Source organism: Eptesicus fuscus, chromosome 20 (assembly GCF_027574615.1).
Source record: "Eptesicus fuscus isolate TK198812 chromosome 20, DD_ASM_mEF_20220401, whole genome shotgun sequence".
In the NCBI taxonomy this organism is placed as follows: domain Eukaryota; kingdom Metazoa; phylum Chordata; class Mammalia; order Chiroptera; family Vespertilionidae; genus Eptesicus; species Eptesicus fuscus.
The window spans coordinates 49,232,087-49,300,730 of NC_072492.1; the positions used below are offsets into that span (position 1 = coordinate 49,232,087).

General features: G+C 62.4%; 1 protein-coding gene across 2 annotated transcripts; it reads left to right on the top strand.

Annotated features, from left to right (window-relative positions):
• Positions 1 to 285: 285 nt before the first annotated feature.
• On the top strand, positions 286 to 35,782 carry MGAT5B (alpha-1,6-mannosylglycoprotein 6-beta-N-acetylglucosaminyltransferase B). Of its 2 annotated transcripts, XM_008155013.3 has the most exons (18): positions 286 to 353; positions 3,433 to 3,545; positions 6,948 to 7,107; positions 15,074 to 15,189; positions 15,784 to 15,857; positions 16,828 to 16,998; positions 17,690 to 17,854; positions 18,892 to 19,061; positions 24,942 to 25,073; positions 26,512 to 26,645; positions 31,016 to 31,146; positions 31,551 to 31,556; positions 31,858 to 32,013; positions 32,806 to 32,952; positions 33,295 to 33,411; positions 34,365 to 34,439; positions 34,906 to 35,162; positions 35,584 to 35,782. In XM_008155013.3, the coding sequence occupies exons 1-18, from the start codon at positions 286 to 288 to the stop codon at positions 35,780 to 35,782; spliced, it is 2,391 nt and encodes a 796-aa protein (XP_008153235.2). The 2 variants fall into 2 exon arrangements, with proteins under 2 accessions (XP_008153235.2, XP_008153236.2); XM_008155014.3 differs by lacking the exon at positions 31,551 to 31,556.
• Positions 35,783 to 68,644: the final 32,862 nt, after the last annotated feature.

A 68,644-nucleotide genomic window follows, 5' to 3' on the forward strand; every position in this document is an offset into this window, starting at 1 on the left:
AGCGGGCACACGCGCGGCCGGCGGCCTGGGGGCGCGCCGCCTCCCGGCGCCCAAAATGTGAAGCGGGGACAGCGGAGACGCAGAGACGGCCCGGCCGGGCGCCCTCGCCGCCCCCGGCAGCCGCGCTCCCTCCCCCGCCCGCCGACCCCGCGGCCCCGACCCCGCCTCGCTCGGACTCGGCTTCGCCCGCAGCGGGTTCGCGGCCCGGACGCGGCGGGACAGGCCCGGGACGGGGCGCGCGGCCTCGCCCGGGCTCCTCGCTCCCCGCCCGCACGAGTTTGAACGATGATCACAGTCAACCCCGATGGGAAGATCATGGTCAGAAGATGCCTGGTCACCCTGAGACCGTTCCGGTAAAGTTCCCCGGGGCGCGCGGGGTCAGCCCCCGCCGGGGTGCGTGCCGGTGGCCGAGGGGCGGCCTGTGCGACCAGCCCTGGCGGCGGCCGGTGGCGCCGGGGTTCGGTTCCCGCGGGGAGGGCTGTGCAGTGCTGAGACGTGTCCGAGTGGGTCTGGTTTGGAGAGGCTCCGGGTGCGAAGGCGGGGATGGCGCAGGGGGCCCCGGATTGTGGTCCTGGGCTCCTCCCCTCCCCTCCGGGCCCTGCCCCTCCTGGCGGACGCCCCGACCTGGCGTCGAAGTTCTTGGCCCCGCATCTCTCGGCCCTGGAGCCCTGGTCAGCGCTCCCCTTCTCCCGGGCCCCCCTTCAGCGAGCACTCCCCTCTCCAAGTGGGGTGTGGGCTGTCTCCAACAGGAGCCCCTGAGATTGGATTCAACCCCCAATGCGGGCAGAGGAGAGGGGGGTCAGGGGGAGCGCACTCCGGCCTGGGCTGCTGGTGAGGGTCCAGGAGCCTGCGGCTTGGGCTCTGGGAGGGGCTGAATTTGAGGGGGCCCACCCCCTGAGGTCTCCTGATGAGCAGACCTTGCTTCTTGGGGCTCCCGCCTCTCCTGCAGTTCATCCCTCCATCCCAGGCCTGTGTGCCGCTGAGGGGACCGCCCCCTGGAAGGCAGGAGCCACGGGTACCCCCACTGTCTGGGGGGTGCGGGAGGACCCTGAGGCTGGGGAAGGGGAGCGTTCAGGAGCCCTGACCTGGGTTCCCGAGGGAGCGGCACTCGGAAGGGGTCTTGCTCCGCAGGAAACCCTCTGACCTCCAGCTGACCCGGGCTGTTGGGGGGGTCCTCACCCTGTCTCATCCCGCCCCCCCCCCCCGCACCCCATCTGCCCTGCCATCCAGCCGCTGACCCGAGCTTGACGAGCTGGCAGAGCTGAAAGGGGATCCCTCCCCCCAGGCCAGGCTGAGGAACCCCGTCTCCCCGCTGCATCCCTGGGGCCCTGCCCTGGTTCTTTGAAGATCGGGGGGTGCACAGGCTTCCCTCCCCTTCCCCTCAGGGTCTCCCTGGGCCAGAGACCCGCAGCCTCCGTGGCTCTGTGTGTCCCTTCAGATGGGGCAGCCTCCAGCCATGTCGCTCCCACATGCAGTCCCCAAGGGCAGGCGCGCTGGCCTCAGGCTGGGGTCTGGCAGAGACGCAGGGAGGTGTGGGGGGAATTCTGGCTCAAGGCTAGACTCCTGCTCCTGGCAGGTCTGTGGGCCCTGGCAGCTCAGGATCCCAGCTCCCAGGGCGGCCCATGGCCGGGGAAGGGGGCGGGGAGTGAGGGAGAGGAACCCGAGGGTCCAGCCTTGCCCTCAGGCTGGGAGGACCTTCCTGGGTGTGCGACCACCTCCTCTCACACGGCCCCTCCGGCTGCGGGGGGATCCCAGGGCCTGGCCCCAGCGGGGCCTGGAGGGTGGACAGCGCGAAGCCGGGTCCCTGTGCCGTCTCGCTGTCCTCCCTGTTGTCTGCGGGGGGGAGGGGGGGGGGGAGCTCCAGGCCCCTCTGGGCGTCTGGGTGCTGCCCCTTCTCTGACTTAGTCTCGAGCAGCTTCCTTTCAGCCTGGGTGGGAATTCTGTGGCGCTTTTATTTTCTTCGGCAATGATGTGTTTTCTTTAATGGACCAGATTTTAATTAAACACTGCTCTGCCACTTTCCAACAATGGAGATTAAGATGCATAACGCCAGTCCTGCACGGAGAGACGAACACACGTGGGATTGTGGATGGGGTGGCGGTGAGAGGGCTGAGGCCTCTGGGGTGATTGGGGGGCTCCCCATGGTGAGCGTGGCTCCATGTGAGATGGGGTTCCTTAGCCTGGCCTGGGGGGGGGGGGCGGGCGGAGGGATCCCCTTTCAGCTCTGTTAGTTCATCCAGTTCTTGGATCGATTTAAAGTCCCAGAGCAGCCGGTCAGCATGGCCCAGTTCAAGAGGTCACGGGTCGATTCCCGGTTCGATACCCAGGTTGTGGGCTCGATCCCCACCGGGGGGCGTGCAGGAGGCCGCTGATCAATGATTCTCTCTCATCATTGATGTCTCTCTCTCTTTCTCTCTCTTTCTCTCTCTCTTCTCCCTTCCTCTCTGAAACCAATAAAAAAATATATTTTTAAAAAAGATAAAATCCCAGAACAGCTGCCGCCTCTGGCCACCCCAGGACTATGCGGGGAGCGCAGTTCTCCTGTTTGGGCCCAGGACCTGGAACGGAAGCTGCAGGGGCCGGGGCTGGGGACCTGAGGGTGGCTCCCTGCTGTCCCGGCCCGACGTTGGTGCCGATGTTGGTGCTGGCACCGGGTAAATAGCCGGTCACTGGGTGTTGAGCTTGAACAGCCCGCTCTCCGGACCTCTGCGACAGCACACGCCCGCGTGACACCCACAAACAGGGGTTGGCTCACACTGACCAGGCCCCGGCACGGACTGATCAGCGACCCTGTGCCTGCTGGTGACGATGGGGGGCAGGGAGCGTCTGGGCCCAGAGGGCGCCACTCGGCCCTGCCCTGCTAGATCTTGCCGCCCGGTAGTGAGGGGGGCACACCCCGCCCCCTTGAACGGGATAAGGCGGTGGTCGCACACCCAGGACGGACTGCCGCGGCCAGGCCTGTGCCCAGGGCCGAGCGGGCCAGGCTGGATGGCCTCCGGGTGGGTTTCGCCTTGCCCTCTGGCTGGCCCCGGTCCGGCCGAACCCGTCTACACGGATGGTTCTCAGACTCCAGCGGGTCTCAGCGTGGCCGAGAGCTCAGAAAGCACAGTGCCCCCCCCCCCGCCCCGCCCTGAGTGTCTGACCAGTAGCCCCAGGGGCAGCTCAGGGACTTAGCCTCCCGCGTCTCCACGCCGATGCCGTGGTCTGGGGACCACGCTCAGGGCCTTGGCTGAGGAGCCTGACCTCCGGCCTCGGTGTGCGTCCTTGGCCCTCACGGCGTGCGGCAGCTCCGCGGTTCCTCGTGGTGGAGCTGTCTCTCCTGTGACGATGGGAGACCTGGCCGAGCTCGGCCCTGACCTGCCCCTCCCCCGGCCACCCCCCGCTTTGTGCAGCCAGTGGGGCGGCCTCACTGACGCCCTGTTCTCCCCGCAGGCTCTTCGTCCTGGGCATCGGCTTCTTCTCGCTCTGCTTCCTGATGGCGTCCCTGGGGGGCCAGTTCTCCGCCCGGCGCCCGGGGGACTCCCCGTTCACCATCCGCACAGAAGGTAGCTCCTGGGGAAGGGGCATCGGGAGTCGGTGCGCGTGTTTGTGGGGGAGGACGGAGGCCTGCGAGCCCCCCAGAGTGAAGGGCCCTCCGGGGCCCTGTTCCAGGCATCCTGCCGCCTCGCCAGTGGACGTGTGGGGGAGAGGGGCCTCGGCTGGGGCTGTGGGACCTCTGCTGCATGGACCTGGTCCCGGCTGCGGTCGCCCCTCTCCTCTCGCCCGGGCTCTCAGCCAGGGGAGGTCTCTGAGCCGCGTCGCCCAGTCGCCCAGGCGTCGGAAGAGCTGCCTGTGTTGCTTCGTTAGTGGGAGGGGGAGGGGGAGAGGAGGGATGTGCCTCCGGCGTCTGAGGTCCACGCTCTCTGTGCCTGTGGCCCAGGCTGTGGCCACGGCAGGGGGCAGGGGGCAGGCCCGTCGGGGCTCGTGTGCCCTCTCTGAGCTCCCGGGCACAGTCGGGGTCCCACGGCTCTTTGCCCGCGTGCTGCTTGCCAGGCAGTGGACGGAGGTTCAGAGCGTGGGCCTTGGGGATGGCGGACCCGGCTCGTACCCCGCTCCCCGTCGGCCTGCTGTGTGCCGCTGGCCGTTCAGAGAGGAGAGCAATGGCCGTGTTCGGGTGGGGTGAGGGGGGCTCACGCAGCACGTGGTGCGATGGGTGGTGCCCGGCAGCCTCCTCCCCAGGCGGGCTGCTCCTTCCTCCTGTCCAGGGCGCCACCGCGGCCTCGGTCAGCCGCGGGAAAGGGGAACAGGGCCAGTGGGGAAACTGAGGCAAGTGGGCTTTCCCTGCCCCTCTGGGACGGCTCTCTTTTAAGAACATCCTCTCCCCTCCCCTCTGGCTCAGCTGACTGGCTCCCCTGTCCTGTCATCGAGGGGGTCCTCAGGGGGCACTCACTGTGCCTCTGTGCCCCGTTACACTCATCCCCTCGCTTTCATCCACCCCTTCATCCACCGCGGCCGGCGGGAGTGTCAGGTGTATTAGCCATCCTCGCCCGCGGGTAGTGAGTTGATCCCGCCTCTGGCTCGCAGAGACTGCTCCCCCCCCCAACCCCCGCCTTTCTTCCCTCCCCCGATGGGGGGTGACACATCTGCTTCCGGGACTGAGCGAGGAGCGTTCAGAGTCATGCTGATGGGCCCAGCCGGCCGCTGCACCAGCCCCGGCACCAGCCCCGGGCACATGCGGGCGGAGCTGAGTGTGAGGTGGGACGTTCAGACGAGGGGCCGAGGAGGTGCCGGGGTTCCTGTGCCGGAGACGCCAGGATCGCGGCGGGAAGGGCGGCCGGGCCAGCTGTGAGGGTGCTCTGGGGGAGAGCGTGGGGGACACTGGAGGTCACCTGACCCGCCCCCGGAAGGGCCCTCCTGCCTCCTCCCGCTCACCCCCTCCCCCAGAACGTCAGGACCCCGACTCTAATACGCAGAGTCCCTCCCGCTGTTGACACGTTCTCTAGTCCGGGGAGGATGTGACAGACACCTCATCCCACGTTCCGCACACTCACCAAGGCGTCGGGCGCAGGGAGGAGGCTGCGGGAGCCGAGCTCGGGGGAGTCTAACCCGATTCCCCACCGCAGCCGGCCTGGCGGGGCCCAGGGCCGTGTCCTCCCTCCCAGCCCAGCCCCACCTGCCTCCTGCCTCCGGCCCTTCGGCCCCTTAAGGACTTCACCTCCTCCTGACGACAGGGGATGCGATGTTGTGTCTGAGGCCCTTGTCTTACCTGCTGAGGGGCTCCTTCAGTTTCCGGGGGCACTGGGGAAGGGTGGGGGGACGAGGGAGGACGGAGAGGCGGAGGAACAGAGCTCGTGTCTGGAGAGGAGGGGCCGGTGGACAGTCACCCCGTGTGTGAGTGCGAGGGGCCCCGTGGACCTGGCGTCCCAGCTGCTCGTTACACGGAAATGGGTGACGTGTGAGCTCTGCGCTGTGGCACTGGGGCCGCGCAGTGAACGCATTTCAATGTCACTGACGCCAAGCGCGGCGAGGCGACTCCGGGCAGCGCGGCAGGCCTCGCTCTGCGGACAGTCCCCGGTGGTGGCGTCCAGGGAGCCAGTCACATGGGCGGGGAGGGCGGCCGGAGCGGCGGCATGAAGCCGGCTCCCCCTGCCTTGTCCGGAGCAGATCACGTGGGGCTGCCTTCTGAGGCCTCAGGAGCTCCGGGGTCCCGCGCCATCGGTGGGCAGCGAGAGCAGCCCCTGGGCCCCAGCAGCTGGGGAGGGGGCTCGGGTCTGGGTCCCGGCGATGGGGGTGGCCTGGCGGACCCAGCGGCAGGAGAGGGGCCCTGTCTCTTGATGCTCACTCCCCTCCTCCCTCCCGATGCCCATGCCCATGAGCCGCAGGGCCTTTCCTGCCCCCCATGGAAGGACCGGAACGTGGCTGTCCTGGAGCACCCCTGGAGCGGGGACTGGTGGAGAGGGGGTGCACGTGGCCGGCCCAGCTGCCTCACCCGCCAGGGGGACCCTGAGTCGGGTCCACACCTGCTGGTTCACCCTTTGTTTTGGGGTCTGCTTCTGAGGACCCCAGCCTGAGGTGCCCCCACCCTTCCCGGAAACCCCAGAAGCTTCGGGGAGTCCACTGACGGCTCACTTGTCTCGAGAGACTCAGAGCGGGGTCCTCGGGGCCGCAGGGGGCTGAGCTGGGAGCAGCGCCCGGAATGGGCGCCTGTGGGCCGCGTGGAGGGCGGTGTCAGACCTTCGCAAGACTCGTTGGGAAGGAGGCGAGGCCTGCGCTCCCACCGGGCACGTGTGGCGCTGACGGGAGGGGGGGGGGTGATTAGGAAGGAAACTGCGGAGACCCCCGGCTGGTGGATGCGATCTCGGCTGACGCACCTCGTTTTCATTCATTTTATTCTTCGCAAGGTCTCCCCTGCCCCTCGGCCCTGGACTTGGTCTTTGGGAACCCGGAGACCCGCCTGAGAGCCAGGACACGTGCTGGATGGTCCTGCAGGGGGTCTGGGCGCCAGCGGGAGGGATGCGGGCGGCGAGGGGACGCGGTCCTGGGCCCCACGTCCTAGAGGTTCGAGTGGCGGATGGAGACCAGGGCCCGGGAACGTGGAGGTTCAGGTGCGGGGTGCATGGAAGCCGGATCCACAAGTTCGTGCGGAGCTTGGCGTCGGGGGCCTTTGAGGTACCTGCCCCACTCCTGGGCCTTCTCTGCCATCCCCCAGGCCGAGGTTACGGCTAAGCTCGATTCTGCTGAGGCCAAGCTGAGGCCCAGAGAGGCTGAAAGGTTTCCCAGTGCCACACAGCAGGGCTGGCTCCCGCCTGCAGGTGACGGGCGGGGCAGGCTCCCTCCCCTGACCCGTCCTCTTCCTGGGGAGACAGGAGTGGGGCTGGGGTCTGAGCCACCTCGGCCTGGAGACCAGGCGGCCTCAGGCGGCCCCAGGCTGCTGGGGCGTCCTCTGACTGACCCCCCTCTGCCCGCAGTGACGGGGGCGCTGGAGTCCCGGGGTGTCCTCCGCAAGATGAGCGACCTGCTGGAGCTGATGGTGAAGCGCGTGGACGCGCTGGCCAGGCTGGAGAACAGCAGCGAGCTGCACCGCGCGCCCGGGCACGGGCATGGGCACGGGCACTTGGCCCTGGACAGGTGAGGGGCACGGAGCGGGGGAGGGGGGGGCCCCGGTGTGCAGCCTCAAAACGCACTCCTAGAGCTCAGCGGGGGGGAGGGGGGCGGGGGAGCAGCCGGACACCCCCTTTTTTTTATTCTGGAGAAACTGTAATGCCGAAGCCGGTTTGGCTCAGTGGATAGAGCGTCGGCCTGTGGACTCAAGGGTCCCGGGTTTGATTCCGGTCAAGGGCATGTACCTTGGTTGTGGGCACATCCCCAGTGGGGGGTGTGCAGGAGGCAGCTGATCGATGTTTCTCTCTCATCGATGCTTCTAACTCTCTATCCCTCTCTCTTCCTCTCTGTAAAAAAATCAATAAAATATATTAAAAAAAAAAAAAAGAATAAGATCCCCGCGGTCATGCAACCCAGGGCGCCTTTCTGCGTCCCCAGATTCGACAGCGTTCACGTCGTGTCACGTCGGTGCCCGTCTTTCCTCCTTTTTAAGAAAACATCCCGGGTGGGAGCGGAAGGGCCCTTGAGCTGCTTCCCCGGAGACGAGTGCTTTCCTGGACTCGGAGCCAGGCTTCCAGAGCCTTCTAAGTGCTCTGCCCCTGCGCCTCGCACACCCGCGCTCCGGCACAGGGCGCGGGGTCTCGGTCCCCGCCCCCCCTCCCGGCAGTTTGGAGCTCTGTCCATTTTTTTTTCTTTTTTTAAGTATTGTTTTATTGATTTCAGAGGGGAAGGAGGGGGGGGGAACATCACCCCTGGGAGTCCTGCCCGCCCTCCCCTGGTGCGGCTGTGGGGGCGGCGCCGGGCCCGCCAGCCCCGGGAGATGAGCGGCGCCCGACCGTCCGCTCCTGGGAGGCGGGTTTGCCGTGTGCTCTCGCTGCTGGGGAATCACCGACACCGCGACGCCCTTTGGGAAAAGCTATCCCTCGGCCGGTGTCATTTGCTGAAAGTGTTTCCTGCTGAAAACTGTGTTTGAAATCCACACTTAGAGCAATTTGCAGGAAAGCTCCGTCTCGGCCAGTGTGGTGATGTAAAAGCCAGAGTCCCGGGCATCTCCGAGGAGAGAGGCGGGAAGGGAGAGGGAGAGAGACGGAAACATCCATGATGAGAGAGAATCATCCACCGGCTGCCTCCTGCTCGCCCCCTACAGGGATCGAGTCCGCAGCGTGGGCCTGTGCCCTGACCGGGAACCGAACCGTGACCTCCTGTTCATAGGTCGACGCTCAACCCCTGAGCCACGCTGACCGGCCCGCCAGAGTCTTAGAAGTTTACATAGAGGCACCTTCAGTGTGTGTCCGGGTGTCTTCCCGGCCGGCCTGCCCCTCCCTCCCTGCCTGCCCTCCATCTCCTGGGGGGGGGTGTGTGTGTGTGTGTGTGTGTGTGTGTGTGTGTGTGTGTGGGAGCACACACCATTTCCCAGCTCCAGTCAGGGAAATAGCGACCATCCATCATGGCCCGCAGAGCCCGCCGAGCCCGCCGAGCCCGCCGCAGAGCCGTCCGTCTCGGGCAGTTGCTCTGGCTCCGGAGAGAGAGCGGGCGGCTCCCGGGCTTGCTCCCTCCTCCCCGCATGGTGGCTGGGCTGACTCTGGGACCCTGGGCGCCTCCACCCGGACGCCCGCTGCCGTGGGCGCAGAATCGGGAGCACGGTCGCACCCTCGACCTGGCAGTTCATCCCGGGACTCCGTCTTAGGAAGACTTCGCTCCGGGGCCAGTTGGTGACACGGAGCTCATTGTGGCCTGTGTAACGGCGCCAGGAAGTTTGAGCCCGACTTCGGGGAGGAGGAGGTTAGACACGGACGGCACCTCCCTCGGCGGGCGTAGGCAGCCTCGCCAGACAAGTGTGTTGATGGGGAAAGGCAGGGTGTTTTTTTTCCTTTTTTAATCCTCACCAGAGGATATGTTTTTGTTGACTTTAGAGAGAGAGGAAGAGAGAGAGAGAGGAGCGAGAGAGAAACATTGATGTGAGAGAAACATGGATCAGTTGCCGCTGTGAGGGCCCTGGCCGGGGATCAAACCCGCCACCTGCGTATGTGCCCGCACTGGGAACTGAGCCCTCAGCCTTTCGGTGTAGGGGGACGGCGCTCCAACCGAGCCACCCGGCCAGGGCAGACGTGCGGGGATTTTAATGGTAAGGGAACATGTGAAAAAAGCAGTTATGTAATTATAGGGGTGGGTTATATAGTGTGTGAAACTGAATAGAAAGAAAACACTGCAGAGAAGACGGCAGAAAGGAGATACGTCAAAATTCCTGTCTGTGGGGAATGAGATAAGGGTTTTTGTTTTTTTTTTATGTATTTGTATTGATTTCAGAGAGGAAGGGAAAGGGAGAGATAGAAACATCAATGATGAGAGAGAACCGTTGATTGGCTGCCTCCTTCATGCCCCCCACTGGGGATTGAGCCCACAACCTGGGCATATGCCCTTGACTGGAATTGAACCCGGGACCCTTCAATCTGCAGGCCGACACTCTATCCACTGAGCCAAACTGGCTAAGGTAAGATAAGGGTTTTTGTGTTTTTTTTTTAAATTTTTGTTTTGAAAATAAGCTTTATTTAAAAACTCAAAAATTGCCAAAACCAGTTTGGCTCAGTGGATAGAGCATCGGCCTGCGGACTGAAAGGTCCCAGGTTCGATTCCTGTCAAGGGCATGTACCTCGGTTGTGGGCACATCCCCAGTGGGAGGTGTGCAGGAAGTAGCTGATCGATGTTTCTATCCCTCTCCCTTCCTCTCTGTAAAAAATCAATAAAATATATTTAAAAAAACAACAACTCAAAAATGCTTCTACACATCCCCAGCCCAACTCCAGCTCTGTTCCAACCAAAAGTGGGAAGATATCTATCATCTATCTATTATCTATTATCTATTATCTATCTATCTGTCTATCTATCTATCTATTATTTATCTATCTATCTATCTATCTATCTATCATTTATCATCTATCTATCATCTATCATCTATCATCTATCTACCATCTATCTATCAACTACCTATTGCCTGTCTATCATCTATCTATCTATCTGGCACATGTATGCATATTTCCTGGTGCGGACAGAGGAGTCATCTCAGTTCTTGCTGGGGGAGGGGCTGGCAGGCCGTGGTCATCTGTCCGGAGCCCCTACAGCACCAGGGGCTCTGGATGGGGGTGAAGAAGGGCCGAGAAGGGAGCAGTGAAAACGCAGGGGAGGGGGGTTCCCCGTGTCTGCGGGCACCTGGGTGCGGGAGTCTCCGTGTTTTTAAAGGAAAGCGCTCAGTTTCATAATAAAATAACAACTCCCAGCAGGCACGTTGGCCAGCTGTGCAGAAATCGATACCCCGTTAATTGAATGTAACCCTCGTAAATCATGGGAGGAGCTGGAATTTACCCCTCCTTCCCCGGGCGTCCTGGGCGCTAGCTCCTCCAGGGTCGGAAGGCCGGCTGGGTGGGTGATCGCCTCGAGGGCTGGCCAGAGCCCGGCGTGGCTTTCTTTTCCTTGTGATCCGGGGGGGGCGGGTTGTGGTGCTTAGTAGGCGTGCAGAAAGCTCTCACGCCAGGTCGCGCCGAGAACACAGACTATTGTGCGGCTGCAGTGGGCGGAGCCGGCGGGCCCAGTTCCCTCCGTACCGAAGGGGCGGGCCTGCAGGTCCTGAGGTCCCATCGAGCTCAGAGCTCCTGGGATTTGGGCGAGCTCCCTCCCGAACCCGGGCAGGTTCTCCAGGCTCCAGTGCCCCACGGAGGGCCATGGGAAGGGTTCGGGCACAGCGAGGGGTGGGGCACCTGTTAGCCCTCTCCCCGTGGGGCAGGGCAGGGTGGCCTCCGCAGCGGGTGCCCGCAGATCCCCAGCCGTGGCGTTCCCCCTCGAACCCCAGCCCGGGGCTGTTTGTAGGCCGCCGTGTCTCAGTCTGATTTGGGCCACGGGGGGGGGGGGGGCACCTTTATGGGAGAGAGGGGCCTCCCCAGGTCCGCGGTTCCCAGAGGAAGGACTGGGCTCCGGCAGGGGAAGGCCTGGCCCAGGACACGGAGCCGGAGGGGACCGAGCCCGGCCTGGTTGTCTGCACAGCCCGGTGGTGCTGAGAGCCGGGCGACCTCGTGACTGCCACGTGGGGGGCGGGGGAGGGTTGGGATAGCCGTGTGCCCCTGAGCCAGCCACTCAGCCTTGCTGCGCCTTGCTTTCCTCGTCTGTACAATGGGGCCATTGCAAGGAATCATGGTGTGAGGAGAACGGGCGGCCAGGGAGCGCCCCCCACCCCCACCCCGGCTCTGTTACCGTCATCATCACTCGGGGAGTGCTTTCCTCACGTCCTCCCCACAGTCTGGGGGAGCCCTGCCTCCCTGGGCTGCGTCCGGGCGTCAGGGCCCCTCCCCTAGAAACACTTAAAAAGTGGATTTACCTTCCTGCGGCCGCTAAGCCTGAGACCAGGTGTGGGCAGGGCCGCGCTCCCTTTGCGGCTCTCGGAGCGTCTGTCCCAGGCCCCTGCCCTGGCCGCTGGGAGTTTCTGGGCTCAGGAGAGCACAGCTCCAGGCTGGCCCTGGCCTTCTCCCCGTGTGCGCGTCTCGGTCCAGACTCGCCCTTGTTAGAAGGACACGGTCATCCGGGAACCGGGCTCACCCCGCCCCAGGATGACCTCACGTGAACTCCCCTAATTTCATCGGAAGTGGCCCGGTTCTCACACAAGGTCACAGTTTAAGGCACTGGGGGTTAGGGCTGCAACATGTAAATGGGAGGGGGCTCCATTTAACCCCCAGCGAAAAGGTATTTTGTGGCTGTGTTGTTAGAAAGACAAACATATTAACATTACTTTTTTGTAGGTAATTCTTTAAAAAATATATTTTTATTGATTTCAGAGAGGAAGGGAGAAGGAGAGGGAGATAGAAACATCCATGATGAGAGAGAACCATTGATTGGCTGCCTCCTGCACGCCCCCTACTAGGATCAAGCCCGCAACTCAGGCCTGTGCCCTGACCGGGAATCGAACCCTGACCTCCTGGTTCATAGGCTGACGCTCAACCCCTGAGCCACACGGTCTGGGCTAACATTACATTTAAAAGGTTTCTTTGACCTACAGTTTCCTGATTGATAAGGAAATGGAGACATTTGCATGGACCCCTGAAAGCATTGTGGTGGGCCTTGGCACTGCCCCTCCCGGGCCTGATGGAGGAGGCAGCCCCCCGCCACCCTGACCCCACAGTGACCCCACCATGGCTCCAGGTTCCCCTGGGCCCCGTCGGCTGGAGGCAGCTGCAGGCCGCCCCCCACCCATCTCCCCTTTTTCTTTCCCACTGAGCCTCTCCCAGCCGTGGATGTGCTGTGGCTTGAGGTCTCACGGCATCGACTTTTATTCTCCCTCTCTCTCTCTCTCTCTTTTTTTTTTTAAAAAAAGCTTCTCAGCGACAGAGCCTAATCATACTGGATGTGAAAATAGAAAGCTGCCCGCGTGCTCCGTCCAGTGTAATAATAGTCACGCCGAGAGTTCGTGTCGGACGAGCGGAACGTGTTCCATCAGACAGCTGCCATCTGCACTATTTAAAGCCCGAGCCACTGGGGTGCTTTGTGCAGAGGCCCTGTCGTGGGAAAACTGCTGAGTCCCCCCAAAAAGAAAGGGCTCGGCTCCGCGGCTGGACTTATGCCCCAGTCTCTCGGGGGTGGGGGGTGGCGGCTGTAGGTGGGGCGTGGCAGCCTCTGTTGAGTGCCTGCTACCTGCTGAGCATCTCACATTCCGCCCGAGGTCTCAGCCTTACGACCGCTCCTCGAGGTCGTTGAGGGCGTTCGGGGTTTCTAGGAGCCGGCCCCTGAGTTCAGAGAGGTTAGGTAACTTGCCCAAGGTCACACAGCTGTCCGGCGGAGTCAGGATTTGAATCCAGGACCTCTGACTCTGAGGCCCTCATTCTTTCCAGTACACCCCCGAATAACGTGCGAGTCACTGATCCAGGGCTTGGGCAGCCAAGGGCACCCCCAGTTATTATTTCCCTCCAACGAGAGGGGCACAGGTCAGAGGGCAGTTCCTGAGGGAGTGGGAGGGGGGGACCTGAACTCACTTTTTGTGACGGATTAAAAACCATTTTACTTCTTCTCTCTTTCTTTGTTCTGTCTATATATTTTTTATTGATTTCAGAGAGGAAGGAAGAGGGAGAGGGAGAGAGAAACATCAATGATGAGGGAGAATCATTGATTCGCTGCCTCCTGCACGCCCCCCACTGGGGGTGGAGCCCGCAACCCAGGCGTGTGCCCTGGGCAAGAGAAGCATTTGTCTTTTAACTCTCTTCTCGCTCTTGTTTGTAACTCACGGAGACTTGTGGGTTGAATTCTGTCTTCCGGAAAGTCACGTTGACGTCCGAACCCCCGATCCCTAGGGGTGGGATCTGATTTGGAAATAGACACTTTGGCCCGGCCGGCGTGGCTCAGTGGTTGAGTGTTGACCTATGAACCAGGAGGTCACGGTTCGATTCCCAGTCAGGTCACATGCCCGGGTTGTGGGTTCCATCCCCAGAGGGGGGTGTGCAGGAGGCAGCCAATCAATGATTCTCTCTCATCATTGATGTCTCTCTCTCTCTCCCTCCCCCTTCTCTCTGAAATCAATATAAATACAGGGGGGAGAAGATAAAGGAAATAGGGTCTTTGCAGACGTCACTGAGTTAAGAGGACGTCCTGGCTCTGGCTGGGCTGTGACCCAGTGACGGGTGTCCCTATCAGAGGAGGACGTTTGGACACAGGAGGCCAAGTGAAGGCGGAGAGGGGGTGATGTAGCCACAGCCCAGGGTCTCCAAGCGTTGCCGCCCCTGCCTCCACCCCCTCCCTCCCCCCCCACCCCACCCCTGCTCCATCAGGAGCCCGGAGAGAAGCCTTCCCCAGTGGGCAGGTCTCCAGCCCAGAGCAGGAGGGGAGAGGGTTTTCCGGAGCTGGGAGGAGCCCAGGTGGACAAATCCTCCTCCATGGACGTAGGTCATCCCATTCTGTGGGGCAATACAGACCCAGTTCTTGTAAAGGGATAAGTAAGAGCTTAAATGCGGGGCCTGCCACGCCGGAGGACAAGGTGAGAATCAAAGGGAGCGGCGCTAATGGGCTCAGAGCGGCAGGCAGCTCCCGGGAGAGGCCCCGGGTCTTCGCCGCGCCGAGGCGGCCGGCAGAGCGAGGGCTGTCTCCGCGGGAGGCTGGCGCTGAGATCAACGCTGTGCGCTGTCCGGGGCCCTTCTCAGCGCTCCGTCGTTGTCAACACGAGGAAATGAATTCTCCCCAGATAAAGGCACGGAGTCTTGGTGGTGGGGGGAGGCCGTGACGTTTGTGGCGGTAAATACGTTTAAGGCCCTGGGGAGTGTTCATTCCCGGGACCGGACAGGCCTCCTGGAGGGTTCATAGCTGGCAAGTCCCCGGCGACTCTGGGGGGTTTATCGTGGCGAGAGGGTCCTGAGGGGGAGCTGCAGAAAGACTCCGGGCAGCGGGCGCCTGGGAAGGGGCTGTCCCCAGGAGGCCTGGATGCTGCTGTCCTGTTTGTTTTTAAATTATTTTTTATTGATTTCCGAGAGGAAGGGAGAGGGAGAGAGAGAGAGAGAGACACATCCATGATGAGAGAGTCATGGATCGGCTGCCTCCTGCGCGCCCCACACTGGGGACCGAGCCCGCACCCAGGCCTGTGCCCTGACCGGGAACGGAGCCCTGACCTCCTGGTTCATAGGTTGACGCTCAACCCCTGAGCCACGCCGTCCAGGCTGTCCTGGTTTTTGAAGGAATTTCTCAGGCTGCTTGGGCCTCGGGCACTGCCCTCTGACACACGGGCAGACACGCCTGGCACAGGCGGGCTCGGCGTGTGATGCAGTGTCTGTGCACTGGGTGGTTAGGGCCCCTCCAGCGGGGCTGGGCGGGCAGACGGCTCCGTGTCCGGGCCGGCCTCACCCGTCACTGCGTTCCCGTGCGTGGCAGGGTGGCGGCCTGTGAGCCCTGCGGTCCTGCCCTTTGCTCGCTGACAGCGTCCTGGGCAGGTCACCCGGCGGGCTCCCCGCTCAGCCCGGGTGTCTCCCCGCAGGTGGCCCCCGGGCGCCGGCCTCATGGAGCGGATCCAGGCCATCGCGCAGAACGTCTCGGACATCGCCGTGAAGGTGGACCAGATCCTGCGCCACAGCCTCGTCCTGCACAGCAAGGGTGAGCCAGGGCCCCCTCCCCCCCCTCCCCTCCTCTCCCCCTCCCCTCGGGGCCACGTACAGCCTCGTCCTGCACAGCAAGGGTGGGCCAGGGCACCCCTTCCCTGGGGCCAGTGTACGGTGGCCGGGATGGCCCCGGGGTCCCTGACTTCTCCCACAGGGCTCCCTAGGCTCTCCGCAGGGTGACATGGGGTTCACCCCTCCCCCCCCCGCCAACCTGCCATGAGGGTGCTGAGGACAGGTCCCTGGAGACTCAGGTGGCCCCTCCATTCCCCTTGATGTGGGAGCAGCAATCTGGGGTGCAGGCCCCACCTCTGGCCCTGAGAAAGTGGGGGTACATTTGGGTGCATGAGGTCTGCCCGTCCAGGCCGCTGACCCGTAGCCAGCCCCTCACTGGGTCTGAACCCCCTGAGGAGGGTGGGAGCAGTGGCAGAGGGGGCACACCTCCTGGCGGGTGGCCCTCAGGTGAGAAAACTCAGACGAGGCTGTGCCAGCCCCCGACGCCCCTCCCCGCCCAGACCCTCCGCTCCGCACGCCCCTCCCCTCCGGCCCGGCCCGGACCCAGGTCCTCAGCACGATGGCCTTCTCTCCCTAGTGTCCGAAGGCCGGCGGGACCAGTGTGAGGCGCCCAGTGACCCCAAGTTCCCTGACTGCTCAGGGAAGGTGGAGGTGAGGCCCGGGGCTGCGGCTGCGGGTGGGGGCGACCAGGAAGGGGGCTCCTCCGTGGGGGCCACGCCCCAGACTAGCTCTGGGGTTCCGCTGTTGGCAGGGCTATCCGCTAGCTAGGGCCTCTCTGCCCAGGCCCCTGCCCTGACCCCGGCACTGGCTGGCAGGGGCCAACCTCAGGGTCACTGCTGCTCTGCGTGGCCACCGGCCTGGCCCACGCCACAGCCCCAGGCCGAGCCACGTCCCCGCACCGCTTAGAGCTCACGAGCTGTAAACACACGGGCGCTCCTCCAGCAGCCCGACTCCCAGCGAATTCTGACGAGGAGCGGACGTGGTCTCTCCTCACCCCTCGGGTTTAACCAGCGGCACGGACTCCCTCGGGCCCACCTCCGGGACCTACGGCTGCAGGAAGTCTGTCCATCGGGGCCCGCGCGTGGCTGTAAAAACAGCTCCTCGCTGGTCTGGGCTCCCTGAGAGGGTGGGCGGGACCGCAGACCCTTCCCCGCGGGAGCACGGTGGGTGTCCTGCCCAGCCCCAGCCCTGGGGGCTGCTCCTGACCTTGGCCTCAGTGGACTGCGGCCAGGCCCTGACCTTGCTCCTGACCTTGGCCTCAGTGGACTGCAGCCAGGCCCTGACCTTGCTCCTGACCTTGGCCCCAGCGGACTGCAGCCAGGCCCGAGCTGCCGCGCTGCCCGCCGTGTCCTGGCCTGGCGTTATTCCCCGGGGTCTCTTTCTGGACCTGGACGATGGCGGTCCAGCCTGGCCCTCCCTGAGCTTCTCGGGCCGGGCCAGGGGCCTGGGGCCTGGTTCAGTCTCTCTTCCCTGCTCTGTCCTTCGCTGCATCTATAGGGGGGCCCCAGAGGCCCCGTCCCCGTCCCGGTGGACCTCGGGGTCCCCAGGGCCATGCGTCAGGGGGAGCGCCGAGGGCGCGGGCGGCGGCCCGGCTCCCTGGCCCAGGCTGGCCTCTTTGCAGTGGATGCGCGCCCGCTGGACGTCGGACCCCTGCTACGCCTTCTTCGGGGTGGACGGCACCGAGTGCTCCTTCCTCATCTACCTCAGCGAGGTCGAGTGGTTCTGCCCCCCGCTGCCCTGGAGGAACCGGACGGCCCCCCACACGGCCCCCAAGCCCCTCCCCAAGGCCCAGGTAGGCTGGGAGTGGGTGGGCCCTGAGGGCGTGGTGGGCGGGTCATCTGGCCTCTCCAGGCTGGATACCCTGTGCCTCTGGCGAAACGAGGTGGCCAGCCCGGCCCGGTGGGCGGGCAGGTCCCAGCTCACCCTGCTGGGTGGGAAGCCGGCCTGACAGTGCCCGCCCCACCTTCTGGGGGTGCTGCAAACCTGGACCCACTTGGGGGGTGGCTGGGGCCCTGAGGCTCCCCCTTAATGGACCTCCTTGAGGGCCTCCTGTGTGCCAGGTACTTTGCACCTGAACCCCCCGGGGCCCTTATGCAATCGACTTTAGCAGATGACGGACTGGAGGTCCAGAGAGTTGAGCTAGTTCAGGGCACGGTCATCTGGCTCCACTGGAAGGCGGCCCGGCCTCCCTGGCCTTCCGGCCCTGCCCTGGCCACTACCCTCCTGCCTCCTGGCAGCACCTGGGTCCCTGGGGACTGTGACAGCCGAGCAGCTCCTGAGGGCTCTGGACAGGCCTACGTGGCTGGTGTGGGGGGGAGAAGGGACCCCCACTGTGGGGCCAGTGGGCCGCTTAGAAAGGTGGGAGAAGCTAGAGCCGGCCCAGCCTCGCAGGAGGTGCCAGCCCCGTCCCCAGGGCAGCAGGGGGTGGCGATGGCGCGGCTGCGGGTCTGAGAGTGAGAGCTGAGGACGGGACTCCCCTCCAGGCAGTTTTCCGGAGCAACCTGTCTCACCTCCTGGACCTGATGGGCAGCGGGAAGGAGTCTCTAATCTTCATGAAGAAACGGACCCGGCGGCTCGCGGCCCAGTGGGCACTGGCCGCCCAGCGCCTGGCGCGGAAGCTGGGGGGCACCCAGAGGGACCAGAAGCAGGTACCTGACCTCTGTCCTGTTCAGGGAGCGGAGCTCAGACACGTAGGAAGTGAGCGCAGGGCTCCAGGGCCCCACGGGGACCCCGGGCGTGCCCTCGGAAGAGTTTTGTAGAATTTATTTGAATTTGGGCCGGAAGGGGGAGGGGAGGCAAAGTCAGGTTAGAGGCACCTGGTGGCCTGGGGCCTTTTCAGGTTTGGGAAAGCCAAGCTCCTACCCCTTAAAGGCCCTGCATCTGTAGACATCTGGTTCTTGTTGGGCGGAATGTCATTGCCTTTGTCTGGAAGGATGTAGCCTGTTTGGGGAGGGTTCATTGGTCCATCCATCCATCCATCCATCCATCCATCATTCGTCTGTCCATCCATCCATCATCCATTCATCCATCCATCCATCTATCCATCATCTGTCCATCCATCCATCACCCATCCATCCATCCATCCATCCATGCATCCATGCATCCATCCATCCATCATCCATCATCCATTATCCATCATCCATCCAACCATCACCCATCCATCCATCCAGCCATGCATCATCCATCCAACCATCCCCCATCCATCCATCCATGCATCCATCCATCCATCACCCATCCATCCATTCATCCATGCATCCATCCATCCACCTTCCATCATTCATCATCCACCCATCAGCCCATCATCTATCCATCCATAATCCATCCATCCATCCATCCATTCATCCATCCATGCATCCATCCATCCATCCATCTATCCACCCATCCACCCATCATCCATCCAGTAAATACTTACCTGACTCTCCCATCATCCTGTCTGTTTCTTTCAGAGTCCCTCTCATTTCATGTCTGTGTTCACTGTTGTCTCCTCTTCCATCTGGAACGTAAGCGCCGTGAGGGCGGGCTGTGACTGTCTTGTTCACCTGTAGCCCCGTGCCCAGCACGGTCACTCTGCCTCTTGGCTCCCCCCCGTGCCCAGGCCCAGCTTGGAGACAGTGTCTGCTGCTGGCCGGTCTCCCCGGGTGGCAGGGCTGTCTCTCCTCCGTGCTGACCCTCTGTGTCCCCCCAGATCCTCGTCCACATCGGCTTCCTGACGGAGGAGTCGGGGGACGTGTTCAGCCCGAGGGTGCTGAAGGGCGGGCCCCTGGGGGAGATGGTGCAGTGGGCGGACATCCTGGCCGCTCTCTACGTCCTGGGCCACGGCCTGCGGGTCACGGTGTCCCTGAAGGAGCTGCAGAGGTGAGTGCCGGGAGGGGAGCCCGTCCCCCGGAACCCTGCTCCGGGCTCAGTCTGCCACCCCCTCCTCCCCCCGGGGCACCCGGTCACGTGTGGGATGCGCCAAGGAAGCGTATTCACACGGTGCTGCTCACACGGTTGAATTCTCCGTGAGTCCTCCATCTCCGGGCCGCCCGGTGCCCGGTGTTGGTGCCCAGGGGCTGACAAACACTGGCCTGTGGGATGGAGCCGTGTGGTGGAAGCGGGGTCCCCTCTGCCTGCTGGTCTTGGGGAGACTCGCAGTGTCTCTTCCGGAACCGGGCTCCTTCCTGGGCCTGTCTGGGGGCTGGAGGCCAGGAAGCCCTGGAGGGTGTGAGCTGGGCTGGCGACGCCCACCCCTTCCCCAGTCCTGCCTTTCCAGGTCCCTGGGATGCTGAGGGAGGCGGGAGGGGTGGTTAGAGGGGTGGGGCGGGTGTGCCCTGAGGCACTGTAAGTGAGGGTGGTGACGGGGACTGACAGCCGCACGGTTGGGGAGCACCATCCAGGTTCTGGGGCACAGAGTGCCGCCTGGAAACAGCACCTCCGCCCCCTCTGGCCGAGCTGGAAGGAGCTGGCAGGGAGCTGTCCCCGGGGCTGGTGCTGACCCTCAGACCGGCCACCCCGCGCTGGGAGAGGGAGCCAGCACGCCGCTCCCTCTGGCTCCTGCCTGCCCGGTGGCATTTTGTTGCCAAACCAAGCCGTTCACACCGTGCAGGCCACTTCAGAGCCGGGCGTGCCCACTCGCCGCCCACCAGCGCGCCGCCAGCACTGGAGCGGAGCTGCAGGGCAGCGAATGCCTGCCAAGCTCCCTCGGGAAAGGCCTGCGAGGAGGCATCTCCGTGCCCTCGGCGCTCCTGCAGGGAGTCAGATGGGGCGAGTGTGAGGGGAGGAGGGAGAAGAGGGACCGGTGTGTGGGCAGCCCAAGAAGTCGTGGGCAACTTGTGGATGGCACAGCCAGCGGCTCTGGGTAGCCACGGGCCAGAGCATGAAGATGGGGGAGCCCCTGAAAGCGAGGCCCTGCTGAGAAGCCCCACGATCTGAAATACCCCCCTGCTGCCATTTCTTTCTCTATACACGTGTACCCATATGCCCACACATGTGCACATGCATGCACACCACTGCACACACCTACGTGCACACCCATGCATGTGCTCACATGTGTGTATGTATATGCTGTGCATACCCTTACTTGTACACATAGGCACATCCATGCACACTTCTACATGCATCTACACACCTCCACACACGTGCAACCCCCGGTGCATGACATGCACCACACTGCGCCTGTGTGCACCCCCACAGGCACCCCATCAGGCACCCCCCACAGAAGATCCCTATCTTCCCACCGTCCCATCACTTCCTGCCCGGCTTTTGTGGGTCGGAAATTCCCAGAAGCAGGGGCTGCAGGGAGAGGCCCTCCCACCTCCGATGCGCAGTCTGTGAGGCGGGCAGGGGCAGCGCAGGGCCCGGCGGCTCTGGCCTCGCTCGTGGGTGTAGGTGCAAACGCACGCCCTTGCTCAGACAGGGCCGGGTGCGTAAACAGCTCAGCGCCCTCGGGAAAGGGCTTCAGGACGGTGTTTTTGGAGTCTGTTATCAGATATCATTTTAAAGCAACTAAAATAATAAAAAGAAAGAAAGCCACGGTCCCCGGAGGACGTTAGACAGTTATGTCCACAGAACTCACAGCAGGGGCCGTGGGGGAGCAGGCCGTGGGGAGTCTAAGCCGCAGCTGCAGCAGAGCCGCGTGGGAAAACACGACGTTTGGGTCCCCCTCCTGGTGCCTCTGATTTCATGGGTCCTGGGGTGGGACCCACGTATCAAGTTTCAAAGCTCCCAGGTGACCTCATGAGCGGTAAGGGTTGAGATGTGGGGAAGCCCAGGCTGTGGCTTCTCTAAGCACCCCCCCCCCCCTACACGGTCCGTGGGGGGATAGCTGTGGGGTTGGGACACTGTAACAGGTGGGAACTAGTCCCACGGCTTATTCAAAGAGCTGTCCTCTGTCCCCAGTGCAGGGCCTGAGGGACAGGACCGGGGCCTGGCGCGGGGGCTCAGGGTCCTAGAAGATGTGTAGAAAGAGTGCCGATCCCTCCCCAGCGCACATTTGCACACCCAAAAGCATCCCGATCCCCGGGGTTGCAGGGGTGGAGCCCAGCGGAGGGGGCAGGCCCAGGAGGCACCCTCGGAGGGGGCCGGATAGCGGGGGCATCAGGTGGGCGCATGTGCTTTGGGCCACGCCCTTTCTGGGTTGTTGGTTTTTCCTGTGACGGGTGTAGGCCGGGCTGTGGGCTCCTCCAGCTCATTCCTAGCCGGGGCCACCCTCGCAATACAGGGCAGCCCTTTCCCCGTGGGGACTCCGGAACAGTCTCGGGGGGCTGGCTGGAGCTGCTGCAGCCGAGGACTCCAGACAGCAGCATTTACTGTCTCCGTCTGGAGGGAAGTCCGAGACGAGGGTGTCGGCGCCAAGGAGCCGGCAGGGAGGGTTCCTTCCCGGGCTGTGCGGGGTCTGTCCAGGCCCCTCCCCCTGCTTCGGCGGTCCTTGGCGTTCATTGGTTTGTAGAAGCGTCACCGAGATCCCTGCCTTCATCCTCACATGGCCTTCTCCCTGTGCCTGTGTCTGTCTCCAAATTTCCTCTTTAAAAAAAAAGTTTTTTTTAAAAAAAATTGATTTCAGAGAGAGGAAGGGAAAGGGAGAGAGAGGTAGAAACGTTGATGAGAGAGAAACATCTGTCAGCTGTCTTCTGCACGCTCGCTACTGGGGATCAAACCCGCGCATGTGCCCTGCCCGGGAATCGAACTGGTGACCTCCTGGTGCCTCGGTTGGCGCTCAACCACGGAGCCACGCCGGCCGGGCAGATTTCTGTTTCTTATAAGGATGCCGGTCGTGGTGGACGAGGGCCCCCCCTGGTGACCGCATGTCATCCTGGTGACCTCTCTATAGACCTGCCTCCACATGAGGTCACATTCTGGGGTGCTGGGGGTTAGGGGTCCAACATATGGATTTTGGGGGGGGACACAATGCAACCCATAGCAAGATGGTGGCCGTTGGAGCGGAAAGGCGTCTGGGACAGAGATAGCGTGGACTACGTGCGTGGCGTTGCCGCGGGTTCTGCGGGAGGAGGAGGGTTCCCGCAGCCTTGCCTCCCGGCCTCGGGGGAGCGTTCCATGCGAGCGGCACCGAGTTCATTTGAAAATAGGTCAGCGGGATGTGCGGTGATGTGAGTTCTGAGAGCTGCGGCTCGGCGTCTGCGACAGAGGCGTCTACCGGGCTGGGAAGTGGCCTGTGCGGGGACGGCGGGACGGACGCTGCGGGGACATTTGCTGCCCTTTGTTCCCAGATGTTCACAGCAGACGTCTGGCCACTGCCGAGCGGGGCCAGGCCGCTTCCGCTCCCCGCGCTGCTGCGTTAATTACCGGCTCACCGCAGGGACGTTGGGGCCGTACAGAGCCCGCCCTGGCTTTGCTGCTGCGGGAGGTTTCCGGGGCGAGAGCGGTGACGTCAGACCGCCCCTCCCGGGAGCCGCCTGCTCTCGGTGGGGAGGAGGGGAGAAGCCAGAGCCCCCGTGGGCTGCACCCCAAGTTATCCTCATGAATGCCTGCTTCCACGGTGGGCATTTTTTAAAAAAACATTTTTATTGATTTCAGAGAGGAGAGAGAGGGAGAGATGGAAACATTAATGATGAGAATCATTGATCGGCTGCTTCCTCCTACACGCCCCCGACTGGGGATCGAGCCCGCAACCCGGGCACGTGCCCTGACCGGGAATGGAACTGTGACCTCCTGGTTCATGGGTTGATGCTCAACCACTGAGCCACGCCCGTCGGGCCACAGCGGGCATTTTAAAGTTAAGCTTTCCCTTTCCCGCCTGCCCAGATTTGGCTCTGCTCATCAATTTTATTTGCATAATTTCAAGCATCATTAATGGGACATGGCATGAGGAAAATTACCAGGCTCTTCCTGCACCCAGGAGTGAGCTTGGGTTGAGTGGGGAATTAGCCGACTCAACTGGCGAATGACTGGAGTGGAGAGCAGGATGTCTAGGGGTGGGGGGGGGGCGGGACGGAGCGGAAACTGGGCTGTCAAGCTCGCGGCCCCACGGGAAGTCGGCGTCCTGGCCTCTTTGTTGTTCCATGTTCGCCCAAGGGAAGTCCCGGCGAGGGTCCCCAGAGAATGACGAAGGCAGGGACCCCATCCCGCCCAGCCCGGCTTGACCGGGCCGCCTCCGGCTCGACTCTCGGAGGAGCCGGCCGGGGCCAGGCCCGGGGTTTGAACCCACTCAGGTGTGGCCGTGACCGGCTCGCCAGGCCGGAACCAGGCTGCACGAGCCAGCCCAGAGCAGCCGCCGGGCGACGGGGCGGCCATCCTCCGAGGCGGGAGAAGAGGAGCGCATGGGGAAGACCTTGAACTTGGGTGCCGACCGGGTTGGGTTGGAGGTGCCCACGTGGAGGCAGCCGGGTGACGGGCCCAGGACTCAGAATGGAATCCAAGTGTCGGTGGAACTGCCGAGGGCCAGGAGGAACCTAAAGAAACGGCCGGGTTTCAAGGCCTCGCTGGTCCCACCCCCTCCCCAAATAGCTCATCCGATGCCCGGTGACCCTCCGGCGGCGCTCGGGGAGAGGCCATGGCCTGCTGTCACGGGCCGTGGGAGAGAGCCGGGCAGTGCCCTTGTGCTCAGGAGGGCCTGGGCGGGGCAGAGGGTCGGCAGTGGGCTCCCGAAATGAGACGGATCGGGGAGCCTCGGCGTGTTAGCACCTGGAGCCGAGGATCCCGGATCCCTCTGTAAGAGTTCTTTTTAACGAGGCCCTTCCCACAGAGGAGAGGGGGGCGGACTCGCTTGTTCCAGAATTGGAGCGCTACCTGGAGAGGTTATTTCCAGCCCCGGACCAAAGCACAGGGAGAAATAAAACGAGGGTTTTTAGCCTGGAGAGGCCCGTGGGGACCCACCCAGGCACTGCGTGTGGGCGAGGAGGTGGACGCGGGACATTCGGGCCGGCGCAAGGCCGCCAGCAGGTCCGCGCTGGCCCTCGGGCCAGGCATGCTTTCCGTGGGTCCCCAAAGGGGGCTCCCGGGGGTTCTCATGCCGCCTTCCAGCGAGGCGTCTGGACCGCAAAACGGGGGGAGGCGGGCAGCTGCTGTGGGGGAGGAAACGGGGCTTCCACAAGGGGCAGACACCGCTCCCCTGGCTCAGGGCTCAGCACAGACTGTCTGAGTGAGGGCTCTGAGCCTGTCACCCTGCCGGGGGGGGGGGGGGGGGGAGGCGTCAGAGGCTGGGCAGGGGGTCCTGGCAGGAGTTTAACTGGCGGCCGTGCCCATGCCCTTCGGCTCCAGTGAGACGACCCCACGGCTCTGGCGCCAGAGGCAGCTCCGTCCCAGATGAAAATGCTCACGTGAATGAGCTGGCAGCGGGGTGCCCTGCGGGCAGGGCCGGGCATCTCCGGGCCCAGGTGCCAGTCAGCAGCGCAGAATTATAATGGGGCAGACGGGGTGGGGGTGCGGGGCGCTTCAGCTCCAGACCCTGCGGCTGCCTGTGGCTCCTGGGACGGTTGAGGGGCCGCTCTGGCGGACTGGCCTGCGGGGAGCACGCATGTGGGGATGAGCAAAGGCGCCCCTGCCTCCTGGCCGGCGCCCGGGCCGGACCTCGGGCCCACCTGCCCCTCGTCGGAGTGGCCTGTGCAGGCGCCCTGCTCCCTCCCTGTGCCAGCGCGTCCTCCAGCGCCCTCCCTGCCCGTGTCTACCCTGGGCAGTGGGAACGGGGGGCGGGGGGAGGGGCGGTGTCCAGGTACTGCAGACCCAGGGCCGGATGGGCAGGTGGGTTTCTGCGGCCTGGGGGTCCCCTGGGGCTCAGACTCTGACGGGCTCTTCTCTCAGTAACTTAGGGGTGCCGCCGGGCCGGGGGAACTGCCCGCTCACCGTGCCCCTGCCCTTCGACCTCATCTACACCGACTACCACGGCCTGCAGCAGATGAAGCAGCACATGGGGCTGTCCTTCAGGAAGTACCGGTGAGGGCGGGTGGTGACCCGCAGGGCACCCCCCCCCACGCCCTGGAGAGCGCCTGGACCAGGTCTCCCTGTCCCTGTCCTCCCCTCCCCCCTTCCTCCTCCAAGGAGCCCTGCCCCCAGCTGACCCGAGTGACAAGGAACCAGGGCGCGTGGCCCGGTGGCCTCTGCCGCGTGGCGGGCTGCGGGAGGGGCAGAGGAGAAGTGCGGGGAGGGGGAGGGAAGGGGACAGTGCTCTGCGGCTGGGCCCTCTGTGGGGGCGCCCTCAGCACCCCCCCTCCCACGGGAGGAAGGCCAGTGCCATCGCTCGGTCTTGCAGACGGTGGGGCTCGGGTTTAACGCTGCGCAGGAGCCGCTCTGCATGACGTCTGGTCCCACGTGGTTTCATTAGGGAAACGTGACAGGCAGCGTTCCTGCTTTTATTATTAACTAGAGGCCCGGTGCATGACATTCATGCCTGAGCCTGGGACCCCTTGGTGGATATCCCCTGAGTGGTCCTGTGCACTGCTGCAGAGGCTCCCGCCACCACTGCTGCGCTTGCCAGATGTGAGCCTGGCTAATGGCTGAGCGGCAATTCCCCTGTGGGAGTGCACTGACCACTAGGGGGCAGCTCCTGCGTTGAGTTTCTTCCCCCTGGTGGTCAGTGTGCATCATAGCGACCGTTTGTTCCAATGTTTGGTCAATTTGCATATTAGCCTTTTATTATATAGGATGTGCTCGCCGCACACCCGTTCCCCGCCCCCCTTCTCCGGGCGGAGTGCCGACCTCAGCAGTCTGTGGCCCGTCCTGGGTCCCGGGAAGGAGGCGGTGAGGGAGCTCCTTATGGGACATGTGCGTCTTAGGTGCCCACTCCCGGGGCGGGGCGGGGGGGGGAGGGAGGGGGGCTGTGGCCATTGGGAGCAGCCTCAGGTGGGGACAGAGCCTCTGCCCAGCTGGGAGGGCCACCGACGTGGCCAGACTCGCAGAGGGGACCTGAGGCGCTGCCTGCCCCAGGGTGTCCCGGCCCCGCCCTTTGCACCTCAGCTGGCATGGGCCAGGGCAGCCTGGGGGTGCGGGCTCCTGGGCACAGGGCTGTGGACTCGAACTCCCTGGAAAGTGCAGATTGTACAGGGGACCCCTGGAACGTGTGGGGGACCCCGCCCCAGGCAGGGCCTCCCCTCCTAGGCGCCCTAGGGGCAGCCTAACAGCTGGCAGTGGGGGTTAGTGGTCCCACAGCCCCGAGATCCTTGGGCGGTTGTCATCCCGCTCGGTGGGATGATGGGATACTCCGTCCTTCCCCGGTGCTGGGGGCACATCCCCGAGAGGTCGGGGTGCCCGCCTGTGGTCACAACGCTGTGTCCGAGCCCACGCTGTCACCTCACATGGTACCACCCTCGGCTGGGCACCCCGGCCCAGGGAGATGCTGAGGTGGCTGTTTCTGGTTCCCCATCCCCGGGGGCAGGTGCCGCATCCGGGTCATCGACACCTTCGGGACGGAACCCGCGTACAACCACGAGGAGTACGCCACGCTGCACGGCTACCGGACCAACTGGGGCTACTGGAACCTCAACCCCAAGCAGTTCATGACCATGTTCCGTGAGTGTCCTGGGGCGGGGCGGGGCGGCGGGGCGGGGAGATGGGGCCCCGTGGTTCCTGAGGTGGCATCCCAGCAGGCGGCTCCTCCTTCCCCCACATGCCAGGCCTCGGCCTCCTCCAGGAAAGCCTGGCCAGAAAGGCTGCCCCTGCGGGGGCTGGGGCGCGGGGCGTGGGCAGGGAGCAGCCTGGGTTTGGGGACCCGCAGCGCCTGGCCTCGTCCTCCGGGGCCTTCCAGAGAGAGAGGCCACAAGGGCCTGGGGTGAAGGGCGGGGCAGCCAGGCTTTCCGGACGCAGCGACATGGACGCGGAAAGGCCGGGCAGGTTCTGGAATGCGAGGGCTCCGCCACCGGGCGTGACGGGCAGCGAGGCTGTGGGGCGGCGCGGCCGTGGGTGGGAGCCCTCGGGTTTGGAGTCAGGCCACCGAGGCGAGGAGAGCTGAGCGGAGCTGTTTTTGATGAGGCGGAGACACAGACGCCCTGACGGCCCTCTTCAGTGCAGCCCGCGGGAAGGAATTAACCTTTCCCTGACGGTTCAGGGCAGTCCTCTGCCTGCCTGGGGGGTGGGACTGGCCCTGCCCCCCCCCCCCCCCCGCTGTGGGAAGGGGTGCTTCCTCCTGGCTGGGAGCTACCAGCTGGCACCGGCTCAGTGTCTGCCTCCAGCGGCTCGTGGAGGGCTCCGGGTCAGAGAGCCGGGCAGCGCCCTCGCCAGGACTGGTCTCCGTTAAGAGCAAGCGGGTTCCGAGCAGGGCCCCGAGGAACTTGCTAGAAGGAAAGCAGCTGGTCTTGATTTCTCTTGTCCAAACGCATCTCTTCCGGGTGCTGGGGGCCTTCCCGGGTGCCCTCCGGGTCCAGGCCGTGTTGTTAGAGGCAAGCGCGGTTTCTGGGTACACAGGCAATGGCTTGGTTGGATCCCACGAGGTTGGAAGGCGGGAGCGTTCCTTGGGGCCCAGATGAGGAAACTGAGGCCCGGAGCGGTGGAGCGTCCCAGCTGCGGTCACACAGACGCTCCCCCCGGGCGTTGCCAGGCTGCGGGGGGCTCATGGGAGAGGAGAGGGACTGTCCCACCAGGTCACCTGGGCAGGCTGGGCTCCCAGCAGAGTGAGTGACGGTGGGGCGGGTCCCAAGGAGCAGGTTTTGGAGGGAGAGGAATATCGGAAACAGCGAATGTGACAGTCAGAGCCCTCAGCAGCTCCTCCCTCAGAAGGGGAGCAGTGAGCGCTGAGGCTGTAAGGGGGGCGGGAGGCCCTGGGTCAGAGGGGAGGGGCCTTTCAGCAGAGGTTCCTCGTTCACATTGGCTCCTGTAATCCCGGTTCCCTGTGGGTTCCTGACCAGGAAATGTCCTGGAGAAAGGGTTTTTGGTTTTTTTAATTTAAAAAAATTTTAAGTGATTTTTAAAAATGGAGTTCAGAGAGAGGAAGGGAGAGGGAGAGAGAGATAGGAACATGAGTGATGAGAGAGAATCATTGATCGGCTGCCTCCTACACGCCCCCCACTGGGAGTCGAGCCCACAACCCTGGCAGGTGACTGGAATGGAACGATGGCCTCCTGGTTCATAGGTCGGTGCTCAACCACTGAGCCACACCGGCCCGGCGAGAAAAGGTTTTATGAGGCACATTAATTATTCTGGCCGACTTCCGATGACCCAAGGAGCAAAGGCAGACGAGGGGGAAGCAGGAGATGGGGTAAGAGGCTTCGGTAATAATCCACACGGAACCCTAGCCGGTTTGGCTCAGTGGATAGAGCGTCGGCCTGTGGACTGAAAGGTCCCAGGTTCGATTCCGGTCAAGGGCATGTACCTTGGTTTCGGGCACATCCCCAGTGGGAGGTGTGCAGGAAGCAGCTGATCGATGTTTCTAACTCTCTATCCCTCTCCCTTCCTCTCTGTAAAAAAATCAATAAAATATATTTTTTTAAAAAATAATCCACACGGACAAAATAAGGACTTGTCCTGGGGTGGAGCCCTCTGGATGTGGAGGGCCAAACCTGGCAAACTCCTACTCATCCTCCAAAACCCCATGTTAAATGTTTCCTCTTTGCCATCACGTTCAGTGATCCCCTCGTCTCCTGTTCCAGGCAGAATGTTTTTATAACTCTTAAATACACCTCATTCAGTTAAAGCATATATTGAATTATGTGAGCGTTATTTGCAAGTACATTTACTCTCGCTGATAGATTATGAATCACTAAAAAAGGAGCCACTGGCTAATTTATCTTTATTTCCCTAAAGCCTCCTGAGGTCCTCAGAAAATGTTAATTGGTTGAATAAATTAAAGAGAGAAAAAAGGAGAGGCTTGCCGGCTTTAATGGCCTACCACGTGCAGGAAGCCAGGCCCAAGAGCCCTCCTTCCCCATCGGCCTGTCAGTTCCCCCTGAGCTGGCTCAGGAGGCTGACCTCCCCCCACCCCCAGTACTCCTTCCCCGCCTGCCCCCTGCCCTGGCCTCACCCCTGCCTCATCCCCCGCCCCCCAGCTCCATGCTTAATCGTCCTGTTATTTTAATTGGTTGCAGTACTTCCTGTCCCATGCCCACTTGGTTTGCCCATTGTGTCCTAAACCTGCCCCTCCTGGGGGAGGGGGCGGGACGAGGATTGAATAGGGAGGAGATGGCGACCTGGGAGAGGCCTGGGTGGCAGCCCCGGCTGGAGCCAGAGGGGAGGGAGGGAGGGTGGGACTGGGCAGGCAATGGGGCCGGGGAGGGTCTGGCCCATCCTCCAGGCCCCGCCTCCTGGTGGCTGACCTCCCGGGAGGAGTTGTGCTGTCCTGTAGCCAGCACACGCCCCACCGGACAGTGGTCGGAGGGTCGGCCCCAAGGTCCGTGGGCTTTCTGGGCTCTTCGACAGCAAACCATCCCTCCTCTCAGATGCACCAGATACTGATTACGCCCCTTTGTGGGGCGGGGGGTGAGGTTAGAAACACAACATTCCATCTGCACGTTTGATGGAATTGTACACCCAGTTCCCGAAACGCCAGCGTGTGACAGACGTGCATGTGAACCTACGGCATGGGGTGTTTGGTCAGGGCTGTGGGGAGGCCACAGCCGCCCCGGAAAGCAACATCGAGTTCATGGGCTCCCATAGCTATTCCGCTCAAGGTCCCTGCGCGGGAGGGAGGGACCTGGTGCCTTTCGGACGATGGCGCTGTGCGTACCGGCGAGGAATGGCAGCGGGAGCTCAAGCGTGTCGCCTGCCCTGGGCTCTGGGCTCTGGGCTCGGGGACAGGGAAGTCGGAGCACGCTCCTCGCTCTAACAGACCTGACCACAGTGGGCGGGCCTCGGAGGGAGGGCCCCAGGCAGGCTCCTGGGAGAGGCCCTTGAGGCTGAGTAGCGTTTCTCACCCCTGAACGGGGAGGCGGGCACCCCAGGCAGAGGGACAGCAGGGCAGGGTGGCAGGTGTGACAGCGGGCAGGGTGGCAGGTGTGACAGCGGGCAGGGTGGCAGGTGTGACTGCGGGCAGGGTGGCAGGTGTGACAGTGGGCAGGATGGCAGGTGTGACTGCGGGCAGGGTGGCAGGTGTGACTGCGGGCAGGGTGGCAGGTGTGACAGCGGGCAGGATGGCAGGTGTGACAGCGGGCAGGGTGGCAGGTGTGACTGTGGGCAGGGTGGCAGGTGTAACAGCGGGCAGGGTGGCAGGTGTGACAGCGGGCAGGGTGGCAGGTGTGACAGCGGGCAGGATGGCAGGTGTGACAGTGGGCAGGATGGCAGGTGTGACAGCGGGCAGGGTGGCAGGTGTGACAGCGGGCAGGGTGGCAGGTGAGACTGCGGGCAGGGTGGCAGGTGTGACTGTGGGCAGGGTGGCAGGTGTGACTGCGGGCAGGGTGGCAGGTGTGACAGTGGGCAGGATGGCAGGTGTGACTGCGGGCAGGGTGGCAGGTGTGACAGCGGGCAGGGTGGCAGGTGTGACAGCGGGCAGGGTGGCAGGTGTGACAGCGGGCAGGGTGGCAGGTGTGACAGCGGGCAGGGTGGCAGGTGTGACAGCGGCCACAGCGGTCCGGGCAGGGCGGGTGACGGAGGTGCGGGAGGGATCCCCCGGGTCGCAGCTCTGCACGTGGAGAGGACAGGGAGGAGCCTAAGCTTTGGGCGGAGCAAACAGGAGGGCAGGGTCCTGGCTGGGTCCCGGCCGTGGCTGCCCCGTCCTGAGCCTCAGTTTCCTCATCTGGGAACCAGCAAGGGGACTGGCGACCCCTCAGGGTTCCTCGCGCCCCAGGCTGATGACCGTTTCTGGGAGAGGGAGAGGCCAGACCAGGGCGGGGATGGGTGCTCTCCTCCCTCTCCCCCCAAGACCTCCCACCCCAGCCCTCCCGTCCTGCCACGCGGCGGCCCTGGGAGACCTGGCGTGTCCTGGTGACGCCCTCCCGGCCGGGGTCTGGCTGCAGCTCACACCCCCGACAACTCCTTCATGGGCTTCGTGTCGGAGGAGCTGAACCAGACGGAGAAGCAGCGCATCAAGGCGGGCAAGGCCAGCAACATGGCCGTGGTGTACGGCAAGGAGGCCAGCATCTGGAAGGTGCGCCCGCCCGCCCCACCTGCCCCAGCATGCACCGAGGAGAGCGCCCCCCGCTAGTGGGTCAGAAGAGAGGTCCCGACTGCCGTGGGGCATGCCCGGCTGGGGCTGGCCCCTTGTCCCCCTCCCCACCCCTGCTCTGCCCCAAACTCAGTGTCCTTGAGCGAGGCCTGTGACTTCACCCTCCACCCTCCACCCTCCACCCTCCTTGGGATGGGAAGGGGCTCAGGCGAGACTTGGGGGCTCTGTGGGACGGGGGGGCCGTGGAGAAGGCGGGAGAGGACCAGGGATTGGAACCCATTTTCAGGGCGGGGTCCCGGAGAAGTGCTGCCGGTGGGCAGGCTGCCTGCTCGCCGGGCTCTGACCCGCTCTCTCCTCTTTCCTCTGCCCCCCTGGCCGTGAGGCAGCTCCAGGTACGTGACTGCTGCGTGCTCCCTCCTCCTCCCGCCCCGCCTCCTGCTTATCACGTGGTCGTCTTATGGAATGACCCTCACTCTGTAGTGGTTAGGATTAGGTTCAGCCAACAGTGACTTATATGAATGAGGGGCAGAGGAGAGGGGCTGTGCCCGGGGCTACACAGCTGGTTACTGAGGCCGCTGGCCGACCTAAGACTGGCCCACACCTCCCGGCTTCCAGACCAGGGCTCTCTCCTGCTGGCCCCGCCTCCTGGGGGGCGGGGTGGGGCGGGGCTCCCACCTCCCCCTCGTCCCCCAGGGGAAGGAGAAGGTCCTGAGCATCCTGAGCGAGCACATGGAGGTCCACGGCACCGTGTTCTACGAGAGCCAGCGGCCCCCCGAGGTCCCCGCCTTCGTCAAGAACCACGGGCTCTTGCCGCAGCCCGAGTTCCAGCAGCTGCTGCGCAAGGCGAAGGTGAGCCTGGCCGAGGGCACGGGCGGTGCCGCCATCCCCACGGCACTCCCGGTGTGGACGGCCCGGCTGGCTCTGTGCTCACGGGTGTGCACACGTGTTGTTGGGGGAAGGGCGCCTTTGTGCGGCGAGCAACCTGGACAGCCCTCCCGTGTCGATTCGGGAGTCAGCCCCAGGCGCACTCCTGGCAGGAGTTAGGTGCGGGGTTCGTGTTTGCGGGATGAACGGTCAGGGTCCTTGGAGGGCAGCTGAGGTGGGGTCTGACACCTTTAGACTCGAGAGCCCATGGTTCCCCTCCCCTGCAGAGCCAGCCTGTTGGAGCTGCAACGCCACCAATTGCCTCCCCTGCCTCCTCACTTCACAATGGGGAACCGAGGTCAGGGAGGGGAGGCCCTTGCCGTGGCACCCAGCTGGGCTGGGCTGGGCTGGGCTGGGCTGTCCTTTTTTATTTTTAATTCAGAGAGGAAGGGAGAAGGGGAGAGAGAGAGAAACATCAATGATGAGAGAGAATCATGGATCGGCTGCCTCCTGCACGCCCCACGCTGGGGATCAAGCCCGTAACCTGGGCATGTGCCCTGACTGGGAATCGAACCGTGACCTCCTGGTTCATAGGTCGATGCTCAACCACTGAGCCACCCAGCTGGGCTGAGCTGTCTTTCCTCTGCCCCCCCCCCCTCCAACCCTCACCCCCATTGCCTCCTGTGAGCGAACGCCCCAACCCCAACCTCGCCCCTGCTTCCTGGGGTTGCGTGTGGTCCGGGCCTTCTCTGACCGCCACGCCACCTCGCTCTTCAGCTCTTCATAGGGTTCGGCTTCCCCTACGAGGGCCCCGCGCCCCTGGAGGCCATTGCCAACGGCTGTGTCTTCCTGCAGTCCCGCTTCAGCCCGCCCCACAGCTCCCTCAACCACGAGTTCTTCCGAGGCAAGCCCACCTCCAGGGAGGTGAGTGGGGGGACCCAGGCGCCAGATCTCAGGGTCTGAGATGGGGACCCTGCAGGTCCTGGAAGAGGGAGGCCGAGGCGTGGAGGAGCAAAGGGACGGCTGGGACCAGTGGGCGGGGCGCTGGGACCGGAGGGCGGGGCGCTGGGACCGGAGGGCGGGGCGCTGGGACCGGTGCGGGGCGCGCTGGGGCCGGTGGGCGGGGCGCTGGGGCCGATGGGCGGGGACAGCTGGGGCCGGTGGGCGGGGACAGCTGGGGCCGGTGGGCGGGGCGCTGGGGCCGGTGGGCGGGGCGCTGGGGCCGGTGGGCGGGGCACCGCACACCCGCCTGCCCCTGCCCGCCAGGTGTTCTCGCAGCACCCGTATGCGGAGCGCTTCATCGGCAAGCCCCACGTGTGGACCGTGGACTACAACAACTCGGAGGAGTTTGAGGCCGCCATCAAGGCCATCATGAGGACCCAGGTGAGCCCCAGGCCCGTCAGACGGCAGCGCGTGCTGGGTCTCCACCAGGAAACCATGCCCTCCTGGGAGTTCCGACTCCCAGGCCGGGTTGGCAGGTGGATCCGCGATCCCCCTCACCAGCGCGTGTGAAGGTGAGGAGCACAGGTGAGGGAGACCTGAGGCCCCCAGCCCGCTGGCCCCCAGCTCTGGGGGGGGCCTTCAGTCTCCTCTCAGCCTCAGTGGGTTTGCCGGTTGGCACCTGTCCGTCCAGGTGAGGGGACGGGAGGGAGGCCGGGCGGGCGCCTGCCTCCCGCCGCCTCCCCTCTCGCTGTCGCAGCCGATATTCCTGGCAGGATCGGCACCGGCCACACCGGTAATTACCCCGAGTGGGTGACGCTCCCAGGCTGTTGCCGCTCTGGCGGGAGGTTTGCGGCAGGTGGGACTCGGCTGGCGGGGCCTTTGCATCACCGTGTGGCACGGGTTTGCCGGGAGCAGGCAGGGAGGGGAATCTCTTCTCTAAAAATCAGTGGGAAAAACATCCGTAGGTGAGGAGTAGCAAACAAAGAAAGAAACAAAGGAAAGAAACAATGACCCAGGCGCGGGGAGTCTGGGTGTCACAGAGGACAGTGGGCCTGGGCCTGGGCCAGGTGGGGTGGTGCTCGGGCGGCTTCCTGGAGGAGGTGTCGCCTGAGGGGAGGGTGGAGGGGCTGGGTTGGCTGTGGGAAGAGGCATCAGGGCCCACGACCGGATGGAGCGTTGACATGACTGAAAGGGGAGAAGCTCAGTGGGGCTGGGACCAGCGTGGGAGGGAGGTCCTGGCCTCTGTCTCCTAGGTCCTGAGCCCCAGGGAACCCTGGAGGTACACGGAGGAGCAGGGGATCCGAGCAGAGGGGCCAGATCTCTGCTCCCAGTGCTGAGCATGGCGGGGCCCCAGGCACCAGGTCTCCTGCCCCATGTCTGCCTGTGTCCCCCAGGTAGAGCCGTACCTGCCCTATGAGTACACCTGCGAGGGGATGCTGGAGCGAATCCATGCCTACATCCAGCACCAGGTAGGGGCCTCTGCTCTCCCCACCGCCCCCCGCCCCAAACCCCATCCGACCAGAGGAGGGCGCCAGGCCAGCACTGCCGGAGGAGGCCACCCCTGTCCAGGGGCTGCGTCCATTTGACTCCCTGTTGCTTCCCCAGTCCGTCCTTCTGTCCCCTTCCTTCCGGGCACAGCCGGTGGGGATTGGGGGGGGGGGGGGCCGAGGGGTGGGGTCAGTATTGCTGTCAGAGGCCAGGCCTGAGGCCCTGGGTGGGTTCCCTGACCTCCGGCCTCCCTCCCATCCTCCCTGGACACAGATCAGTGCCCCCGGGTGTGTCTGCTGCCGGGGGTAAATGAAATGACGCCGGAAGGCCACCCGGCATCATTGAGCCCCGATGGTGATGCGAGTGAGATGATTGGGTTGCCACACCCACGTGTCAGCCCGTGGCCCCCGTGGCCCACTGCCCTCTCACACTGCTCTCTCCTGGCAGGACTTCTGCGCAGCCCCAGGCCCCGCCCCACCGGGGGCTGGAGTCCCAAAGAGCCCCTTCGTCCTGGCCCCCAATGCCACCCACCTCGAGTGGGCCCGGAACGCCAGCCTGGCCCCCGGGGCCTGGCCCCCAGCGCACTCCCTCCGGGCCTGGCTGGCCGCCGCGGGCAGGGCCTGCACGGACGCCTGCCTGGACCGCGGGCTGGTCTGCGAGCCCTCCTTCTTCCCCTTCCTCAACAGCCAGGCCGCCTTCCAGAAGTGAGTGAGCGCGGCCCCTGCCCCCGCCCAGCCAGGCCCAGTCCCGAACCCCGCCAGCCTGCAGCAGTGGGGGCGGGTGCCTTCAGTGGGTCAGGAAGGGACCGTCCAGGCCGGTGTCCATCAAAGCCCCACACTCCCGGCAAAGCCTCAGCCCCAAGCGCTGAGGGGAGCTCCCTGCCCAGTCCCTGCCCCCACAGCATCTTCCCCAGGCTCTCCCTGATGGATCAGCCAGGCTCCCCCTCCTCCCCCCCCCCCTCTCTGAGCAGGTGGGAGAAGGCGCTGAGGGCCAGGGTCTGTCCTGGCACCTCCTAGAAAGTTCTTCCCCAGTTTGGGCTGGGTTGGGCCGGCCAGGGCGGGTGGGGTGGGCAGGACCCGCTGGGCGTTCTGTGCCCGCTGAGTGCTGCCGCCCTGGTGCCCGCAGGCTGCAGGTGCCCTGTGACAGCACCGAGTGGGAGATGAACCACCTGTACCCGGCCTTCGCCCAGCCCGGCCGGGAGTGCCTCCTGCAGAAGGAGCCCCTGCTCTTCAGCTGCGCGGGCGCCAGCGCCAGCCACCGCCGGCTCTGCCCGTGCCGGGACTTCCGCCGGGGCCAGGTGGCCCTGTGCCGGGACTGCCTGTGAGGGCGCCCGAGGCCCTGCGCGGAGAAGCACCAGCAGATTCCGAGCTCCAGCGACCGCCCCCCCCACCCCCAAGCTGGGCTTCCTCCCTCGGCCAGGGGTGGGCAGAGCAGGCGCTGCCAGGCTGCAGGGAGGGCGGCTCCTCCGGGTGCCGGTGCCCACCTGGGCGGGCTCCTCCTCCTCCTCCCAGGGGCTCATGGCGGCAGCAAGGCCAAGGCTGTGGGGCTGCCAGAGGGGCCCCCTGGCCAGGAGCAGGGGCAGAGCCAGACCTGAAGGTGGAGAGAGGGTCCTGCCTCCCCGGGCCCAGGACGGGGCCTGCGCTGCACAAGGCGGGAGCAGGGGTCCGGGAGGGGGTCAGCCTTGTCCCTCTGGAGGAGTTTGGGGTGCGGCCAGAAGGGGCAGGGGGCTGGGGGAGGCCAGGCGGAAGGACCCAGTTCTTGCCTCTCCCCTTTCCCACACCCGCTCCCTGCTGCACGGCCCGCAGTTGGGGGCGCGGGGACCCCTCGGCGGGGGTGGAATTGTGTCCCCCTCCTGCTTGTTCCGCTCTCTCCACTCGGACTTCTCCGGAGCCCTCCTGGCATGGCTGCCATTCCAGACCACGGCTTTGCTCCCACAGCCTGCTTCCCCACCCACCCCCAGCCTCCGAGGACAGGTGCTGGTCGCTTCCCAGCATCCATTGCAGGCGAAGGCTCGGGCGGAGCTTCTGCCCCATCACACCCCTGGCCCGGGCCCCCAGGCCCCCACCCATCAGTGCTGTGTCTGTGTCTCTCCAGCTTCCAATCACCTCTGGATCAACTGTGCACCCCCGTGCAGCATGCCTGCCCCCCCTCTCCCCCCCACGCCCCTTCCTGCCCCCGCCCAGGCCCTCAGAAACACTGCCACCCCATCCTGTTTATAACCCCCTCCCACCTGGGCGACCCAGCCGCCCTCCTGGGCTGCCCCGCTCCCCGCCACGGAGGCAGCCCCGGGCCCTGAGAGTCGGAGGAGGCGGCCTCGGCCGCAGCAGGTGCCGCCCACCCGGACCCTCCCCGGCCCCACCGCCCTGCAGCCGCAGACACTCAAGTCACCAAGGACCTGACCTTCGGGGGAAAGCAATAGAGACTCTCTTTTCTCTCTTTTTTAAAGATTTATTTCTGGAAATAATAAATATTTTATTGGGATGTGAGGTGCAGAGGAGGAGCCTGCTGTTTCTCATCATTTCTGGGGGAGCGAGGGGCTGGGACCGCCCAGGGGAGCCGGGGGGGGGGAGGGGACGGGCATCTGGGGCCCCGGGGCCCTGTCCCACATCGTAGAGGCTGGGGCTCTGCGTCAGGCTGCCCGGGGGCGGGGGGGGGGGGGAAAGGCCCTGCAGGTGCCAGGCCCACAGGCCCTCCTGCTGCCCTGCGGCCAATCCAGGGACCTGCTTGGCCTCTGCTGTGGAGGGTGAGGTCCCAGGACACAAGGGCACTCACTATTCATGGGGCACCGGCTGTGCTGCGGACCCGGCCAGAACCGTCCCTTCGCGTGTCCGCCGTCCTGGGGGCGGGTCCTGGCGCCCCACTGGCAGTGGAGACGCCTGAGGCTCAGTTTAAGGAACGTGCCCAAGGCCACAGCTGGGAAGCAGGGAGGGGGGGTTTGCTATGCACGGGGGATCGGGTCCACGTTGCCGTGCCGATCGCATGAACCGAGAGAGGCAGCCGGCGTGGCGCCCTGGCCGCAGGACGCGCTCAGGGTTGTACGTGCTCTGTGTCTGAGACACCCCAGCCAGCGGCTTGCTTCTGGCCGGGGCTCTCGCTGGGGGAAGCCAGCCCCCGAGGACAGGGGGCCCTGTCTGGGGTAGTTCTGATGGTCACACCTGGGGGCGGGGAAGTGGCTGCTGGCATCTCTCGGGAAGAGGCCAGGGACGCTGGTCGGCACCCCCTGGTGCACAGGACGGTCCCACCGGCTCGGTCCCCGCCAGCACTGTCCCCCCAGCTGGGTCCCCGCCAGCACGGATGACCCTGCCCAGTGTCCGCAGCGTCGAAGTGGAAGGAGAAACCCTGTTCTGGGCCCTGGTCTCAGGTCTGGGCAAGTGCGGGGCACGTGGTTCTGAGCTTGTTAAGCACAGGTTGCTGGACCCCGGGTTCTAATTCAGCGGTTCTGGGCGGGGCCTGGGAACTTGGGTCTTTAATAGGATGCTGCTTCTGCGGCCCAGGGCCCACGCAAGCCACGCGGAGGGTCACGTGGCTCGGCCACGTGGGTACCGGCAGGCATTTCAAGTGTTTCTAATTGGTTCTTCGTTTGTCGTTCCCTGCTTTCGGCAGGTGGAGCATCCCGCGAGCTCACTCGCGTCTGCCTTCCTTGTGAGGTGTCTGCTCGGGTCTTTGTCCATTTCTAAATCAGGTTGTTTCCGTTCTTATTGTCGAGTTTTAAGAGTTTTTATTTTTTAATCCTCACCTGAGGATGTGTTTATTGATTTGAGAGAGAGAGAGAGAGGGGAAGAGGGGACCATCAATGTGAGAGAGGAACATTGATTGGTTGCCTCTTATACAAACCCCAACCGGGACCGAGCCACAGCCTGGGTATGTGCCCCGACCAGGAATCGAACCCTCGACCTGTGGTGTGCTGGACGGTGCGCCAACCAGCTGAGCCACCAGAGCTTTAAGAGTTCCTACTTCTGCCTCCTGTCTTAGACGCTTAATGAGGTGAGTGGGGTGCAGGGGCGGAGGGGGCGGAGAAGCAGGCTGGCAGCAGGAGAGGGAAGTCTGACCCGCACCCAGATGTAAGGCCAGAGGGTGGCGGGAGGGGTCCTCCAGCCCTCCCTCCCAGAACCCAAGTGGCTGCCTCACCTCAGCACCCCCACCCCGAACCGAGGAAACCACAGGCGCCTCCCCCTCCCACTCACGGTGAGGAAACAGCCTCTGCAAACACCTGGGAGCCTCCAGCACCCGCCGGGCTGCCCTGACCCGGTCCGGGCGCAGGAGGCTCTAAAAAGCACGGCGCCAGGGTTTCTAGCGGCAGCGCCTGGCAGCACCTCTGACCCCGGGATCCGGGGACCGGCTGCAGGGGGCCTTGAAGCCTGTCCCTCCCACTCCCACGCAGGCCCCAGGCCCCAGGCCCCAGGCCCCAGGCCCCAGGCGCTGCTCCCACAGCCCAGGCGGGAGGCTGCAGCTGCTGCTGAGCCCGGGGTGAGGAGGGAAGAGGCGGGTGCCAGCTGGGCCTGGGGCAAGGAACACACACACCCCACACCCCCACCCCCTGTGGGAGCTCACGGGCAGGAGAGGGTGCGGAGGCTGTGGACAAGCGCCCTTCCCAGAACCGGGAGGTGGGAGGGCTGCAGAGGCGCAGGGTCTCCCGGGAGGCCGGGGCGGCCAGCGGACTTGGCTTCGTCTCTAGCTGGACGCCCTCTCAGCTGGGGCTGGGCCTGGCGGACTCGCCCTCCCTTTGGTTGACTTCAAAGGCCCCTCAGAGCCCCACCCTGCTCCGCGGGACCTCACCTGTGGTTCTTGTGTTTCTCCTGTGAAATAAAGAAGGCGATCCCAGGGCACGAGGAGGTACATCGAGGTCAGGTGTGAAGTGTGGTGAGCTGTGATGTGAGTGTTCAGTCACTGGGAGCTATGGGCCTCGGACCTCAGGTCTGCCTCCAGGGGCTACAGGTGTCTCCAGGGGCCCCCAGGTGCCTCTAGGAGCTCCTGCCCCTTCCCGGCGGTGAGAACAGTGAGGCTCCAGGGAGAGCAGTTCCCAGCCTGTCGCTGCCCAGACCGGACACCAGATATTCTGACCCCAGCGCTGGAGGCCGTCTCCCAGCCGAGCTGCTGTGGGCAGGTTACCCTTGGGTAGAGGAGATGGCAGGTGCTGTGGGTTGAATTGTGTCCCCGGTACCTGCGGGGACCTTGTATGGAAAGAGCCTTGGCGGACATAGTGACGATGGCAGGGCTGGATGTGGGCGGACCCTCAGTCCAATGACTGGCGGTCTTGCCAGAGGAAGTGGGACACAGACACGCACAGGGGAGAAGGCCGTGTGGAGATGTGGAGACGCAGGCCGAGACTGCGGGATGCGGCCACAAGCCAGGGATCACCAGGATGCCGGCAGCACCGGGAGCTGGAAGAGCGGGGAAGGACCCTCCCCTCCCCTAGACCGGGGAGCCCGGCGGCCGGCCCTCCTTCCCAGACTTCGGCCTCCAGAGCTGTGAGAGAATCACATCGGTAACTCCGAGCCATCCGATGGGTGACTGTTTGTTGCAGGAGCCACAGGCACTAATGCAGGGGTCATGGGCCCCCTGCCTTTAAAGACAATAGGGCTCAGCTGAGTGTCCAGGGAGTCCTGAGCCAGTGGCCCCCGGCCAGGCCACCGGCCTGTACGCAGCTCAGTCTACCTTTTCCCAGAAAAACGTGGGGCCTTCTCGACAAAACCCCCAAGGAGAAAGAACGCTGGGTCCCAGGGATTCAGACACACTGGCGATCCCATCAGTAACCCCACCCCTGCCCCCCAAACGCCCTCCCAGGCACGGCCCTCGGGGTACCCCAGAGCAGCACCCAGGCGCTCCCAGCAGAAGGGGGCTGGGGGACCGCACACCTCCCGCTGGATTCAGCCTGATCACCCGCCTCTGCCTCGGCTAAAAATAGCCCAGCCCCGCTTGACTTCTGCATACATTTGCATATTGGGCTTGAGACTCATGAATATGGAGAAACGGGGCAGCTGACATGTTTGTGAAGCAAACCGAACAGAGGACACCTGCCCTCCCTGGGGTAGTTCCCAGCTCCCCCGGCTGCCCAGCCTGACCATCCGCCACCACTTCCTTCAAGAGCCTTTGGGGGGGCGGATCTTCTCCAGTGGGGGTCCCAGGGCTGCGGGGGGAGGGGGCGGGGATCAGGCATTTGGGTTTTGGAGCGCTGGGAGTGTTTCAGGCTGGGGCTGGCATGAGACACCCTGAGGCTCTATACTCTGACCCTAGACCGCCTGGTCCCTCAGAACCTCCCCGCCCCCCGCCAGCCTGTGCATTGCGGGGACCTCAGCAGGTGAGGGGGAGGGGTGGGTAGAGATGGCCAACTCCCAACCTCGGCTAAAGCTGGATTTAGGGCTCCTCGAGTCCCATCACGTTCCCCACGGTCACTCATCCATTCAACAAACCCTCGCTCAGCGCAGCGCTTGGCCGAGGTACACAGTCGTCCCCCGCCCCCCCCCGCCCCAGTGCCCGTGTCCTGGACACCAGTGTCCAGGCCTGAGCCTGCGGGGATGCCCTGGCTTCCGGGTCTGGGGACGCTTGCTTTGCATCAGTCCTGGGACCTGCCCAGCCAGTGTCCCCTCGTACTTCTCCTCCTCTCTGGGCCAAGGTGGTCCCTGCTCCATCCTTGCCCCGAGGCCAGGGTCCAGAGTGGCCGGGCTCTAGGCAGGGGTCCGGCTCCCCACCTCAGGCCCAAGGTCCCGGGTGTTAAATTCCCGGGAGTTTTTATAAGTGGGGGTTACATTGTTGGGGTCTTGAACGGGGTGGGGGGAGTGTGTGTACCTCAGAAATCGGCACGTGCAACGAATCAGGCTTTTGATGTCTGGTGCGTTGTGTTTTCGGGAGACCTGGCCACCGATGGAGGGGCCTCTGCAGGGGCGTCGCGCCTGCCCGGAGGGCTGGCCCCCACCCGCCCTCTGCGTCCTGCTCCTCCCCCCGGCCTCAGTGCCCCACTCACCCTGGCGTGGCAGCTGACTGGGGCTGCGCGGCGCCCTGCCTCCCCTCGCCGCTGCTCAAGGAAATAATTAATAATAATTAATGAATAAGCTGTGTTTATTGAGAGCCGCTTACACAGAAAGCCTCAGGGTACACGGCGCTCAGACGTAATTAAAAGTGACATATTTTAAACTTTGAGGCGCAAAGCTGTTGCCCAGGGCAGGCTCCCCTCTCCCCACACCTTCTTTTGACCCCCGCTTTGTGGGTGGGGCCTGGGGAGGTGGGAAGAGGGGCCTCATTATGGGACTCCCGGTGCAGCCCCAAGATCACCCACTTACCTGTGCGTGCGTCACCCACCCACCCATCCATCCATCCACCCACCCATCCATCCACCCATCCATCCACCCACCCACCCACCCATCCATCCATCCACCCACCCACCCACCACACCCACCCACCCACCCACCCATCCATCCACCCACCCACCCACCCACCCACCACCACCCACCCACCACCACACCCACCCACCCAAAAGCCCGCAGAGTGCACAGCGGAGCCAAGCTCTGGGCTCTGGGCCCCAGGACGTCGCTTCAGCCCCTCTGTCTCGGGAAGGAGGGCTCCCTCGCGTGTTCAATGCTCCAGTGGAAGGACAATTGTGAAAAGCGCACATGTTGCAATTTGGGTTTAGGTTGACAGTATTAATTTCCTGGTTTTAATTATTCAATAGAAATTAATGAAAATGGGAGAGGAGCCTCACGGGAGCCTCTCGAAGCAGCAGGGGCGGGGAGGCAGCAGAGTCGCCTCACATGGAGCCTAGGAGAGTGGGGTGAGCGGAAAGGCCAGGGCCCCTGCCCCCGCGCCCCCCCCCCCCCGCCCCCCGGCCAGGCTCTGCACTTCCCACGGCAGGGAGCCTTCTGCCCCGTCTGCCTAAGCTTCCCCACCCCGCCTGAGAGTCTGCCGGGGGGAGGGGAGGCTACAGCACGCTCGAATAGTCTTAGCCTATTTCATTTATTTCCACTTTTTCTTTTAATATAAAAACTCACATAGCACTTGCTCTCTACCAGGCATTGCGAGTAGGTGAACTCATTTTGCTGAGAAAGGCCTGGACACGGGCAAAAAGCCCCCCAAAAGGCTATGGCCACGGGTCTGCCAGCACCCCCCTCCCCGGGGTGATGGCTGCTTTTGTTGTCTTTGAGCTGGTTAAGGAGGCACGCAATCCCTGTCCATGGCCATGCACGTGACCACGTGACCGAGCCCGGCGGGCAGCACCGGTTACTGCCGGCCAGGCCTGCGTCGGTGGAGATTCACCTCAGCATCCCCGCACCTGTGCTCTCGGCCCGCTCCTCTGAGCCGCCCTCAGCCCTTGTCGTTGCCTCGCGAATTAGCCAATGCCAGGAACCTTTCGCACGCGTCCACTTTATACCTGGTGGAGCCCTGGTCTCACCTTGAGGAAAGTCTGAGCCCCAGGCAGGCACAGCGGTCACCCCTCCGGTGATGGTGACGGGAAGAGCAGGAGGCACAGAGAGGGTCCGCCATTGGCTGGAGTCACACCGCTGGGTGGGGCCGGGATTTGGACCCGGGAACCTGGCTCTAGAGCCCCGGAGCCTCTTAGGACTTGAGGTCTATGACCTGTTATCTAAGCTCAGGACATGGGGACGACATTTAGGGGTGAGGACGGGGGGCATGGGGAGGCTGGGGAACTGGTCCCAGCTCCCTCGGTGGTTGGTACGCTGCGGACGCTACAGCTGCGAGGTCTGAGGTGGGCGCGGTGGGAGGCGCTGGTGGGATGTTAACATCGATGGTGGCTTCCTGGGTGCCAGTTACGCCCGGGGCATCTCACTCCCTCCTCCCCATGGCCCTACAGACGGCACCTGGAGGCACCCCTGGCCTCGCATCATCTCACGGTTTGTTTGGAGTTGAGCCCCGCAAGCTGAGGTGTCTCCATCAGCGCCCCTGCCCCCCACCCCCCACCTTTCTAAAGATCTGGTGTGGCTCAGTGGTTGAGCATCGACCTGTGAACCAGGAGATCACGCTTCAATTGCGGTCAGGGCACATGCCCAGGTTCCACACTGGATCCCCAGTAGGGGGCGTGCAGGAGGCAACTGTTCAATGATTCTCATCATTGATGTTTCTCTCTCCCTCTCCCTTCTTCTCTGACATCAATAAAAATATATTAAAAAAAAGAAAAGAAAAGATCTGGGTGTGTGCCCTGGGCTCCCCAGCCCTCACCCCACCTCCCGGGCTTCCCACCCCTGCCACGAAGGCCTCCCCACTTACACCACGAAGGCTCAGTCCCTTGACCTGAGAGGCTGGTGTGGGCCCAGCCTGACCTGCTCAGCTGACCTCTCCCTGACCTCTCCAGCTGGGCTGAGCTCTGGGGCCTGGAAAATCTACCGAACACCGTTGGGGGCGGGAGCACCAGTGCGGGGACCTCAGCGAGGGGGGAGAGGTGCCCCAAGGCCTCTTCTGTTTGCCAAAGTGCTGCCTGGGCCCCCCGCCCCGTCCCCCCTGAGCAGCAGCGGGAGCAGCCGGCTCCCTCCTGGGGGCCCCCTGAGTCGGGGAGGTGTTAGCGAGGGGAGCAGGGGAGCAGGGGCCTGCACTGGCAGCCTCTCGGCTGGAGGTTCGGGTGAGCTGCTGCGGAGGAAAAGGTCCCTCATGTTTTATGCACGAGGAGCTGGACTGGGGACGCCAGGGGGTGCCCAGAGAAGCCAGGGGAAGCCAAGGGAAGCCGGGGGACCCCAGTGGCCAGCAGGCAGACTCCCACCCTTTTCTTCTCTTCTTCCCAGACCAGGTCTCCCCGGGGGCAGGGTCGTTGCCCGGCCCACACCACCCCTTGATGGTGAGAATGGAAATTTCCCGAAGCGAGGGCCTCTCCTCCCCTGTAGAGTGGAGGCTGTAAGGCCTGGTCCTGGGGTCGGAGGTGAGTTTACTGGGCGGGGCCTCAGGTGCCTGACACTGAACCTGGCACCCAGCCTGCCACCCAGCCTGGCAGGAGCTTTCAGCTTCCATCTACCCGCCCAGAAACCCACGCACCCCAACCCCCTTCCTGCAGCCCCACAGTGTCTACTCTGAACTCGGGGACCCCCTGGGGCTCTGGGGCTTACACTTTTGCTGGGAAAGCGGTGGAGGGGGCACTGAGCTAGATGCTCTTCAAAAGTTCTGACTCCCAATTTTGGGGACAATTCCCCTTTAAAACCTGGCCATTACTTCCTATTTGTTTTTTTTTGCCTTCCCATCACACCTTTCCCCCTTTCCTTGTTATTTTTCCCACCTCCTGCTCTGCAAATGTGATTCAACGCTGGATCAGGCCCAGCTGGCGGCCACACTCCTGGCCGGGGCAGCAGCTCGGGGTCAAGGCCGAGGGGCCAGGCAGGTGATGGAGGACGGATCCAGGATCATGACCAATAACACTGGCTGTTTCTGACAGTGGGTAAGGTAAGGGGGGACAGGGTTCACCCTCCCAGTTCCTGAGGGGCACGGCCCAGAGGCCTTGGGACTCAGGCTTCGCGGCCTGGCTGGCCCTCGGGGCCATGCCCGGCTCCGGGAGGGTGGGAACCCGCCACTGTGTGTGGGATGCTGTTGTGAGTACCGTTCAGACCCGGGCTAAAGTCTCTCAGAGCTGGTTGTCTCACAAGTTTAATTTTTATATGTATTTTTATGCATTTCAGAGAGGAAGGGAGAGAGAGAGAGAAAGAAACATCCATGATGAGGGAGAATCATGGATGGGCTGCCTCCTGCACGCCCCGCACTGGGGATGGAGCCCGCACCCCGGGCATGTGCCCTGACCTCCTGGCTCATAGGTCGACGCTCAACCCCTGAGCCCTGCCGGGGCAGTTGGGCGGGGGGGGGGCTCACAAGTTTCTTAACCCCTGAGCCTCAGCTTCCCCCTGAGAACGGAGATGATCGCCCCCCCTGAGGGGCCACTGGAAACGAGACGCTGGGCTGCGTGCGCGCCGGGCAGGTCTCAGGTGGCGGCAGCTGTCACTCTGAAGCCATCAGGTGCGGCAGCTGCAGACCAGGTGGGGGTGGGGGGCGGGGCTCCGTCCCGGCTCAGGTGTCCCCGCCCCGCAGGAACCGCTCCCCTTCTCTGCCAGCCTCCAGAGCAGGGTGTGCCCAGGGGCATAACCGGGCAGATGATAAACACGGGGGGGGGGGGGGGGCTTGGAGGAGGAGGAGGTCTGTGCCAGCTTTGCTCGTAATCACCCGAAACCGGAAACGACTCACGTGCCCGTCCCCTGGCGACCGGCTGGCCCAGCTCCGCTGCGTCCGGCGGGGGAGACGCGGCCACGCTGTGGGGCACGGTCCGCACTGAAGAGGGACGCGCTCGGTACACGCAGTGGCACGGGCGAACCCCAACGCGTACGCTCTATATCTGGGGCCTGAGGGTGGTTACAAAACCGCACACACTTGTCGAAACCTATGAAACGGCAGAAAGGGTGAGTCTGCCCTGGCTGGTGGGCTCAGGGGTTAGAGCGTCGGCCTGCGCCCTGGGGTTTGATTCCCAGTCAAGGGCACCTACCTGGGTTGCAGGTTTGATGCTCAGCCCTGGTCGGGGCACGTGCGGGAGGCCACCATTCGAGGTGTCTCTCACATCGATGTCTCTCTCGCTCCATCTTCCCTGCCCGCCCTCCCTCCCTTCGACGCTCTCTGCAGAGCAATGGAAACAACATCCTCAGGTGAGGATTAAAAACAAAGAAAAAGTGTGGATTTCACTGTATCTGGTTACCCGTCAATCAAGCTCAGGGAAAAGGCCATTAGAAACTTCGTCCAACCTTGAGAGAAATCTGGTCTCGGGGGCTGGGCCTCAACCCTTTGCCCTTTTCCCCTCATTGTCCGCTTACGTTGTATTAATTAGTTTGTTGGAATAAGTAAGACATGCAAATGACACAGAATTCCAAAGGCGCAAACGTCCCGCAGGAAAACGTGTCTCTTCCTGCTCCCCTCTCCCAGCGAGGCGGCGGCATCCGCAGAGGTGAACACTCACTGATGGTCCCCAGTGTCCTGTGTGGAGTTCCCGAGATGCACCTCGTGTGTGCGTGTGCATGTGCGTGTAGAGCTAGAGCAGTGGTCGGCAAACCGCGGCTCGCGAGCCACATGCGGTTCTTTGGCCCCTTGAGTGTGGCTCTTCCACAAAATACCACGGCCTGGGTGAGTCTAGAAGAAGTTTAAGTTTAAAAATTTGGCTCTCAAAAGAAATTTCAATCGTTGTACTGTTGATATTTGGCTCTGTGGACTAATGAGTTTGCCGACCACTGAGATAGCGATAGCCGTCTGTGTGTAGAGGGAGGAGGGTCTGCACTTCTGATCCTCGCCTGCTCCTGCTGCGTTTTGTTTGAACACGAAATCTCAGGGTGTGTTCCCACCACAGATCCGCAGTCGCTTCATCCTGGGGAACAGCTGCTCCGAATGGAGTCGGCCAGCTCCTCACGGATCCACATGCGTTCCCAATTTGCTTCTCTTGCCAGCAGCGGAGCAGAAATGCCTCTGTGTGTCTATCTATGTGCTTGGTGCCCAGGTTTAGAGCTCGATCGGGAAGGGACGGGCGGGTGGGGGCGCTGGTCCGGAGAGAACGGGAGAGGCCGGGTGCAGCAGGCTCTCCAGGGCCCGGAGCGAGGCAGCTGTGTGAGACAGGAAGCTGGCTGATGGCTCCACGCCAGGGCAGCGAAGGGCCCCCTCTGGGATGGGCTGTGCTGCAGGACGGAAGTCATTTGCATCTCTCGCAGACCAAACGAATCGGAATTGTTATTAGACAAGAAGCACTTGCAGAGCTGACAGTCCTCCGCGAGTTGGCATCTGCCCTTCCGAGGTGCCCTGAGCCACAGCGAAAAGTAGGTCAGACGCAGGTGCACGCGTCCGTGTAACTAGATGCCCCGTGGGGGTCTGTCCGCGTCCCACCCACCACCCCTGTAGGTCCTCATTGCCAACCAGCTGGTGGATGGACCCGCTCCAAACTCCAACCTGGCTGGGCATGTGGGGGTCACTCTGGCACCTGCTGTCACAGGTTGGGTTCCTGGGAGACAGGTGACAAGCAGCGATTAGCATCACAGGTTGATGGCTTGGGGGTCTGCCAGGGTGAAGGCGTTTGGAGGCGGGGCCTTTGGAAGGTGATTGGGTCTTAAGGGCCGAGCCCTTGGGCAGGGGGGAGGGGGGAGGGGGAGGGGGGAGTAGCCCAAGAGCGCACTCCCTTCCTGCCACGTGAGGCCACCAGGAAGTGGCCATTTGCCACGTGGAGGCGGGCCCTCGCCAGACCTCCCCCTGCTGGCACCCTGATCTCCAGCTCCAGCCTCCGGGGCTGGGAGGAATCCTGCCTGTGGTTGACAAGCCACCTGGACGGTGGTAACTTGTAGCAGCTGAACGGACAAGGGCAGGGTCAGCCCGGAGCGGGGGGAGGGGGGCATTGCAGGATGGAGGGGATGGAAGGAGATGGCATGGGGAGGGTTTGGACTTCATCCTTCGCCGAGTCCCAGCCGGTGGCACACTCGGATCCCAGGACCCTGTCACATCGGGTGTGTACACTGGTGTGTGAGCTCCACAGCAGGGCTGTGTGTGCGCTGGGCCAGGGTGGGGCCAGGTGGGCCGTGTGCACAGGTGGGAGACAACCCCCCACCCACACCTACTCGGACCCCAGCCTGAGCCGGGAGAGAGGCCGCTGCCCTGCCCTCAGCAATTCAGGCTCAGAGAGACGGCCCGTCAGAGAGTGGTTTTCCACGTGGGAGGGGGCGGGAATGCCCCTTGCGTGGGCTAAACTTGGCTATATGCTCACTACCAAGTGGTCAGAAAAGGTTTGGCCCTAAACCGCTCATGCTAAAGAAGCACCTGGGCCCCACACTTAAGCCCCCACTCTGGCCCTCCTCTGGGGACACCCTCCCAGGGTAGGGGTCTACCTGAGGTTGAGCCAAACTTCACAGGTGAAGAGCCCGTCCATGACCCTGAAGGCGGCTAGCACTCCAGGAAAGCCCGCTGAGGCCTCCCCAGCCCTCCCTCCTCCCTCCTCCCAGCCCTCCCTCCTCCCAGCCCTCCCTCCTCCCAGCCCTGCCTCCTCCCTCCTCCCAGCCCTCCCTCCTCCCAGCCCGTCCTCCTCCCAGCCCTCCCTCCTCCCAGCCCTCCCTCCTCCCAGCCCTCCCTCCTCCCAGCCCTCCCTCCTCCCAGCCCTCCCTCCTCCCAGCCCTGCCCTGGGGAGCTGTTTCCTCCCAGTTTGCCGCCTGGAGTCGGTGGACATTTGTGTATTTCGATGCGCAGCCTCCCAGGAGAGCTGGGACAGACTGCATTGTGCAAACACGTTTGGAAAGACCCAGGAGCTGGGAGCATCACCGGCCGCGGCCCCCGATTTTCTCATCCTGCACAGCACTCACCGCCCCGGTCTGCTTCTGCCCACACGGAGCTGATGGGGGGAATGCGAGGCCCTGTGGTCATTTCAGCCTCAGACTTCCTGCCGAGGGTTGGCGGCATCCATCATGGTTCCTCTCCAAATTAATTGAGTGGCCCATCCCTGGTCGCTATAGCAACCCCCTCCCACCCCCTCCCACCCCTGCCCAGTGCTTTTGTGATCAAGAAATGGAATTCATCACAGCGCCAGGCGGTAAACTCTTCTGCAGACACATGGAGGGAGGAACGAAGCTACCGGAAGCCCAGCACCTACAAAGGGCCTTTGTTCCCAGGACAGTTCACGTGGCGGGAGACCCAGACGCCACTCGGAAAAGGACGCTGCTCATTCAGGAGTGCTCCGAGCGGCCGGGGCGGAGGGTGCCACACACAGCTCGCGGCCCGCTAACCCGTCGCCCTCCTGACGATTCAAAGGCGGCGAGGATGGGTGTTTCTCCCCACTGTCTTGGGTTCGGCTTCACTGTTTCCCAGTGAGGGACGTGGGTGGGGCGGTTCCCTCTTCCCCTCTTGGTTCTTCCAGCGGGTCCAATGATTCAAATAACATAAGGCAGTGGCTCAGGGGCTGAGCATCAACCTGTGAACCAGGAGGTCACGGTTCGATTCCCGGTCAGGGCACATGCCTGGTTATGGGCTTGATCCCCAGTAGGGGGCGTGCAGGAGGCAGCCGATCAATGGTTCTCTCTCATCATTGATGTTTCTCTCTCTTCCTCTCCCTTCCTCTCTGAACCAATAACAATATTTTTAAAATAAAGTAAAATAAGGCAGACTAACAGAAGAAAAGCAAGTTTTAATACATAGCAAGGGGAATTCACAGAGCATGCGAATTCCAAAGGTCTGCAAGATGAGGTCTGCGTGTCCTTCCGGACGAAGGAGAAGGAAGGAAAGGGGCCGGTCTTTAAAGGGAAGTGAGGCAGTTCGCAGGGAGATGGAGGAGTTAATGTTTAGTGAACAGATGCCTGCTGGGTCGTCTACAGACTGAGTCACAGAGGGACTTGGACCCACAGGCCTTGCTGGGCCCCCCCTGGCTCCCCCCAGGTTCTGATTACACTATAGTTAGTGACACTGTGGTGATAGTCCTAACAGGCCTTCCATCCTCAATTCTTTCCCAAAGTTTGGGGGAAGGTCAAGGGTTATTCCTGAGTCTTATTTCTTTTAATACACACACACACACACACACACACACACACACACACACATATATCAGAGAGGAATGGAGAGGGAGAGAGAGAAAAACATCAATGATGAGAGAGAATCATGGATCAGCTGCCTCCTGCATGCCCCGTAGCGGGGATCAAGCCTGCAACCTGGGCATGTGCCCTGACCAGGAATCAAACCATGACCTCTTGGTACATGGGATGGTGCTCGACCACTGAGCCACACCAGCCAGGCCAGAGAGCTCTTCAGAGCAATGAAAAGAGCAGGAGAAACAATTTGCGTGCAAACATTTTAAAAGACGGAATAGACAAAAAGAGAAGACAGGAAAAAAAAGAGAGAGATGATCAAGCTGTCTCCAACAGGAATAGAAAACCCGTGAGCATGAAGGACGTTGGAGCACACGTCTCCCCACGGGAAAGGCAGTCCTGTGGATGAAGGCCAGGCCAGGCTTTGCAGACCCTCACGGAGCACACGGCCCCTCCGGACACAAGCTGCTCTGAAGGATCTGGGGCAACGGCAGGAGGCGGGCTGCCCACCCGTCCATGAGGCCGGCAGGAGGCGGGCTGCCCACCCGTCCATGAGGACGGCAGGAGGCGGGCTGCCCACCCGTCCATGAGGACGGCAGGAGGCGGGCTGCCCACCCGTCCATGAGGGCGGCAGGAGGCGGGCTGCCCACCCGTCCATGAGGACGGCAGGAGGCGGGCTGCCCACCCGTCCATGAGGGCGGCAGGAGGCGGGCTGCCCACCCGTCCATGAGGACGGCAGGAGGCGGGCTGCCCACCCGTCCATGAGGACGGCAGGAGGCGGGCTGCCCACCCGTTCATGAGGGCGGCAGGAGGCGGGCTGCCCACCCGTTCATGAGGACGGCAGGAGGCGGGCTGCCCACCCGTTCATGAGGGCGGCAGGAGGCGGGCTGCCCACCGTCCATGAGGACGGCAGAGCTTGGATGCCAGACACAGGCAAGAGCCGCACCTGCGAGGGAGACGCGGACACAGACGCACCCGCCCTGGATCGGAATTAGGGAACCAAATCCAGCGATCTATTTATAAACCCTTTATCCTGAGCGCGGCGTCTGACTCGGGGACAGGAAACGGCTCAGCGCTGAGACATCTGCTACAGGGGCCCCCCACACCGACAGGCCACAGGAGAGCCCTGGCCGGCGGCTCGGTCGGCTGGAGCCTCGTCCTGTTCACCAAAAGGTGGGCACGCCAATGCGCCTTTGGCTGTCCATTAATGAATCTCCTTTCCGAGCAGGACTGAGCCTGGACCGTCGGGGGGCGCTCTCTGGCCTGGATGGGGGAGTGGAGGGTTCGAAAGGGGCGGTTCTGGGGCACCAGCTCCCTCCAGGTTGTCCTCTGCCCCCCGGGGTCAGGATTTCAGGGCTGCGTGTGCGCAGCGGCTGTGGGGCTGGCTGTGAGCAATCCATCTCTCTGGGCTGCGAAGGGGATAAATATCGCCAGGGCCCCAGGGCCATCACAGCGGCAGCTGCTCTTTCACACCCACCGCCCATCATCCTCAGCAGATCCGGAGGCGAGGACTGATGGAGCCTCGCACAGTTCAAAGGGGCGCCCCCTGCAGAGGTCCTGTGGGGGCGCTGGGCTCCCGGCCCCTGTGCCGGGCTCCCGCCCCCTGTGCCGGGCAGAGGTGGGGCTGCAGAGGCCGGAAGGGGGTCAGGCAGCACCCCACTGCGGGCCTCAGAGCCACACATCACAGCATCATCTCAGGTAGACGGCTCAAGCCCATCGAATGCCAGGGCTCTCGGAAGCGGGTCCAGGAATGTCGCTACTTCCTAGACCAGGGGCTGAGGTTCAAGGTCGCGTGGCTAGAAAATAGAGGAGGCAGGACTCAAACCGACTCCTAGACTGACCCTGGACTGAACACATGGCCCTTACCAGGCAGCACCCAGGCTGCCGGGACAGCAAGCCTCTGGGGGTCACGAGCTCCCCGTTATGCCGTGCGCAGCGTGCCTGGACCACACGCCAGTGGGAGGGAGCCCAAGCTCTGATGCTTTCGTAACTCCCCCCCCCCCCCCCCACAGGCTGCCTCTGGCCAAGAGCCACCTCGTTTGAATGGAGTTTAAGGAGAAAGAAACAAGGACCCAGTGTGGCTCAGTGGTTGAGCATCGACCTACGAACCAGGAGGTCAAGGTTCGATTCCCAGTCAGGGCACAGGCCCGGGTTGCGGGCTCCATCCCCTGTGGGGCGTGCAGGAGGCAGCCAATCCATGATTCTCTCTCATCATTGATGTTTCTATCTTTCTTTCCCTCTCCCTTCCTCCCTGAAATCAGTTTAAAAAAAGAAAGAAAGAAAGAAAGAAAGAAGAAAGAAAGAGAGAAAGAAACAAACAAGGACCCAGCTCCAGACAAAGGGGCATCTTCAGAGGAGGGCGGGGAGCAGCCAGGCCAGCGCGGCACAGCTCAGCCCAGCCATTTAGCACGATTAACTGAAGCTGCAGCCCCAGTCGATATAATAGCGGGCGCATTATCAGTTTTGCCACAACCATTATTCATTATCCCCGGCTTTCGCTGGCTCGCCTGCCGCCAGCTAGAGCGCGCGTCCCCCCACCCCCACCCCCGCAGTCAGCTACGGTTTAATCAGCGACGGTACAGGAGACCTCCCCGGAGACAATCGTGGCATCACTCGGCACGTCGCTGCTCACAGATCCGAATAGAGAGGTTCCAGGGTGCATTCAGGTGGCGTGACACCGTGCAAGTTCATTTCTAGAAAAATTAAGCATCACTTGGAGAGGAGCGGGGGCTGGCGTGGTTTCCAGACGGAACAGAGACGGCCCCGGGTGTTGATTCTGCAGGAAACCTTTGCAGAGACTCATGGCGGCCTCGGAACGTTTGTCCAGAATTCCCACCCTCAGCACAGGCGGGACAGAGGCTTGGAAAGCGAGACAGAGCCCACAGTTAAATGCGTTTATTTGGTGCCGGGAAGGATGGGGACTTGGAGGAGGGGCATCGTATGGGGACAGCTCGGGGAGGGTGGAGGGGGTGGGGTGGAGGGAGGCCGGGAGGGGAAGGCACCATCTAGTCCACACACATTTCCTGAGCCAGTTCCATGGGCCAAGCCAGGTTCTGGGCCACCGAGGTGGGGCCACACTGTCCCTGACCTTGAGACCTGACAAGAGCAGGAGGGAGGAGTTCCTCCCTACTCACCCCACTGGTGGGGGGACCCCCACATTAAGCAGTAGGAGGTGGCTGAGAGCAGGCACATGGTACTGGGCGAGTGAGCTGGTCAGCCGTTTGCAGGTAACAGATGCTCACAGCCTGGGGGAGGGAGACACCAGGTGTCCTGTGAGGCCACACGGGGGTGGCACTCGGGAGCAGAGAGAGAAACCAGGATCTGGGGGAGGCGGCTGTGTAGTAACAAGAGGGTGCGGTCACCCCAGTTCCCACTGGAGGATGTAATAATTCTGCAGGTGGGAGGGAGGAGAAGCCACAAGGTGGAGAACGGTAGGGGTGGGGTGCAGCGAGTCTGGACGGCAGGTGGGGGAACCTTTCCTGCTGGGGGAGGGACATCTGGTGAGAGGAGCTGAACTCAGTTCGGCCTCTGGGGTCTTGGGAGGCTCCAAGGTCAAGGCAGCATTTAATATTGCGTGTTCAGTTCAGGCCTTACCCACGGGCGGTGAGGAGAGGTGGGAGGGCTCCCCTCTGGGGGGCGAGGTGCTGAAGGCTGCACGGAGCAGGTGGCATTGAAGTTGGCCATGAAGGTTGAGCAGCAGTTGCAAAGCGAGAGGAAGGGCGTGGCCGGTGTGGGAACGTGGTGAGTGAAGGTGTGGGGGAGGCAGCAGGAGGCAGGGCCTGGGAGAGGGAGGCAGAGGCCACGCTGAGGAAAGGACCCGGGTGTGGAGAGGGGATGGTGGCGAGGAGCTGGGAGTGGGAGGAAGCCGAGGGCTGGGGGCCAGGAGTGCCGTGCTGGGGGGGAATGGGGATTCTCCGCGTGGAGAAGAAAACCGGGAACCGGCAGTGGTGCCATAGCGATCAGCCAGGCCACGAAGGAACGTCACAGAGAAGTGGGTCCCCGGGTGTGGAGTGCCACTTGGACCTCGATGACCCCCACATTGTGAGTCCAGGCCAGGATTCTCCCAGAATTCCAGGCTCCGATGCCCAGGCAGATCTCCATCCGCATTCACTGCCTGAGGGTCTGGGTACCAGGCACAGGGTGAGGCCAGAGAAGGCCCCACCCCCGGGTGCTCCTCTGCCGGCGTTGCCGCGCCTTCAAGGCTGCTGTGAGGCCTGGCTGTGTCCCCGTTGGAACGAACACAGTCGTTCCTTCCCCTCAGACCAGCACCTGCTCCTGAAGCCTCGGGCGGGGTTCAGTGCCCGCGCTCCCCACGCCGGAAACCCAGGCGGTCTGTCCTGGCTGCTCACATCACCGGGTCCCCCACACCCCCAGCCGTTTCCTCCCTTTCTTCCAGGAAGCGGCACACCTCCCACCCCCCGAGGAGCAGCCACGGGAACCGGCGGCGGCTCTCCCGGCCCACCCGTGAGGCGCACCGACCTCGGACTCTGCGAGACGCCAACGTGTTTGCCGTCCCGGTTACTCTGTGTCCGTCCCCAGACAGAGCCCCGTGTACGCGCTGTGTAAGTAAAACAGGATCGCGTGCTATATCATGCTCTGCAGTTTCAACAGCTGCTGACACCTCCCCGAAAACACTGTATTTAGTAACGAGTGGGCCAGTGTTTTAGGTTCGGTCTCTTTGCTCTTCCCAGCCTTCATGATGCGCCAGCGATTTCTGTGCAAACACAACCACATCTTCGGTAAATTGTTGGCGGCTTGGCAACCCCTCTGCCTGGTGGTGATGGAGGCCTAACTTGTCCCTGCCCCCCCACCGCCCCCGGAGTCTATAAATAGAGGGAGAGACACACACACAGAACTTTTAATGCTGCAAAACTGCTCAGCTCAAAAAAAAAACAACTGCAGCCCTAGCTGGTTTGGCTCAGTGGGGAGAGCGTTGGCCTGTGGATTGAAGGGTCCTGGGTTCGATTCCGGTCAAGGGCACATGCCCAGGTTGCAGGAGGAAGCCAATCAATGAGTCTCTCCCATCATTGATGTTTCTACCTCTCCTCTCCCTTCCTCTCTGAAATCATATATATATGATTCCCTTAGCTCCTGGGATGGCAGCCAGCAGCTTCTAGGTTCCTGTATCAGTTACCTATTTTGTACCTCCTTCAAGGACCTATGGAGGGCAGGAGGGCCAACCCTGCCTATGCAGTTGCTAACTGGAATGGGTGCTGTTGAGTTTTCCCCTCCCATCAATGTCTCTCTCAGAGCTCTTCCCGTTAGAATACAGACCACCTTTCAGGTGTGTGTGTGTGTGGGGGGGGCGGTGATAAATGACTATCCAGTAAATATTCTCTATGCACACTGTGGGCACAGCACCCTTCCCTGCCCCGCTGACATTGAGCTTGACCTTGGGATTTGTTCTGACCAATGAAAAGCTCGCAGACAGGAGGTGAGCAGTGTGTTGAAGTACCCTTGTGTGAGTTGGCTTGTGGGGAGAGCGGCTACAGTGTTTGGACAGGTTCAAGCCTCAGACTAATGAGCGAGCACAGTCCTCTTGTAGCCACATGCAAGTCCCAGCTTGGAGCACAATGATAACCAACAGCTATAGTTGTCAGCTTGAACCTGTGGTCCGAACACGTGGCCCCACGTGCCTGAGGGATAGAGGCTGCAAGTAAACAAAGCTGGATCGTGTGTGTGTAGTTGAATGGGATCGAAACGCACGAGAATGTTGTAACCATCTTGACCACGCCCTTACTTTGCCTCGTGGCATCTGGTTATAAAATAAAGAGATGGCTTGTAGTCCGTGGCACTGTCGCTAGCTCTCTATCAGAGAGGCTCTCCATCAGAGAGGACAGTGTCCCACCGAGACCCAGCTTTCATTCTCTTGTCTGTCTTTTCTCAACCCTTCACTCCCCCCCCCCTCAGGCTCACCCTTGGCCGTGCTGGCGCGGCACAGGCTTGCCCTCCTGCCCTCCTGCCTTCCCTGATGACCAGGATGTGCCCTGGGTCACCCCAGGTCCAGTAAGGATGAGAGGACACAGAGCAGGTCCCATCCCACTCACACCTTGGAGCTGATTCCTGCTGAACAGAAACAAGATCCACCGAGTTCCCACCGACCCACAGACGCGTGAGTAATAACTGCCTTTGCTGCAAGCCACTGAGTCCTGCAACTGGTTGTTAACCCAGAATAGTTGGCCGCCTCAAGGGAGCAGGCTTCCTTTCCTTCCGCAACCTCCCTCGTTGTCCTTTTGAGTGTGAAAGTGTCATTGCTGGTCACCCCGCCCCCAAAGAAGAGTATGGACTTGGAGCAGATGTGCCAGGAGTGAAGGTCTGATTACATGGAGTCAGACCCATTCTCTCGGGCTCCCCAGCAAACGGCCCCTGTTACGTATCAATATGGTTATAAATAGAGCAAAGTAGCTCAGCTTCTCAAGCCGGTTGGTCGATGCCAAGCTCCAGGCTGGGGCCTTGGCCTCCTTAACATCATGTGCTAACCAGCTGACCCTAACCCTAACCCTAACCCTAACCCTAACCAGCTGAACCTAATCCTAACCCAAACCCAAACCCCCTACACACACAAACACTCTCTCCTCTCTCTCTCTCTCTCTCTCTCTCTCTCTCTCTCTCTCTCTCTCTCTAACTAGACCCCAAGGCGCTGTCCAGGGCGGAGGTGCTGAATAAAAAGAGAGGCCCACCCTGGGAAACCAGGCTCCAAGGCGCTGTCCAGCTGCAGAGGTGCTGAACAGAGAGCAGGCCCTCTGTAAGGTCTCAGAGAGCGGAGCTCAAGGGTCCATCCTCAGCTGCTCTTCCCCCCTTCCCTGACCACTGTCGTTTTACTTGCCAGCGTCTTCATCCAATCCCGTCTCTTGCTCACCCCTTATCATAAGCCCCAGGGGGGAAAATTGTTCATCCAGAGTCAAATCTCCAAATCACCCAGATAATCAATTTTTGACTACCGCGCCACAGAGCAGGGGATGGATTTGCTGCCAGCCATTGCTAGGCAACGGGAAGCCTTCACACCTCCCTCATGCAGCGAAAGGAGCTGTGAAGAGCGAGGCAGCGCCATGGGGCCCGTTCTCACGAGCAGCAGCGTGTAAAACCAGGGAATCGAACCGCAGGGCGAAGAGGGACTTGCCACTTTCAGGACATTAGCGATGCTTCATCCCACACTCAGAGCAGACCGCTCCCTCAGAACGCCTTCTTATTGTAGAACATTTCAAATATGTGTGGAGGGAGATGCTATCATGAATATCCCCGGACCCAGCCCCAAGCTCCCGGAATTACCCGCTCTTGACGAATGCAGCTTCATTTTACCTCCCACCCGCTGCCCCACCCCTGCCATCAGATTATATTTAAGCAAATCCTCAGCATCATGCGCAGGCATTTCAGTAGGTATCTTTGAAAGGGAAGGACTCTTAAAAAGCAAAAACAAAGAAAACCCCATACAACACTATTATCGCACTTTAAAGAAATTAACCTTCATTTCTTCAAAACATCAAATGCCCAGTGTGTGTAACTGTCTCCATATGCCATAATTTCCTCCCACGGCTTTGCTTTAGTCAGGATCCAGATTAAGTCTCAAACATTGTCATTGGTTGGGATGGTTCTTAGGTTTCTTTTACTCCATCAGTTTTCCTTGCCGAGGAGAGGTTATTTGTGCGGTAGAGAACCGCGTGAGCTGAATCACCGGCATGTGGTGCCATTTACCGTGTCCCTCCATCCCCAATAGTTCCTATGGATTAGTAGTTTGATCACACAGCTTGGTCAGATTCAGGTTTGATGTGTTGGTAAAACTGCTTTCCAAGTAGTCTTTATCAGTAGTCTGTGATGCCTCTCTCTCTCTCTCTCTCTCTCTCTCTCTCTCTCTCTCTCTCTCTGAAGGTTGCCAACTCTTGATTGCTTATTAGGGATTGGCAATCCACCGAGTGGAAGGAGATATGTTCAGTACGAAGGAGTCACGTCTGGACTATATCAAGAGCCCTTAAAATTATTAAGGAGCAGCCCTAACCAGTTTGGCTCAGTGGATAGAGCGTCGGCCTGCGGACTCAAGGGTCCCAGGTTCGATTCCAGTCAAGGGCATGTACCTTGGTTGCGGGTACATCCCCAGTAGAGGGTGTGCAGGAGGCAGCTGATTGATGTTTCTCTCTCATCGATGTTTCTGGCTCTCTCTCTCTCTCCCTCTCCCTTCCTCTCTGTAAAAAATCAATAAAATATTTTTAAAAATTATTAAGGAGCAGGTAGACACCCCACTGTTTCTGAATAAAAGGTTTCTGACCCCTTTCTCCTGAAACCTAATCTAAACATGAACATCAGAAACAGAAAAGGCTTGAGTGGCAGCTGGAGAGACACAGGGCACAGGAGGCTCATAATGACAAGTCATCTCCACTCAGCCGTGGACAGGAGCGTGTCAGCCGTGGACAGGAGCGTGTCACGCGCTCACTGCAGGGGGAGGAGGGCTGCTCTGGACGAACCAGCCGACCCACTTTCCGAGCCCGCCTCGCCGCGATGCTCGCGTGCCTGAGGATGCATCCGATGACCAAGAAAATCAGTAATTAACCTCACGGACCCCCTGCCGCAGGCGGGCCAAGGGCAGCCGGGATTTAGCATCTCCACAGAGACCGCGCTGGGACGGAAATGCCGTTACTTCAAAGCTTTTTTCTTTTTTAATGAACTGGAGTAATTTTCAATAATCCCCACAGCCTTGTGTCTTCGACTGGAAATCGGCTAAGGATCGAATCCATCCTTTGATACTGTTTCCCTCGTTCTGGGGTCACACACGCGGGCTCAGCCCCACGGGGGGAGGGACTGGCGGCCGTGGTCAGGCGCACAGGACTCACGGACTTCACGCCGACGCAGCAGCCGGGAACGGTGTCAGGAGCGTTTAGGTCCCGCCTTAGCTCATGGTTTAAGGAGCCCCATCTAGCTGTGTGTCGGGGATGTGAGGATCGGAATGAGCTTCCGAAGGACCATACAGAGCCTTTGGAGAACGCTGGGTGTGAGCGGCTCACATCCCCAGGTTGCCATCAGAGGGAAAGGCCGGGCCCCGGGCCTCTTCACGGTGCACACAAAGCAAAGTGAACCTCCAAAGGCAGTGAATTCCACAGGCCCCCCCCCCCATTCCACGGGGGACCGCGGGCTGTGCACACAGCTTCAGAGCAGCAGCCAGCTACAGGGCCCTCGCCCTCTAATTCCTGCTGTTTGAACCGCCTTGCAAATGCTTTTCAAAGCCGGGTCCCTCGGGCGCTCATGTTGGGGCCTCACAGAGTCCTCCTGAAAGTTAGGACCCCATTTGCCCGGTGAGAACACCACCACCCGGAGTCTGAGGCCCACGGCGAGGGGGTGAAGACGCTCACAGAATCCACTTGCCTCCTGCTGAGCCTGGTTCTGGCTCCAGCCAGCATGGCACGGGTGGGGGAGGGGTGGCAGGGCACAGGGTGGGGGAGGGGCAGGGTGGGTGAAGGGTACAGAGTGGGGGAGGAGTGGCAGGGCACGGGTGGGGGAGGGGCAGGGCACCGGGGGTCAGGGAGGGGTGGTCCTATCGGCCAGAACTGGGGTCTTCATCCACGAGTTCTGGCAGCTCAGTGGTGCCCGGCACCTCTGCTGTTAATCAGGGAGAGCGAACCCCACAGCTCATGAGGTGGACGGCGCCGTCTTGATGGTCAGGAAGTGCAGCCGGGCGGCGCTGTTGTGTGGCGAGCCTCCGTCCTCGGTGGCCAGGACGGGGCTGGATTTACACCTCTTCCCTCTACATCCCTTTCCTCAGGGCGCTCTGTCCACCCGAGGCCGGAGGCAGGTCAGTCTGGAACAACCAGCAGCTCTTGGGGAGGACAGAGCGGCTCCGTAGTCTCTCCAGGGGAAGGGGCCCTTCGCTCTCCGCCACCATCGTCCCCTCGTGGCCCAGTCAGAGGGGCGAGGTCCCGTGTGCCGTCTCTCCGTGCCCCCAGGCTCCAGGCTGACCTCCCGACCACAGCGGCCCAAAGGACACCCACACTTCTCTTGCGGGCTCCCATGTGGGGCGCACCCTGCAGCCGGCGCCTCCCGCGTGGCCGGTGGAGAGTCCGCAGCGGCTGGAAGGCTGCGCCCGGTGCCTTGGGCCTGCAGGTCTGCTGCGCTGGCAGGGACGCCGGGAAATGGTTTGGAAAGAAAGGCCGGCAGCAGCTGCGAAGGCAGGACCAGCCGTCAGGAGGCGGCCCCGCTCCCCTCGGCTCCTCCGGGCACAGCTGGCTTCCCATCCTGAAGCTCCATGATCACAGGCTCTCAGCCTCCGACTCCCGGGCTCGGAGGAGGGCGCCGATGGCCTCAGAGCCGCGGCCTCCGCCTGCCCGCACGGCCCTTTGACCACCTGGCTGCCTGGCCCCAGGCACGCCAGTCAGGTCGGTGGCCTCTCTGGGGGAGGTGCCAGCACCTGTTCTCAACCTCCCCCACCAGGGGATCTGGATGCGCAGCCAGAGTCAGGAATCGTCCCCTTAAGGGGACCTTGCAGGCAAGGGTTTCTCACCCCCGGCTGCGACGGGAGTCCTCTGGGAGCTTTAAACAACGCCGACGCCAGGACCCCGCTCCAGAAAGCCCGTGTAATGGGCTCGGGTGCAGCCTGGGCAGCGGGATTTTTATTTTTAAAAAATATTTTTATTGATTTCGGAGAGAGGAAGGGAGAGGGAGAGAGAGAGAGAGAAACATCAATGATGAGAGAGAACCATTGATCGGCTGCCTCCTGCACATCCCCCACCGGGGATCGAGCCTGCAACCTGGGCATGTGCCCTGACCGGGAATCGAACCCTGACCTCCTGGTTCATAGGTTGACACTCAACCCCTGAGCCACGTGGGCCGGGTAACAGCAGGATTTTGCAAGGCTCCCCGGGGAGAGTGATGTGCAGCCACGGGCGAACCATTGCTCTAAACGCTTCACTCCTTTTGCGGGAACAGGAGCCCGGGAGCTCGGGGCCCGGCTGGGAGGAGTCGCTCCGTCTGCTGCCGCTGCATCTGCACCGGGGCAACGGGCCTGGAAATCTCTGTACCTGGACCCCGCGGAGCAGCTCTATCTCCTTCGAGAGGAGTCTCAGCCCCGGCGCTGCGGTGCTGTTAAGCCCCGATGAGCCTCCCGTACACGTTCTCACTTGGACGCGGCCGTGGGGAAGCATTTGTGCATCTCGCACTTTCTAGCTCCTCATCTGTAACCGGCCGAGGGGCGCGCGTGTGGCTGCTGGGCTCGGGGTTCAAGTCTGCGCTCTGGGCCTTTCCGCCTGCGCTGCCTGAGACACCGTGGACGGTCAGGGGCGGGGGGAGAGGGCTGCAGGGGGCAGGAGCTGGTGTTCTTTCTGCAGAAACGGGGCATCTGGCGCCCTGGCCGGTTTGGCTCAGTGGATAGAGCATCGGCCCGAGGACGGAAGGGTCCGGGGTTTGATTCTGGTCAAAGGACCAGATCCCTGCAGGCTTGATCCCTGGCCCACGTCCGGGCTGGTGTAAGAGGCAACCAATCCACGTCTCTCTCTGTCTCCTCTCCCTTCCACCCACAGCATCCAGGATGGGAACGGAAAGCTCTCAGCTCTGTTTTCAAGGTCAAAGGGTCATGAAGCAGAACCAGGCAGAGGTCACAGCCCTGCAGGTGAGCAGGAGGGTCACGTTGCCTCTCTGTCACCCCCCTGGGTGGTGCCTGGATTTCACCGGCTGCGCCAGAGTCTCCAGAGCATTCAGCCTGGCCAAGCCCAGCCCCCTCCCTCCCAGGGACCGCCCTCTGTCACCTCTGCTCCTTCTGGAAAAGCGCAGCGGCCCCATCGGGAGCAATCGACAGGAGGGGCGCTTCCGCAGAACATGGAATCGGCAGGCCAGTCGCTGGGCTTCGGCTTCCGTCACCGCTCGGCGGAGCTCATGCCCGGTGCCAGGGCCTGAGGCTGGCTGCACCGGCCTCTGGATTCTCTTGTAACCGGGAGAGTCTGTCACAGCATCTCCAGCCCGGAGAGGTGTGTGCGCACGTATCTGTGTGTCAGCGTGTGCCTGTGTGTGCATGTGCCTGTGTGTATTCATCTGTGTGTGCGTGTGTCTGTGTGTGTTCACATGATCTGGGCTGTAGCCCGGGGATCTGATAGCAAGGATGAGATCAAGTTTCACCTCAAATGCCCAGGGCAGGACAGTCCGCCCTGGCCACCAGCCGGGCATTCGGTGGGTAGTCAGAACTCATGCCACTCACGCATGCACGTCCACACAGAGCCACACGCTCACACACACGCCCACACCCACACATGTGGCAGGAGGCCCTGGGAGCCAGCAGACAGACCTCCACTCTGAGCAGACATTCAGGCCCCCCCTCCCCCCCCTCCCAGCTGCTGCCCTCGGGGAGCCTCCAGGCAGCCACGGCCAGGCAGGCCGGGGAGGCCAGCTCCCTGCAGCCCCGGTGGGCGCCCGAGGCTCTGCCTCCTGCCTCCGGCTCCCGCACCGGCACAGCCACAGTCCTCGGCTGAAAGCCAGGCCTCCGCCTTCAGGCCCTGCTGAGTGAACCAGGCAGAGACGTGGCTCCACACCTGCCCGTCAGCCCCTCCTCAGCCCCGTTTGCACCACCGGGTTGGGAACCATCCGCTGTGTCCAGCGCGTCCCCCCTCCCGGAAGGAGAAAATGATTTTCCTTGTTCTTTCCCAGGCTGCACGGCCACCTGCTGAGGGGTTCAGAGCTCCCCCTTGTGGCAAAGCCTCGCAGGTGCCGCATCTGGACACCTGGGATCCAGGTCCCTTCCTGACCTGCAGGAGGAGCGGGAGGCAGGGAGGACGCAGGACCTCAGTCCCCACCTGTCCCCTCCCCGCCCCCCCCCCCACCCCCAGTCCTGGGTGATGGGCAGAACCTGTATTTGAGTGCTTTTCCCGGGCAGAGGCCCTGGATGCCTGGAAACAATACCTCCCCTGGGAGAAAAGCCTCCTCAGGTGTCCCTGGACTCCAGCCAGGTGCTATCTCATACCTTTCCAGGCAACCATCGCTGAGAGCACTTCAGAGCCCTCGCAGAATTCCTAGAGCGGATGGGGATGGTGGGGGGGCGGCGGGGGGAGACAGGGAATTCTCACCGCCTCTGGGACAATTGCCAGGACAGGAAGTACTACCTGTCCTACCGTGTCCCAGGGGCCCGCCCCTGCCCGCCAGGCCCCGCCGGACCCCCCGCCCGCTCACTGGCACAAGCTCCATCCTGAGGAAGAAGGAAAGGCTTGTTTCTTAAACATCGCCTGGATGTAAGCAGAAATCATCGCAATGAGAGCAGATACCTGTAAGTGCAGCGATTCCTGTTCTCAGTCAGTTAGCAGCACTGACTCAGTCAGTCCTCCCAACGTTTTCGATGTAGAAAACCTGCAAAAGGCACCATTACAAGGAAGGAAAACGGAGCGCGGTCCCACGCGCATCTCCCCCAGGTCCTCGTCGGCGCACGTGGGTTCTTAACCCGCCAGGGCCGGTGCCTGTGCTGCCGGCTCAGCTCAGGGCCGAGGCCGGCTGTCGCGTGATCAGCCTCACTGGCTGCATGAGTTCCCTCTGCTGGGACGCCATCATCTCTCGGACCCCCTCAGGGGGAGATCCTGTCTCTGCCACGCGTGGGAGCCTGTGCGCGGCCTCCCCGTGGGGCTGCCTCCTCTAGCAGCTCGGATGTGGCCTCGGGGGTGTCAGAGCAGTAACATTCGCCCACACCCCCATCTGTGGGTGTCTCAGATGTGTGTGCTTACACGGGTGTGCGGGCGCATGTGTGAACATGTGTGTGCTCACAGGCTTAGACGTACCCTGTAAGACGTTACACTTCTTAGGAATATGTTCAAAAGAAGGAAAAGCAGGCATGTATCCAAACAAATACATGTACACGAATGCTCCCTCAGCGTCTTCGCAACAACCCAAAGGCAGTCCATCCGCTGGTGAATGAACACTGGAAGGGGCTGCAGCCATAGAGGCGTGAAGTGCTGCTGCATGCTCTAACATGAGTGGATCTTGAAAGCGTCATTATAAACGAATGAGGCCAGACACGGAAGGCCACCCGTTGCACGACTCCATTGATATGAATGCCCAGGGCAAGCCCACAGACAGAGCAGACGGTGCGTGGCGTGGGGAGGGGGAAGGGGCAGTGGCTGCTTAAGGGGACCAGGTTAATTTTTAGGGTGATGGAAAACGCTGTAACTCGATAGAGGTGGTGGTTGCACAACACGGTGAGTGTACAAAATGCCACCGAAATGTCCACTGATGTGAACTTTACCTCAATTTTTTGTAAATGTCACACGAATGACTTCTTTCAAGCCTGACTCACACAAATTACCCCTTTGTGGTCAAATGTTGCTTCCTGGTTTGCTGCCCATTTCCCCGGGGCCTGCAGCTGAGGCTCGGACCCTGAGCAGTGAGGCTCTGAGCCTGAGCAGTGAGGCTCTGACCCTGAGCAGTGGGGCTCTGACCCTGAGCAGTGGGGCTCTGACCCTGCGCAGTGAGGCTCTGACCCTGCGCAGTGAGGCTCTGACCCTGTGCAGTGAGGCTCTGACCTTATGCAGTGAGGCTCTGACCCTGAGCAGTGAGGCTCTGACCCTGAGCAGTGGGGCTCTGACCCTGAGCAGTGGGGCTCTGACCCTGCGCAGTGGGGCTCTGACCCTGAGCAGTGGGGCTCTGACCCTGAGCAGTGGGGCTCTGACCCTGAGCAGTGAGGCTCGGACCCTGAGCAGTGAGGCTCGGACCCTGTTCAGCTGAGGACTATGCACCGCAGGCAGTGGCTCCTCGTCCTATTCTCCCCCCTCACCTTCCCCCTCCGTTCTGGGGCCTGTATTTGCCAGAGAAAGGACTTGGGTCACGAGGTGGGGTCCGAGGGCCTGTGCTGGGACCTGGGACCTTCCTTCTTATTTTAGGCCGCGTCCACAGGAACAGGCCGCCGAGGCGAGGTTTGGACCGTGGCCAGCGTTCTGAGCGCGTCCTGCTCGAAGCAGCCGAGGGGAGGCGGTACGACTTCCAATAACCAAGGCTGGTCTCCGAAGCCAGCCCAGGAGCGTGCACCCCGTTCCATCCGGAGCCTGCCGTCTCCCCACCGAGGTTAGTTGGCATGCAGCCCCACTTCCCGGCCCTCCCTCAAGTCTCTCAACCCCCGGGGCATTCGTTCCTGGGAAGACCCGCTCGGCTAGCCTGATTGCTGGCCCCGCAGGTGCGCACAACACCCCGAATACAGCCTGTCAGACGGTCCCTGGGTCCCGGCAATCTGACCTTGAAATGGGGCGCAAGGAGAACGGTTAGCGTTCTCCCCGCCCTCCCACGGCAGCTCGACCACGAAAAGTGGGCCTGCGGGGCGCCGTGCGCGTCCCGGTCCAGCACCCGTCACGCTGTTTGGGCCCCTGCCTGTCGGCGGTCGGACTGGGTACTTCCAGCCGCGGTGACAGAGGCCCCGAATCCATTTGGCTGTTTCTTTAGGGGTGTTGCTCACGGTGGGGGCAGGGCAGGGAGCAGGCAGGTGTCAGCTGATCAGCGATGTCACAGGACCCGGCTTCTTCCCCTGGGGCGCCCTCTCCCCGGGGTGCTGCCTGGCCCCAGGCCGGCTCCCCTCGGGCTGCTGGGCGGCTGAGGCAGCTCCAGGCATCCAACCAGGGACCAGCAGTGAAGGAAGAGGAGCCATGGAGGCCTCTCCTAGCTCAGACTCCCCCTCCGCACCCATTGGTCAGAATGCAGTCACGTGCTCATTCCTGGGCCAATCGCTGGCCCTGGAAATAGGATTCCCCGCATCAGAATGACCAGTGGTTCTCAAAGTGGGGTCCCAGAGGGCTTGTTAGACATGCAGGTTCTTGGACCCCATCCCGGAACCGCTGACTCGGAAACTCGGGGCGTGAGCCTCGGCAAACCGCCTCTTTTAAACTGTGTTTTATTCGGTGATATTAACCACACTGATCAACAGGAGATGAGCTTAACAGCGCCGCATGTAATTTCCTCAGCGAAGGAAGATCTCCTAAATAAAAATTCCTAAGGCTTGACAGAATGAAAAGCACATGACTTATATAAAAACATGTCATCTGCCCTGACCGGCTTGCCTCAGTGGGTAGAGCGTCGGCCTGCGGACTCAAGGGTCCCAGGTTCGATTCCAGTCAAGGGCACGTACCTTGGTTGCGGGCACATCCCCAGTAGGAGGTGTGCAGGAGGCAGCTGATAGATGTTTCTCTCTCATCGATGTTTCTAACTCTCTCTCCCTCTCCCTTCCTCTCTGTAAAAAAAACAATAAAATACATTTTAAAATAAATAAATAAAAATAAATAAAAACATGTTATCCAAGTTACACCTGAAATGCTGTTGGTATTTCCCCCCACAAAATACATGTTCATAGGCTCTCGGGGTGGCGTGGACGGTTTAAAAACTCCCCGGGGGGGGGGGGGGGGGGGGAGGTGAGGGGGCACAGTTTCAACTGGGCTGGGTTGGGCGCCAGGCACAATGCTCCCTCCCTTGCACTGTCTGGGGGGCCCTGCCAGGTAAGCACTGTCATTACCCACAATGCCCAGGTGAGGAGGGTCATTACCCACAATGCACAGGTGAGGAGGGTCATTACCCACAATGCACAGGTGAGGAGGGTGAGGTACCTGGTTCGGTTCACCAGCTGCTGGGTCGTTCTCTCAGGCCCCTGAGGCCCCATCGGCCGGTGCTCTGCCCTGTGCTGCCCCTCCCCACCCCCACCCCCCACCTCCCTGGGTCTCCTGGGTGGGCACCAGCTGGCCAAGCAGCCTCCGGCCCTATGACACCCACAAGGACCACCTGGGAGCTGGAAAGCCACCTGCTTCTCAATGGGGGGCCCAGGCGACTCCCCGAGGGGCCTTCTTATCAGAGGCGCCTGCGCCTCCACACGTTGGGCTTCCGGCCCATTCTCACCGCACACCGACCCTCTGGTCCCCCTTCCCATGGAGACAGGTGCCCTCGCATCTCCTGCCTGGGCCCTCTGGGTCTCCCCCCCGCCCCGCTCCCTCCCCTCCCCCTCAGGCTTGGTCTGGGCTCGGTCTCTCCTGCCACCTAGTGGCTCCCAGGCTCCGCGCAGGGAGGAGTGGTCCAGAGCAGAGACCGGAATCCACCCGCCTTTCCGATGATGCTGTAGCTTCCAGGTGTTCCGTCAAGGAATATTCTGGAAAGCCAGGCCTTCCTGGGTCCAGGTGAGCCTTTTAGTCTGTTAAACAAGTGTTTTACGTTTTACCAGGTGGTCCCAGAGCCCTGGGGGAGACGGCGGCCTGGCGGTCAGGGTGTGGTGCCCCGGGGAGATGCTGGAGCGGCCAGCCTCTAGGGCGGCCAGAGCAGGGGAGGCTGGTGCCCAGCGCGCAGTAGGGGCGGCTGACTGCTCCCCCCCCCACCCCCCCGTCCTGGCCTCCTGACCGTGGCCCCGTGCAAGCCAGTGGGTGAGTGCAGGCGTGAGCATGGGTGTGCTCAGCCGCACCGGGACACCGAGGCAGCCTCCTGTGGCTGAATGACCTCAATTAGCCTCTAATGACCTAAGAGAGGACGGGAAAGTGGGGGCTTGAACGCGTCCGGGAGCGGATGGGGCCGCCGTCTGTGGAGACGTGGAGCGGGGCGTTGGGATAACCAAGCTGTGCTGCCTTCGGGCGCCCCTGCCAGCCTCACTCATCCCTTTCTTCCCTCACTCAAAACTACCTCCAGCCCCGGCCGGGGTGGCTCAGGGGATAGGGCGTCAGCCAGCGGACTGAAGGGTCCTGGGTTCGATTCCCGGTCAAGGGCACATGCCGGGTTGTGGGCTCAATCCCCAGTAGGGGGTGTGCAGGAGGCAGCCGATCAATGATTCTCTCTCATCATTGATGTTTCTCTCTCTCTCTCCTGCTCCCTTCCTCTCTGAAATCAATAAAAATATATTTTTAAAAAATACCTTCAGTATCACTCTATGCCAGGCTCTGCTCTGTCTTCTGGTGATATAATAATTTTTATTTTATTATTATATTTAATAATTCTTTATTGTTGAAAGTATTACATGTGTCCCCCTTTTTCTCCCATTGACCCCTTATAGCTCCTCCGTCCCCCGCCCCATGCCTCCACCATCCTATTATGTGTGTCCATGGGCTCTGCGTATATACATACAAGTTCCTTGGTTGATCTCTTCCCATCCGCCCACCCACCCCCACCTTCCCTGATGATACAATAATTTTTAAAAAGAATCTTACATCAGGGTGACAACTGTCGATGTGCGACAGTCTCCAGGAGGCCTTGCAGTAGCCCCCCACCTTGGAAGGGACCCCTAATTCGCCTCCGTGTGGCCCCACCATTGCTGGGTGCTTATGTCCAAGGAGGCATGCCCAGCAGACGGGCAGCGATGGCGTGCACGGCGGTGTGGGGGTTAAACCTTCTCCCACCACAACCGAACGACGGATGATGTGCGGCAGGAACCTGGTCAGAGGACACATGGGCGACAGGCCACCCTACGGGGCTGTCGCTGGGCATGGGCACTGCAGGGTCACGGGGCACCGCCTTCCCACGTGACATCCCCTGACATCCCTGTGGCAGGTGGAAAAATGAGAACCTCCCGAAAGACGGAAATCGGACTTTCAATTATTTTATTGCCTTGGGGTCCTTCCTTAGTCCTCCCTCTGTCTCTCTCTCTTTCTGTCTCTGTCTCTCTGCTGCATTAATGTCCCGGTAACATGGACCAAGATGTAACTGTTGTCCTTGTCGTGTGCCAGGATGACCTCCAGGCCTGCCCTCGGACCCCGCTGGGCACGACGGTGTGCTGCCGGTGGTTC

Bases quoted from the DNA above. Each gene is read 5' to 3' on its own strand.
- MGAT5B (XM_008155013.3), top strand. From the start codon at position 286: ATGATCACAGTCAACCCCGATGGGAAGATCATGGTCAGAAGATGCCTG. The intron at 19,062-24,941 runs GTGAGTGCCGGG...CTCTTCTCTCAG, and splicing joins TCCCTGAAGGAGCTGCAGAG to TAACTTAGGGGTGCCGCCGG. The intron at 32,953-33,294 runs GTGAGTGGGGGG...CCTGCCCGCCAG, and splicing joins GCAAGCCCACCTCCAGGGAG to GTGTTCTCGCAGCACCCGTA.